Genomic DNA, 72,089 nt, shown 5'->3' with positions numbered 1-72,089 from the left:
GGCTACATAGCCCTGCTTGAAGAGGAGGCCGGTGCACAAAGAGTGGCACGCTTACAAACCCTGGTGGAGCTGGGGCGAAGTGCCCGCTGCCCTCTGAGCCCCACCGGGCTGACAAGGGGTGGGAGAAGCGCCCACCACCCTCTGAGCCCTGCAAGAGCTGGGGTGCACCGTGCTCGGTGGAGCCATGGTGACGGGGCCAGGGTGAAGCGCCCACCGCCCTCTGAGCCCCACTGGAGCTGGGCGGTGCCACTCATGGCAGAGCCGGGGCAACGGGGTGAGGGTGAAGTGCCCGCTGCCCTCTGAGCCCTGCCAGATGCGGGCCACGCCGCACTCAGCAGAGCTGGGGCGAGGGCAAAGCACCTGCTGCCTTTGAGCCCTGCTGGAGTCATGCCACACTCAGTGGAGCCAGGGTAAGGGCAAAGCGCCCGCTGCCCTCTGAGCCCTGCTGGAGCCGGGCCGAGCCGCGCTTGGCAGAGCTGGGGCGATGTGGCAGAGGTGAAGCATCTGCTGCCCTCTGAACCCCACCTGCATCTCAGCCTTCCCCAGACCCCCCTTGCCCCCTCCACCTGCCATTCCTCCCCAGACCCCCCCTTGCCCCCACCTACCAGTCCTCCCCAGACCCCCCTTTCCCCCTACCTGCCAGCCCTTCACAGACCCCTCCTGCATCTCAGCCGTCCCCAGACCTCCCTTGCCCCCTACCTGCCAGCCCTTCTCAGACCCCTCCTGTGTCTCAGCCTTCCCCAGATCCCCTTGCCCTCCCTAACTGCCAACCCTTCCCAGACCCCATCCTTCCTCTCAGCCCTTTCCAGACCCCCACACTTGCCCTCTATCTCTTCCCAGACCCCCCTGCCTGCCAGCCAGCCCTTCCCAGAATCCCCTACCTTCCTCCCTTCCCAGACCGCCCCCTCCCCGCCAGCCCTCCCCAGCCCCAGCTTTCTAGAGCCCATTGTATTTATTTTCACAATGGGCTTTGTTTCTAGTAGTAATATAATTCTTTAACATGGGTGTCAACCTGAGAAAGAGCCTTTTGTGAAACCAAAATTATGAAATTTCCTTGTCAGGGATAGCTGACTGTCGCCTTCTATCATTGTTTTCCACCATTAGATGAACACTTTTCCCTTTTGTTTGGTATTTTCTCACTGATTTTTACTGACTTTCTTCATGTGTCTGTTCATGTGTCTGTTTTAATTTGTGTGTGTGTGTATTAATGTTTATCTTGTTTGCCTCCTTGGGAACCCGAAGTTGAGTAGAAGGATGGCCTAAAAAGTTTTGATATAAAAATAAAGTGAATAAGAACAATTCACCACCCTTCTTTAATGAGTAACGTGACCCTTGTTTTACAGCTACCATTGAGAAGAGTTCCTGATATACTTCGCAAGCCCAAGTTCTAGACCAGATGATTTCCTAACTTGTCCTGGGGGAGGCCAGGCCTCCCATTTTGGCAGGAGAGCTCCCACTCTCCGCCAGCTCTCCTCATGGCTACTCAGCTGGGCAGTGATGAAAAATCTAGGGAGAAATGGGGGGAATCAGTGTTGCTGGCGATGCCATATCACCCTGCTTTAGCATTCACCCCAAATGCTATCATTAAAACTCTATGGGTTGTCCCGGAACGGATGCCGCAAAGTTGCTAAATAGCCCAGCCCCACGGAAGTCTCCTGCAGTTTGCCAGCCTTGGGTTGGAAGCTCTACTTGTCCTTCTCAGTACGTCATCGGTTTGAGTCTCCATGAGTGGCTAAGACAGATAAGTGCTGGCAGAAGCAGCACGTTGATTTGCCCCATCTCAATTTGTGCTTGGCAGCAAGTGTAGTACCATTAGTTCAGTGTTTGACCCTCCCCCTTATGCACTCTGTCAGCCATGGACATTCCTTCCACATGGAACACAACGTACTAAGAATATTCCTGGAGAAGCAGGAGTTGGGCTCCGTTTTCCTGCCATCCTTACTTTCAGCGAAGGTGCTACTGTGTGAGGCATCCAGCTGTCTTCATGCCAGACAAGCCAAGGAAGTCCCCCTTTGCTTCCTTTTTCACAGTTCCTTGGCAATTCTCTAGACCAAGACTAGAGGAGTGAAAGGCCAACATTCATTTCCACTGGCAGCCCAGTGCTTTTCATCCATGACCCCCAATTTAATGTGGAGTCCCATGCATTTACCCTACTGTTTCCCCTGCATTGGGGGTCCAAGACAGTTTGCAAAAACATCATGGCCACTGCTACACATGTGCAAAAAACCAGAAGTTTTTTTTGCCTCCCTGGCCCATTCCCTGGGCCTTTCCCCCCACTGGTCATGTGAGTGGTTGGGGGGGGGGGAGAGGTTGGGTGCAGAGAATCCCCGCCCCCATCGGGGGACCTGGCCGCCTTAGTCTGACCCCCATCGATCTGACCCATTAAAGAGTAGAGAGCTACTGCTATGAGTCTCACAAACATGTTTTTCCTGCCATGCACCTGCACACGGAGTCACGCAGTATCAAAGACATTGCAGAGGCGGCACTTTCCACTACAATGAAGAAAATCATGGTAATTTACTCTTCCTCTCACTAATGCTTCAGGGATTTCTCCCAGCATCACCTTTGAGGAAAATAACGTAAGCAGTGAACTATAGAAGAGCAAGAGACAACAACTTTTTGAACTGTGCTTGAAAAGGCACGTTCACAAATAATTCCTGAGAACCTGGGCAGGTGGGAGACAAGACTCAACACCATCCTGTTGCATAAGAAGCCACCAGTTGCCTCCATCTGGATTGGTAATAGCCCTTGGATCCTTGGTGGCAGAAGAGGGTTTGGCTTCTTTGGGTTAACTGAATCTGTGATTGAGAGCTGTCACCCAGGGGACGTGGCTTGAGCTGGCACACCCAGGATGGCACTGCTGCTATTGCTGCTCTCTCAGCTGCTTGCACATCTCTCCTGCAGGGCTCTGAAGGCAAAGTGCCCCTTCACTCTGATCAGTGATCGAAGGAGCCAGCTGAATTATTACAGGCCAGGGGACTTTGTCATCAGTGGGATCACATCTACAGCAAACACCATCTTTAGTCCATATATTTTCTCCAAGCCTCCCTCTACTCTTTTTTATGTGTAAGTAACTATGTATTTAATGCTACTCAGTGAGATTATGATTTCATACCCTCTTTACCACGGACAGTTCCTGGTTTCTGGGATTGATCCTTGGAAAATTGTATCACTTTTGTCGAACTGGTCTGATTCAGCATGGCTCTTCTAATGTTCTTATATTGCTTTTGTTCTTTGGTGAGATCTATGAATTTATAAACAGTAATGCCCAATTTATATGCCCAGACAAGATTAAAGAAAATGGCTGGTCCCGAAAGTTAAGCAAACAAGGAGGCAAGAACCGCCCGGGACTACAAAACAATCAGTTGTTATACTTACATACCATGTAAACAATGTGTGTGCCAATAAATACAGGAAATACAATAACACAGTGCTTTCTTTACACCTTAGATATCAAAATTTTTATTGGATGGGTCAGTATATACAAATCATAATATTCAATATCAATATCCATCACATTATATCACTCCCACCCTTTCCCCCCCCTTTTCAGTTGACTTCCAACAGTTTTCCATTCCCTTCATCTACATTACATCACTATCTCCTATAATATTAATTTCTAATTAATTATAATATATAGTATAACATATCTATATCTATCATGTTTATAATAAGTCTCTAATATTACTTTCAAATTATAATATAAAATATACTATATCATTCTTACTTATACACTATTCATATTTTCACCTCTAACTAATATAAAGTAAAGATCTCTTCTCCCCTCTTAACAACTTTCCGAAGACCACATTTTGCCTTTCATGTCCCACTTTTTTTCCACATAATTCTTAAGTTTCTCCCAACTCATAGCATATTCCACGGTATCTTGTTCTTTCAACTTCCTTGTTAGCTTGTCCATTTCTGCCATATTTAGTAATTTCAAAATCCAATCTTCCACTTGTTACCAGAACTGCTCTTTTAAATGGGGAAATTAGCTCAGCAGTCTGGAACTAAAATTAGCGCGATCTAACCAACATTTATGGAGGTCCCGATTCCAGAAACTCACGTGACAAAGAGGCAGACTACAAATAAGTTCAATAAACATGTATATTTACTAATAGTGTGGCATAAGCCTGAACTTGCACATACATACAAGAAAGCATACAAGAGCTAGGAAATGCAGAGTAAGAAATACAGAGACGGTCACATGAGCAGGTACCCACGATGATAAGGGCGATGCTTACAATCCTGAAGTGGAGCAGAGACACAACAGCGAGGTGGTCCAATGCCAGCACTGGATCCACAGAGAGACAGCAAGGGGGTCTGGATAGGAATGGCACGAGCACCATGCAGTCTGAGGGACCAGCTTAAATACCCCAAAACGTACCCTGGGGCTGGGGCTGTACTTGGTGGTTCTCACGGGTTAAAACAAAGGCTTTAATGGGTTACTGAATGTCTTGGATGGGCCACTTTAGGAATCTGATTGTGTTATAGTGACACCTCAGGAAGAGGGGACAAAGGAGGGAGGGGGAGATCCGGGCGTGTTGAATGGATGTTCCAGCGGACAGGGCTTGTCCTGATGTCATCAGCTCTGGAATGCGGAGGCTTCTTTGAGATGCATTCTCTAAGTGCTTGGGATGGTTGGCACTTAGCTTCTTCTCCGGGGCGGCTCCTAAGATATGCAGAGCGGGGCGAGGTTCTCTCACTGCGGACATGGTGTGCACGCTTCTCCGAAATGGCTTCCCAAAGCAGGCTTCTTCTCTAGGTCTTCTGGCTGCCTAAGAACATGGCTGAGGGCTGGGCATGGCTGGGGCTGGCTAGCAGGCTGCCCGGTAGCGAGGGCAAGCTCGGTGACCGGCCTGCGGGAGATTCCAGGTGGGAACTGGCCAGGGAGTGCCTGGCCAGGCTCGCTGGGGGTTTCCCCGGCAGGCGCCCGGCTGCTAACAGCGGCTTGGGCCCAGATGAGGCAGGCTTCCATGGAGGCAGGGAAACAGCACGTAAAACACAGTCCATAGCAGGGAACAGATGCAGTCTGTGGCAGATGGCAAGGCAGGCACGGGGCACACGTGTAATAAAGTCCAAACACACACTGGGAGGTCCAGATATAGATCTGGGCAGGGATGCCCAGAAAGAGAGTCCTTAGTGCAGTTATCTAGGCATGGCTTCAGGAAACTAACACAGTCTATTGCAGCAGCAGGGTAATTAACAAGCAGGCAGGAAACTGACACGTGTATTAGAGTGCACACGTGCAGGGCAATCTTTGGTGCAGTAGTAAAACAGCAACGCAGGAAACTCTAACACAGTCCATGGCAGGCCTTAAAGCAGGAGAGGGGGCCTACTTGGCAACACACTGATGGTATCTCTTGAGTCTTTCACAACTGTGCATAGGACATCCTAGCCGCAGTAATCATATAGAACACCATTGTTCTATCCATTCTATCAAATTCTTCTAGGTTCATACTTAATAACAACAATTCTGGGTTCTTAATCACATTTTTCTGTAAGATATCTGACATAACCTCTACAATTTCCCCCCAGAATTGTTTAGCTTTTTCACAAGTCCACCACATATGATAAAAAGAACCTTCATGTTTCTTACACTTCCAACACTTATCTGACATTTGACTATTACCATTTGCTAACCTTTTTGGCGTTAAATACCATCTATACATCATTTTATACACATTTTCTATTATAATGGTACATGTTGAAATTTTTATAGTATTTTTCCACAGTCTTTCCCAAGCTTCCATCGGTATATCTTTATTACAATTTATTGCCCATTTCACCATCTGTACTTTAACTATCTCATCTTCTGTAAACCATTTTAACAAGATTTTATATACTTTAGATATCATCTTTTCCCCCTCTTAAAGTAAACATTCTTCTAATTCCGAGTTTTTAGCCCTAAATCCTACCTTTGATCTGTATCATATAAGTCTTTTATTTGTCTATATTGAAACCAACCATACAGAAATGGCAGTTCTTCATTCGTTTTAAGTATATATTTATCACAATCTACTCTTAAAATGTCTTTATATGTCCTCCACTCCTCTCCATCATATTCCACCTTTGGGTTTACAACTTCTGCAGGTATAATCCACATTGGAGTCTCTTCATCTAAATATCTCTTATATTTTTTCCAAACCGCAAAATGATGTAAAAACATAACATCACCTTTTATCTTCTCATACCACAGATACGCATGCCATCCAAAAAGTTTGTTGTATCCTTCCAACGTCAATAGTTTATGGTTTTTCAATAAAATCCACTCTTTCAACCAGACCAAACATATAGCGTCGTGATACAATTGCAGATTCGGTAATTGTAGTCCGCCTCTCTGCTTGGCATCATATAGTACCTTCATCTTAACTCTAGGCTTCTTCTCTGCAAGGTTCATAATCTTCCATTGCCATTTTTCAAATTGCTTATTATCTTTCACAATTGGTATTGTTTGCATTAAAAACATTATCCTCGGAAGTACATTCATCTTAATTACAGTAATGCGACCCAACCATGATAAATTCATTGTATTCCATTTCAACATGTCCATATCAATTTGCTGCCATAATTTGTCGTAGTTGTTTTTAAAAAGATCAATATTTTTCGCAGTCAACTCAATACCTAAATATTTTATTTTATAGACTACCTCACAATTCGTTATCTCCATTAAATCTTGTTGTTCTTGCTTAGACATATTTTTACAAATTATTTTTGATTTGTTCTTATTTACGTAGAATCCTGCTAGATCCCCAAATTCTTTTATTTTCTCCATCAATCTTGGCATGTTTTGGATTGGATCTTCCACTATCACCATGATGTCATCGGCAAAAGCTCTCACTTTATATGAAAATCCTTTAATTTTCAAGCCTATCATATCATCTTCACGTATCTGCCTCAGTAAAATTTCCAATACCATTACAAACAACATTGGGGAGAGTGGACATCCTTGTCTTGTTCCTTTACTTATTTCCAACTTTTTTGTTATATCAGAGTTTACAATTATATCTGCAGATTGATCTTTATATATTGCCTTCACTGCTTGAATAAACATCTTGCCCATTTGCATCTTTTCCGTCATAGCAAACATAAAGTCCCAATTTAAATTGTCAAAAGCTTTTTCTGCATCCACAAAGAAAACACCGACTTTTTTCCTGGATTCTTATCATAGTACTCTATAGCATTCAATACTACTCTTAAATTGTCTTTTATTTGTCTATCTGGCAAAAAGCCTGCTTGTTCCTCTGCTATAAACTCCACCAACCATGTTTTAAGTCTTTCAGGCAAGGTAAGTCCAGAAAGGTTCATACAATTTATGTAACTTTAGTGGCAAGTTTATAATGATGGCTCTTTGCTATTTACTTCACTGCAGATGGAGTAGGCGCAGATCCAAACTGTGGTCACGCTTTGGATCTGCGCCTACTCCATCTGGACTTACCTTGCACTCCTGGACTTTCTGGACTTACCTTGCACTCCCGAGGTCTCCTTGTGTGGGACTTGTATCTTACAGCTGTAATTGTGGTACTTAATATCATATATGTAAAGCAGTTTTCTAAGCTACTGAACATTTTGGCAAATATGACTTTAAAGGTCTAAAGAAAGCACTGTGTTATTGTATTTCCTGTATTTATTGGCACACACATTGTTTACATGGTATGTAAGTATAACAACTGATTGTTTTGTAGTCCCGGGCGGCTCTTGTCTACTTGTTTGCTCAATTTATATGCCCAGCTAGTGCTGCAACTGGTGAGCTCATCCTCAGCTGTTAAGTATGATAATGCATTATTGTATCAAAAGCTGTTTTCTGTGAGTAGGATTATTCTTTTGGGATCATTTGGATATGACGTGTCGATGCACATTCCCTTCTGTTCTCTGCAAAACTGCCTGTTCTGTCCTAAGTATAACCATTTCCACTGTATAATTAAACGTTCACTTGAATATTGGTAATTTTTGAAAGGCAGGACTATTTCTTAACACATTTGCTTCAGAACAAATCCAGGCTAAAATCCCCATGTTGTCACAACAGTTGACCTTGACCCATCATTTGACTGGGTTGTTGTGAAGATAAAATGGAGAAATAGAAGGACATAAAATTCATGCTGGATCCTCTGGAAGATACACAAACAAGGCACAGAGAGCAAAGCCTTCCCCTATTATAGTCCCCCAGCAGGTAGCATTCGGAGGCAGCTGAATGGTACCTGTCACAGAATGCTGCTGTGCTGTGAGTTTCATGGAGGAAGGGAAGGACAAAATGCAGTTAGCAGATGGATAGGAGCTGGAGCAGGACTGGCTACTGCAGAAGAACTCTTGAGCAGCAAGTAGGCAGAGAAGAGCCTGCAGAATGCCCAGGCAAAAATTCTTGGTGTTTGATTTTAGCTTCTCCTGGGAAGAGATTTCTGGACAGGATCAAGGAAGGTGTTGTACCTGCTGGCTCCGCTCTGGTTAAGGCCCAGTGGAGGATGCTGTTACTTTAATTTGCTAACAGAGCAAAGGGCTAGACTCTCCACTGAAAGCTTCAAGAATAGCAACTGTTTGGAAACAACAGATCTCCTGAGGCAAGCTAAAATCCAGTACAGATGGCTAAATTTCACTAAACTTTCAGTTCAACACCAAGGTAGACAATATATTGTAACAGGCCCAGAATCAGGGTGTTCCCTGCTAAGACACATAAACTTAAATCCTGAAATGGAGATTGATCAGACGTTGCAGAAAAGGAAGATGCCACAGGAATTCTCTCACAGCAAAGGGAGTAAAATCCCTGTCAGAAATAACTGAAGAGGAACTGTAATAGATCTACTAAGCAATATAAGAAATGTTTTGTTTTTCACTACTTTATATGCATGCAATAATAGCCGGAATTGGGGGAAGGGGAGGATGGGGATCTCCTATATTTAGCTCTCTACAGTAAGTGATTGTTTATTAAAATTGTCTAGCACACAGAAATTTGAAACATTTAAAATTAATTTCAACTCCAATTGATTAGTTTGGTACAGTACCAACAGTTGGTGTATGACTATTAACACACCCACTACACGGAGTTGGAATAGCATAGTTTAAGTTTATAAACAGTTTAGATTTAAGGAAAACTATTTACTTTATATGTATTGTCGAAGGCTTTCACGGCCGGAGAACGATGGTTGTTGGGGGTTTTCCGGGCTGTATTGCCGTGGTAATTACCACGGCAATACAGCCCGGAAAACCCCCAACAACCATCATTATTTACTTTATAATTGAACATTTAATTCTTAAAAAAACGCTTAAACCATAACTAGGGAATAAGTTTATTGGGGGGATTATTTTCAGGGAAATGGGAAGGGAGGGGAGTAGTGGGAGGGGTAAGAAATTAAAATTAAACAATAAGAATTACCAGTTATATAAAATACATAAAATTGGTTGAGTGTTATTATTTGATTATTGTTGACAGTGAAATCTTATTGCAAAGGATTTTCTCTTATTTCATTATAACTATAGAGACAATTCATCTTTAATAATAATAATAATAATATTTTTTTAAAAATCAAGAAAAAAGATCAAGACAAAAGAAAGAAAGTTGGTTATTATTAGGTTGTTTTCATTATGTGCAATTAATCATTTACTATGGATTGTTCATTTTTACAATAGTAAATAGTAGTTTGAAGTTTAAATTTGCAGCTCAAGTGCAAAGGGATCTTGGCCAATATCAGTAAAATATACTACAGCTAATTAGAGCAATATACAAGCTTAATTACAAGCATACGTTTCCAGACCCTAAAACTTGTTAGACTTGGCTATATAAATATTGTTGTTTGCATTATCTACTGTTTGTAGCATAGTACTGAAGCTAATTGCTAGTTCAGATTAATTGATTTATTTACAAACTTTGTGTGTTATTATAAGCTTTTGAATCAATACCTTATAAGAATCTCTTGGTAAAAACTTGCTTTATATTTCTATCTGCAATACATATACAGAAATAGATTGATCTTTACTTACTTATCTATATCAAAATAATAGAAAATCAGTTACAAGCTCTTCATAATAAATTTACAGTTACAATTACATTGAACTTTCTCTAAATTGACATGCTACCAAAAATGAACATAATTTCTTATAACATTAGAGGTATCAACAATGAAATCAAAAGAAAGAAAATTTTGAATGACTTGGCCCAGTGGAAAACAAGCATTGCCCTTCTTCAAGAAACACATCTCCACTCCTCCAGAAACACAATACTAAAAGCAAAATGGATACAGCAGCAGTACAATGCGAAAAGTTCCTCAAAATCTAGAGGGGTATCGATACTAATATCCAAGTCAACTAATTATCAACACAAATCCTCTCTAATAGACCCTAAGGGGAGATACATATTTATAAAAGGCACCACTGACAACCAATTAATTACCCTGGGATTAATACACCCCAAATTCCAACCAATTAGAGTTTTTGAATGAGTGTTTGAACAAACTAAACAATTTTCAGGAAGGCAAAACTATTATTGGGGGTGATCTTAACTACATACGCAACTACAAATTAGACAAAACATCCCACACTCCTCAAAAACAAATAAAAAAACTAGACACAGAATTATCAACAATTTTGAAAAAAATTCACTTAATTGATTTGTGGCGTTTAATGCACTCAAACGAAAAAGACTACACTTACTATTCATCTAGACATAAAACATACACCAGAATTGACTACATTTTAACAACCAACAATTTAAGAAGCAAGGTTATCAACTCTCAAATAGGTAACTTTACAAACTCAGATCAAGCATGGGTCTCTTGCACACTAACCATTCAGGCATCAGAAAAGACTGAGCAACACTGGAGTTTCAACAAGTTTCTCCTTCAAAATGTTAACACATCCAAACTCATAGAACAGGCCACCACAGACTATCTCAAGGATAACGACTCACCAGAAATATCTCCCCATTTTAGATGGGACGCATTAAAAACAGTATTAAGCGGACAACTAATTTCGATTTCAGCCCAAGTTTATAAAACCAAACAAATGCAAAAAAAATCAGTATTGGAAACTATTTCTTCATTAGAGAAACAACACAAAATAACAGGCAGTAACAAAATTTACCGTAAATTACTAAACGAACGAAAGTTGTTAGAATCTTTAGAAACCAATCAAATTCAAACAAATTTATTATATTTAAAACAGATATACTGGTTTCACTCACCAAAACAATTAAGATTACTATCCTGGAAAATAAAAGAAAAAAGAGCTTCTAGAATAATACATGCTATTCAAGATAAAAACGGCAAGACACTTTACAAATCAACAGATATCACCAGCTGTTTTAAGGAGTTTTATAATATGTTGTACACTTCAACTAATCCAACAGCAGATAAAATAAGCAATTTTTTATCCACACCAAATCATATCAAACCATTAAAAGAGGAACACAACCAGCTACTAAACAGTCCAATCACAAACCTAGAAATACAAACTGTGATAAAAAATTTAAAAAATAATAGATCAGCAGGCCCTGACGGCTTTCCACCGGAGTTCTATAAGAAATTCAGCACAATTATAGCCCAACCATTGACGGATGCATGTAGTCTTTTACTAAACACAGGAAAACAACCCCCCACATGGAAGGAAGCAAATATAATAGTTATACCAAAACCTGGCAAAAACCACCTCAACCCAGCATCATACCACCCTATTTCACTCAGCATCATACCACCCTATTTCACTCCTCAATTAGGACTATAAAATTTTTACTTCTATAATAACCCAAAGATTAAACTCTATAATTAAGCATTACATTCACCAAGACCAATCCAGATTTATCTCAGGAAGGGATATAACAGACAACATACACAAAACATTACACATTCCAAGACCCCTTGGAAACTAACAACAACCAAAGGAGAGGACTGATCTCAAAAATCTACAAAGCTATCATGACCCTCCAAAAAACAAAGCAATACGCCTATCAAAATAAATGGCAACAAGAGTGCAATACTCTAATTTCTCCTGATCAATGGAAAGAAATTTGGTCTTCCTCAACACTAAAATCCAAAGCAATAAATATTAAACTTCTTACAAATTGTACATGGCAGAAATGGATAAAATGACAAGAAAACTGAGAGATCTGGATCCAGGAGAATATTTTGCAGACTGGGGGAAACTGAAACAATATTTAGAAAAAAAATGGGATGTGAAAGGAGAACTGTGGCAGTTTGAGATTTATTAATTTGTGATTTTATAATGGGGAGAGAGAAGTAACTTTACCATTAATGGGGAAATTTAGCCATTAATTAATCTAAGCTAACACTATTCTTAAGAAGATTGTATTAAAAATAGATAGGTTAAACAGTTAGGAATAGAATGGATATATTAGAGAATCTGAGATACAGAATAATTTGAACATGCTTAGAATAAGGGATACAATATATATAAGATTTAGAAGAAGATAGTTAAAAATAATTTAAACGATAAGATGGGTTAAGGGTTGGAAAGCTGTTGGAAGTCAATAAGGAGGGGGGGAAAGGGTGGGGGTTGTTATAATTTAGGTAATATGGGGAATTTATGTAAAATTTATATACTCACCAATAAATTTTTTTTAAAAAAAATATTATACTTCAATCATTTAAAATTCTCACTCGCTGGTATCTAACCCCAAAGAAACTATCGATTATAACCTCAAAATATTTGCCTATGTGCTGGAAAAACTGCGGCAATATAGGCACATTTGCTCATCTTTGGTGGCAATACCCTAAAATAAATGCATTCTGGGTAGAAATATTAAAACAAATAAAACTAATAACGAATTATGATATACCACTGGACCCTCTATTAATCTTTTTAAATCTTTGAACAATCTATTAACAATAGCAAAATCTTCAATAGCTTACTTTTGGAAAAAACAAACACCACCACCAATCTCCTATTGGTTCTCCAAAGGGACCAACTTATCATTGACAAAATAACAGAAAATCTAGCTAGCACCTCACAAACGCCCAATTTCTATGAAAAATTGTGGCATTTTTTAGACTACATAGATAGGACAGAAGCAAATCCTCAAAATCATCTATACCAAAAATTTTTGGATAGTTAGTTCACAAGCTAATTTGCTTCAAAGGAATATTGTATATCACTTTTAATTGTAAAGACTACAAACCATTGCATTTTGTTACCAAAGCTTATATGTAGACAACTTTATTGTTACCTTTCTACATTACCTTTTATATTTACTGTCTAAGGTTTAACGTTTGATGTTGTTAATTATTATGTTAATAAATAAAAATTTATTTAAAAAAAAGAAAAAAAAGAATGGCAACTGTTTTTAAAAGCTGAATGCCATCACCCCATGCTATCATTTAAACATAGCAAGCACCAGAAAAGTGAACGTGGCTTGTTACAACAATTTCTTTCTTTCAAGGCTACGCACTGCTCCGCTCCAGCTTTAAGAATGCCCTGTGCCCTGTTTTGTTTTGGAAAGTGGAATGGCATTGGCAATGCAGCCAATCTGTCTCTGCCACTACTGTGTTAGGATCAGCTATTGTACTTCAGGCTCTGGATATGAACTAGCAGAAATTGAAATCTAAAGGGGAAAGCCAGAGATTTCTATTGCCTGAAAGGGCCCTTAGTGGAAAGAAAGCAGGGTTTGGATATGTGAATGATGACTATCAGAGGAAAGGTGACCAAATACATTCCTTTGCAGTGTACGAGGGATGAAGTACTTTAACCTCCTGCCCTTCCTGTTTGCCACTGAGGAAATCAATAAAGACCCCAGTCTCCTACCCAACATCACTCTGGGGTACAACATCTATGAGAACTATTTCAATGAAAGAATGACTTATGATGCAGAGATAGACCTGCTGTCTGGTGGACAGAATAATATTCCAAACTACAGCTGTGGAGGAAGGAATAATCTCTTGGCTGTTTTTGAGGGGGCCGACTCTGAAACCTCCAGCCAGATTACGGACATGTTAAGCATCTACAAATTGCCACAGGTACGGGTCTTATGGGGAGGGCAGCTTTGTTTAACAATGCCATCCTAAGCCATGTTACACCCTTCTTTTTTATTAAATCATTTTATTGAATGGGTTAACATACATTTCTTTAAAGATATACAGTTGCATTTACATTTCAGATTAATATATATGCCCCCCATCCCTTCCCTCTCCCCCTTTCCCCCTTTTTTTGACTCCCAACAGCACTAGAGCCCTTTTATTTCTTATCATCACCTCAATTCAAATTACAGTTTCTATTATTAAAGGTAAAGTTCATTAACTCTATATACTTCTTAATAGTTCTCTAAAGTTCACAATTGTCCTCTCATGTCCCATTTATTTTCAAGATAGTCTTTAAATTTCCTCCAATCAGTTAAAAATTCATTTGGATTTTGCTCCTTCAGCTTTCTTGTCATTTTGTCCATCTCCGCCATATACAACAGCTTTTGAATCCATTCTTCAACTCTATCTGCGCAATCCTATGGCCGGCCCCAATGCCGGCGTGGCTGCACAGGCAGAGCAGTGGCGGCGCCAGGCCCGATCCTGTGCCAGCATAGTGCGGCTGCGGCGGCGGCGGCAGCGGCGGAGAGATGCAAATTGGGAGAACCAGAAAGTGTTGTGGACGGGTCTGATGCACGGGCGCTGCCAGGCGCAGCCAAAGGGTGCTGTTCCTGACAAGTGGCAGGGGGAGGGGCCAGGAAAGGCGCAGCCAATGGGCAGCACGCGATCCCGGCAAGGCCCCAGAGCAATAGGCAAACCGCGTCCATGCCGGCAGACTGCCTCGGCCCGTGCGTTGGGCGGGGCTCGCAGTTGGGAAGGAGAGGGGTGGGCGTGGTCTGAGGAGCCTCTCCCCCGTTTGCCCAATGCAGTGCCAAGTCCATGGCGGCCGCATCCAGAGAGGTTGGCATGGGACTGGCAGGCGCCTTGCCATGAGGAATCCAGGGCAGCAGCCACTCCCGGCAGCAGGGAACAGCCCCCAAGTGGTGCCGAAGGCCTGAGGCCGCCACCAAGAGGCAGACACAGTGGGCCCGCCCCCATCCCCATCCCAAGGCAAAGACCACAGACAACCGTTGCACAGAAATCAGTCTTTATTATTATACCATCCCACCTCCCCCAGCAGATGTGAGGAAGGGGAGGCATGTAGGAGAGGTAGGGTGTCGAGGGACCATGGGGAGGCACGGCTGGGGAGAGCCCATTTGGAAGGACAGGGAGCCAGGGGCCTGTCAATGGCCTGGGCGCTGCCTCGCTAGCCCCCCCCCACTCGCCCCCTGCGCCGTCTGGCACCTGTGCAAGTGCATGGTCAGAAGCAGCTGCCCCTCCACCCAGCCTTCCTGGCTGCGGTGACCAGGTCACGTGGCCAAGCCCTCTTTCCTGTCCCCGGCCCCCCCAGGACCCATTGCCCCATTGCCACCAGCAGCTGTATAACACCCTGGGCCACGGCCCCGCCTGTCTAGCAGAACACCCCACCCCGCCGGAAGGCAGAAGCGGGGCTCACCGGCGAGGCCAGTGGCCGGACCCCCTTGGCCGTCCACGGGCCCGGCATCTCGCACGCAACTGGGCCCGAGGGAGGGGAGCCTCTGGGGTGGGTGGAGCTGCTGCAGTGGGTGGGGCCAGCGGGTCGAGGATGGTGACGAGCCGCCCGAGCAGGGCTTCGGCACGGGCTTGAGAGGCGTGGAGTCCCTCTCCCACCTCCAGTACCGTGGCCATGAACTCCCGGCCGCAGTTGTTTGCCTCCTCCCATGCGGTGTGCACCTCCAGCCGCTCCCTCTCGATCGCCGCCCACATTGCGGCGGGGGAAGCCGCTGGGCAGGGCGGGGGCCACGAGCCCGTGTGCCTGGAAGGACCCCCTCCATGGGCCCCTCCCCCTTAGAGGCGGAGCCAGGTCCTTCCCGCACATGGCCCATGGAACCCGGGGGCGGTAGAGCTGGAGGGGAGGGTGCTGCAGCCTGGGACGGCTCCTCGAGCGGCTCTGTCGATGAGGTGTCCTGAACCAGCAGAGTCCCAGGGCCACCTTCACCCTCCACCAACACAGGGAAGCCGAGCGACTGCAGGAGAGCCGCTCTGGCCGCAGAGGTCCTCCTGGAGGGTGGCAGCTCACGCAGCTGGGCAATCACCTCCCCGCGTGGTGACATGGGTGGGAAGAGGGCCCAGGGAGGGAAGAGCAGCGGCCCAACATGGGCTGCCACAGGTCACCGAGCCGGCCCAGGCACACCCATCCCAGCCGCAGGCACAGCCCCCCGTCTCAAGACCGGCCGGTGCCACGAGGGGCCTTGGATGCGTGGCCGAGGCCCGTGGCCAAGCCGGTCCCTGGCCCCACCAGCAGCAGGGCCACAGATACATACCGTGCTCCAGATCCATGCCCCCCGATGGGCCCGGTTGAGGCTCTTCATCGCTGGCAGCAGGGGCTTGCTGCGGCGGTGGAATGGCTGCCTGTTCCTGGGACCCGCTCTCTGCCAGGAGGGGCACAGACCCTGCTGCCTCTGCCTCCGCCTGGCTTGGGTCCGGACCCTCAGGGGCTTTGCCTTCCCACGGGAGAGGCCCTGTCACACATGTGCCACGATCCATGCATTCCCCCCCCCTCGCCTTCCTGAATCCGCAAATACTAACTGGGCAGGACCTCGACGCCCAGGCCGCCCACCACCGCCTCCGAGATGACCGCTCGCATGACTGCCTCTGGGCCTGGGAGCCCCTCGTTGAGGGCCCGCTCATAAGGAACCCCCTGAGACATGAGGAGGCGCACTCATTTGCACGCAGGCCCGAAAGAATCATTCCAGCGCTTCATTGCGGAGTGAGCAGTGCGGGGCGCATTGCCCACAGCCGAGACCCTGTCAGCTGCCATCTGCCAGAATGCCCGTCGTCGAGACCGGGACGAGGCGCCCCTGTGCGTGCTCAGGGCGACCTCCGCATTCTCCACCACGAGCCCAAAAAGCAGCACTCTCTCAGCCTCCGTCCAGTTTGCCTGGCGCTGGCTCCCACTGCCACTAGTGCTCTCAGCAGACATGGGGGCAGTGCCCGCTGGAATGTCCGGTCCCCGAGATAAGTGGTGGGAATCGGCCACCTAGTCATGTGCCCACCCACCCCCTTGGCAAGATGGAGCAGGGCACAGGGGGTGCGGGACCGGGAAGGGTGGCTGGGACGGCCCATGCAGCAGACAGAGGACCCACTCCCGAGCGCCACTTGCAACGGGCTGCTGAGACTGGTAGGCCTGCTGCTTCCAGGTGGCAGGGGGTTCAGGGTGCTGGAACCTAACCTGCGCTCCTTCCAGGCAGGACCCCGGTCATCCTCGCCTGGTGCCTGCCATTGCCGCCGCAGCTCCCAGCCATCCAGACCAGCCACCTCCTGCCAGCCGTGTTTGTCTGAGCGGCCCTCAGGCGGCGGCGCCTCAGACGCCGGTGCCGGTTCCAGGCCAGGGTGCCGTCCCTGCTCCTGGGCGACATGACTTGCCTGGACCGCTTTCGCCTGGACAGGGCAGCCATACAGGCTCTGTGCGAGGAGCTTGCGCCCACCCTTCAGGGGCAAGCTGCGGCTCCCCAGGGCATCCCTGTCCTCCAGAGGGTCCTGCTGTCCCTCCGCTACCTCACGACCGGCTCCTTCCAGGGAGTGATGGCTGAGGCCTTGGAGGTCTCCCAGTCATCCGCCAGCCGCTGCCTGCATGCCTTCCTGGATGCCCTAGTTGGTCAGATCCGCGAGCACATCCACTTTCCCACCTTGGAGGCAGAGTTGGCATCCATCCAGGCAGTCTTCTCCTCCCTTGCGGGCTTCCCCAATGTGATTGGCGCAGTCAACTGCACACATGTGGCCATGTGCGCTCCCAGAGAGGAGCCACAGGTCTACAGGAATCGGCACCAGTTCTACAGTATCAACATCCAGGTGGCCTGTGACCACCAAGGGATCTTCATGGACCTCGTTGCCAAGTTCCCGGGAAGCGTCCATGATGCACAGATCTTCAACACCTCTGGCCTGAACAGGCTCCTGTCATCATGGCCTGAGGGGAGAGGCTGGCTCCTAGGTCAGGAGTTGGAGGGGGAGCTGTGGGGGGACGGGGATGGGAAGGGAGATCCTAATGCTGCCTGCCCTTGCAGGTGACCGTGGCTATCCATTGCTGCCCTACCTCCTGATGCCATACCCTGCGGATGAGCCTGCCGACAAAGCCAACTACAACCAGGCCCACCGGCGCACTAGGATGGTGATCGAACGTGCTTTCGGCCAGCTGAAAATGCGCTTCAGATGCCTCCATCACACGGGCGGCCACCTGGCCATGCAGCCGTTCGCTGTCGCCAAGCTCGTGGCTGCCTGTGTCATGTTGCACAATATCGCCGTGCGTCAGCAGCTCCCCTTGCCAGCCACAGAGGGCCTAGGCGAGGACCCCTGGCTGCCTCCTGCCAGCCGCCTTTCCCCTGACGCCCCTGAAGAGCCCCAGGAGCATCACCAAGCTGTGCAAGAGCACCTGTGCATGCTGCGTGCTGAGGGCCATGCCTGGCCTTGGGGGGCTCGGCTGGCCAGACACTCGCCCTTTACACCCCCATGGTGTCCCAGGAGGCCCCTCCGAGTGCCCGCTCCCTTGACCCCTGCATGTAGAGAGCATGGGAAAGCCGCCCCGGCCGGCAGCCACCGCCCCCATGGACAGGCTGCACTGGAAGAGCAGTTAACGAACTTGACTTTATTCCCAATCGATTCCAGGACCGCATCGGGCACCCAGAGAGCAGCTTGCCAACCCAGAACCCCGGCCTCAGCAGCCAGGAGGGTGAGGGCTAGGTTGCGCGTTGGAGCAGGGGGAGGCAAGTGGCCCCGCCACGGAGTCCCTGTTACAGAACAGGGGCCCAGCTGGGGTCCCAGATGCCTGTGGATGGGATGGCATATTGACAGCTGCCCGGCCCTCCATGGGGACAGGCTCCAGCTTCGGCCGCTTCCTGCCAGGCCCCTCCACTGGGTCACTCTCCGGGTCTTCAGCAGGTGGCGGGTAGCGGGGTGGAGACCAGGCGGTGAAGCCCCTCCCAAGTTCCTCCTCATCTGGCGAGGGGCTCTGGGCGGGCGCCGCTGTGGGGGCAAGAGGTGGGGGATGGGAGCATCAGGGCCCCTATGGGCTCTGGGGTTTTCCTCGCGGCTGCAGGCCGCCCCGCCCCATACGCCCATGCCCCTCCTGTTGTTTAGACTCACATGGTGCCGCTGCCCGGGCCTGCTGGAATGCCCCGTGAACCCGGTCCATGGCAGCCATCCACCTGTCATTGACGGTCCCTGCAGGGGGGGAGGGAGTGAGGGCACCCGTTGGTGGCAGCCCGGCATGTGCTGCAAGAACCTGCAACCTGCACCTCGGTGGAAGTGGCTGGGACGCCTCCGGGCCTTTATGGCCTGCCCTCCGTGGCAGCGGAGGAGACCCCCAGATGGCACCGAGGCCTGTTCGGCGTAGAGGGACCCCGACTTACTGTGCACAGGGCCCGCAGCCACCTCCTCATACAGGAGGTCATGCTCCACCTCGCACAGCGCTGCATCTAACCACGCTCGCACGAGGTGGGCCTCCTCCGCACGGCCCGGGGAGAGCTCCTCCAGGTAAACTGGGCGCGCAGTCATCACACCCTCATCTGCCAGGAGGTCATTCCCAGCTGCCTTGGCAATGAGCTGGGCCCCGAGCCTGGCTGCCCACTGCTCCCGCCACCCGTCGCCCTCCATGCAGCTGGGACCGCTGTGGGTATTGTGTTTCTGTGCTGCCCACCGAACTACACCACTCGCCGGCATGACCTTGGAGGGTCTGAGATGTAACAATTCCCTATCTTCTGTCTGGCAGCTGCATAGGCCATGGATAGGTTCAGTAGAGGCCTCCCGGCTCAGACCTGTGGGTTGGAGGGGAGGGGGCCGCGGTGGTTGGCTTCCTATGGCTCCAGGGCCCTCGTCCCTTTCAAGGATGCTGTGCTGCTCAGGTACATCCTTGCCACATGCCAACCCTTGGGCCTGGCCCTATGGCGTGCCGCGGGACTGGGAATAAAGCTCATCTGCCCATGGACCCGTGTCTGCCTGCAATAATTTGGAGATCTGCCAGCCATATCCTGCTCTGGCACCATGAGCATATGACCAGGCCCGTGCTGACAGTGCATCCCTTCCAAGAGAGGGGGGATGAGAAGGATGCACAAGGACTGGCATGGGGCCGCTCTGGCATGTCTTCCATATCGCCCTAATGCACCTGCCCTGCCTGGCATGCTGCCCTGAGCTGGGGTGCTCGTGCAACTTGTCATTGGGGGGGGCCCTCAGGCTCCTGCGTTTCGGCCACTTTGCGCAGATGGCGTGCTCCTCCACTGCCCCTGTGGGCGGGGCCAGCAGCCTCCCCTGCAGGATTGGTGGGGCTGGCAGCCTAGGAGTGGGTCCTGCCCCCCGGCAGGGCAACGCAAGCGGCCACAGATGCTGAAAGCAGGAGATGGCGCCGGGCCAGGGCGGAGCCACATGCAGCCTCGGACACACCCCACTCCTCCCAACAACCATGCCATGTTGGCGCGGGAGGCTGGCAACTGCCCCGCAGGATTGGATGCGAGGCAGGGGGTGTTGTGATGACCAATGGGGCTGCCGCTGGCACCCGAGGGGCTGGACCCACTCTGGGAGGCGGCCGCTCATGGGACTGTGTGGCTGTGGCTGCGGCTGCAATGGGAGCGACCCTCCTGCAGGACCTCCTGCCCGGGATGCTATGGCATCTGCCTGCCGCTACACTAGTTTCTTCACTGATGGGGCTAGGGTTCGAGTGAGCGGACCATTTCCCCTGCTGTCTCCCGCCCCCTTGCAGCAGCACCCCCGGCAACCTTCTCCCTGGCTTATCAGGTGCCAGCTGCTCGCCCTACCAGGGATTGATCGCCCTCGGTGGCTCCCCCCTCCCCGCTGACATGCCCTGCCCCAACCCTCTACCTGATGTTACTGTGAGGGGAGGGGAGGCGGGGAGGCAGGATGGGGTCTGTCAGATACATTTGTGGCGATGTGCAGGTGGAGATATGTGACGGGAGTGTTGGGGGAGGGGCAGAGGACGAAGTCAGGCTCTCAGACACAGAAGGTAGTTGTTTTACAACTCGTTTTATTGCACTGGAAAAAGCGGGCTTGTTTTTAGGCTAGCAGGGGAGCCAGAGCATTCCACACAGCCCTCCTTCCTGCTCCAAGGGGTGGGGATGAGATGCAGGAGGCGGCGCGAAAGTGCTTCCTGGGCTGCAGCCAACCATCCATCAGGGATGTTTGGGGAGGGCGGGACGCGGGAGAGCAGCCATGCCCTGGACGTGCCTGCGGGAGAAAAAGACACATGTGGGCTTTGCCTCGTTCCACTGGCGAGGCAAGCCCCACACTCCGCCATCTGGGAGGATGCACATAGTCGAGGGCAGCAGCGGCCAGCTGATGCATGAAGGTCTGGCGAGGATGCACTCAGCCTTGGGAAGCCTTTACCTTTAAGGGAGGGAATGAGCTGGTCATAACAAACACCTGGTCACATGTGGTTTTCGGGGCGCCTGCCTCTGAGGCAGCCAGGGTCGCCCCCACCCCTGCTGGGCCTCACCCAAAGCGGCAAGTGAGCGGGTGGGTTCAGGTGAATGGGCGGTTTGCACTAATCTGCGGAACGGGCCCCCCTCCCCTACCTCCTCCTCACCTGTCAGCGCTCCGTCACTCATCACCAGGCGGGAACTCCAGAGTCAGGGTACCTGCAAGGAAACAGGAGAGGCTGCAGATAGTTCGCCAAGTGTCATTCCCTTCTGTCACGGAAGGGTTAATGTGTTTGTGCTTAGTTAGAAGCAACTAGCTTGCATGAGTCCAGTTAGATGTTGAGTCGTTCTTCCTGTCAGGGTACGAAGGGAGTTAGCCAGACATTTGCACTTCTTCCGTTTTACGGGAAGTTCCCCCACTTTTTCACAAAGTCCCCCGAGTGCGTTCTATGCCTGCCACCGTGAATGCCCTCACCCCCGTTCGGTGTTTGAAGGGGCAACGCCAAGCAGCACACGGACAGAGGGACAGAGCCTCCGGCCAAGTGCTCACTTACCTGAGGGGTTTGGCCGGCGCTGGCCGGATGTTTTGTAGGGCACAGTCGCAGATGATTGGGTGCGGAGAGGGGGGCTCATCCACGCCAGGTGCGCACGCTGATTGGTCCCCCGGATAGTTCTCATCATATGCTCCTTCAGGCCATGGAGGCGGGCCTGGGCGCTCGGAGAGGGGGCCAGTTTTTCGCCGTTCCATGGGCGCCTATGGGCTATGCCTTCTTCTTCCGTGGCGTAGCTTTTTTGCGCCGCTGTGGACGTTCTCGCTTCCGGAGGGGCTTAGGGAGCAGACTAACTCCGACCCCGCCCTGTTCCCCGCCCCCCTGCGCCGGCGTGGGGCTCTACACCACTCCTCCACTGCTGCCCGGCCGCCTGTGGCTTGCGCCGGTGCCGGCCTGCTGGCGGGCCAGCACCGCATCCCAGCGCGGGCGGAGGGCCACTTATGTGGGTGTAAGGACCAGATGCGCCGTCGCAAGCCTTAGTTCGGTTCCTATTCACTTTCCCCACCCCTCTTAGGATTGGGCTGCCTGTCTTCCTGTTTCCAGTATTGTGCATACAATATTCTTGCTGCTACAGTCATATAAAATAACAGTGTCCTGTCTCCCACATTTACTTTTTGCATGTTTAATCCTAACAACAACATTTCAGGGCTCTTCAATACATTACATTTCATGATTGACAACATTTCCACATAATCTTAGACCAAAAAATGTTGGCCTTATTACAGATCCACCACGTGTGGTAAAATGAGCCCCCATGTTTTTTACATTTCCAACATTTATTTGACATATCACTATTTGCATTTGCTATTTTTTTCAGCATTAAATACCATCTATACATCATCTTATATCCATTCTTTTTCAATTTATTACATGTAGATGTCTTCAATGTGTTCTTCCATAAAAATTTCCAAGTGTCCATTGTGACTTCTTTGTTAAAGTTTATTGCCCATTACACCATTTGTGTTTTAACAACCTCATCTTGTGTGTACCATTTCAATAAAAGTTTGTACATCTTAGAAATCATTTTTGCCCCTTCTCCAAACAAAATTTCTTCTGATTCTAAATTTTTAGTTCTAAAACACACTTTTCTTTTGTCAGATTCAAATACATCTTTAATTTGTCTGTATTGCAACCAACCATACTCAAATGGTAACTCCTCTTTACTTTTTATTTTGAAGGTATCTCTGCCCATAATAATTCTTTGTAGGTTAACCAATCTTGTCCTTTGTAGTGCATGTTTGAGTTTACCACTTCTGCTGGTACAATCCACATGGGTCTTTTCTCCCCCATGAACTTCGTATCTTTTTGCCAAATCGTGAAGACATTCCTTCTCACAAAATGGTGCTGAAACATGCCATCCATTTTATATTTTTCATACCATAGATACGCACGCCAACCGAACAAGTTGTTGTGCCCTTCCAAAGCTAACAGTTTAAGATTAGATAACTTTACCCATTCCCTCGCCCAGATTAAACAAATCTCTTCATGGTACAGTCTCAGATTTGGTAATTGCAGAGCTCCCCTCCCTTTTGCATCACACAACACTTTCATCTTAATTCTTGGTTTTTTTCCCTGCCCAAACAAAATCTGATATCTTCCTTTACCATTTATCAAAATGCTTCTTTTCTTTAACAATTGGAATCATTTGTAACAAAAACCGCATTCTGGATAGTTCATTCATTTTTACGACTGAAATACATCCCAACAGTGACAAATTCATTTTATTTCATTTAAACAAATCCCTCTCTATCTGTGACCACAATTTTTCCTAATTGTTCTTAAATAGATCTATATTCTTAACTGTTAGTTCTGGCTCAAGCTTTCCTACTGAAGGGTCTGGAAAAGAATTTAATAATTATTAATGTATATATCCCTCCCAGTACCGATAAACAAACTGATTATTGGGAATCTATCTTAGAGTTCCTTGAGGATCTTGAATGGATATTTCCAGCCCTGGATATGATTGTAGCTGGTGATTTAAATGCTAGAGTAGGTAAGAATGGCTTAGACCTGGCAAAGAGTCTAGGATTAGACCCAGATGAGGCTCTCCCTGCCTGTATGTCGACTCCGAGACACTCTAAGGACACCCATATTAATGATGCTGGAATCTGTCTAGCACGTTTGTGCATTCGGTTCAATCTAATAATATTGAATGGTTCTTTCTGTCATGACCTTGCAGGGGAATTTACCTTTGCCATTAAACAAGGGTGTAGTGTGGTAGATTATATGCTGATCCCCCCATCTCTTATGGGACAGGTGAGTTCATTTAAAATTGGGGAATGCTCAGAAAGTGATCATTTCCCCTTGATACTGGCTCTTGGCCAGTTTCCCCCAGGAGTCAGGACACTGAGGGGGCGGATTACGGGAAGGAGGGAAACAGGATTCCTAGAATTCACTGGTCACAAAAAGTGGCTTGGAAGGCTGTAAGATTTCTTAATTTCTTAATTCAAACATTCTAGCAGAATCCATGCGTCTGTCAAGGAAGTCACCCCACTCTTCAGAGTTAGTTTATTTATATGATATAATCATGAGTCAGCTTGTGGATGCCCTTGGGGCGCAATCAGCACAACAGCAAGGTCATAAGGAGTTAGGTACACCAGGGTGGTTCGATAAGGAATGCTTAAAAACGAAAGCCCAGGTGCGTGCCATATACAAACAGTATACAGAATCAAATTTATCAAGACCACCATCAATCTATTTTGAACTAAAGTATCAATGAAATCAAACCCTAGAAACAAGCGAAGAGCTTTCATACAGAAACACTGGGATCGTCTTCTTCAAGCCACAATAAATAATGACACAAAGAAATTCTGGGCATTAGTCTCAGACTCGCTGGGCAAGAAGGTGGCCTTAAATAGTTCTGTTACTGCAAATAAGTGGCATGATTACTTCCTGTCAATCTTCTATAAAAGTGGAGTTAGCTCATCAGAGGAAACTCCTCTCAATCTGGGTGATTGTCCTGAATGGCCTCCAGTACAGGCTGAGGAGGTAGAATCCCTGATCAAGCACCTGAAGCCAGGGAAAGCCCCTGGGCCTGATGCAATTCCACCTGAATTGTTCAAGGCATTCCCAGAGTGGTGGGCTCCCTTTTTGGCCACTCTGTTCACTGAAATAGACAGGACAGGGTCAATGCCAGATGCCTGGACAAACTCAATATTGGTGCCAATATTCAAAAAAGGGAATTACCAACTCCCGAGTAATTACAGACCCATTAACCTCCTGTCAATTGCAGGGAAACTTTATGCAGGACACTTAGCGAAAAAACTAAGTGCTTGGGTGTTAAAGCGGAAAATTTTGGGACCAGAACAAGTTGGATTCTGTCATGGAAAATCTACTCTAGATCACTGTGTAGTGCTAAACCATCTTGTGGATAAATATAAGGAAGCGAAGGGCTCCAAACTGTTTGTGGCCTTTCTAGATCTCAAGGGTGCTTTTGATTCTGTTTCAAGAGAACTACTTTGGAAGAAGCTTGTAAGTGCTGGGATTGATAAGAGATTGCTATTTTTGATTAAAAAGTTACATCAAAACACTACGTGTCAGGTTAGATGCTCTCGCGAAGGAGATCTAACCCCCAAAATTCCAATAAATACTGGAGTAAAACAAGGCTGTATTTTATCCCCACTATTATCCAATCTCTTTATAAATGATCTGGCTCCCTTTCTGGAGGATATTGATGGCCACACTCCAAGACTCGGGCCAATCCATGTTCCACTGCTTTTATATGCACATGATGCAGTTTTACTTTCTCTTTCCTCAATTGGTTTGAAAAGATTATTATCACGCTTTCATGATTTTTTGAATTAAACAAACTGACCCAGAACTTTGAGAAATCGAAAATCATGGTTTTTGCAAAAACATGGAAACCTTTAAAATGGAACATAAGAGGTAACAGGATTGAGCAGGTCAAAAGTTTTCGTTACCTAGGAATATATTTCAATTACAGAGCTAGTTGGGTTCCACATAGGAGGGAATCGATAAAATCTGTGAACTGCAATGTACTTGCACTCACTTGCTTCTTTTTCACCAAGGGTAATCAATTTGTGCCTGCAGCTATCAGAGTATTCAATCACAAAATTAGTGCAGGACTGTTTTATGGTGTACCGATATGGATTATGGCTTTCAACAAGGAAGTAGAAAGAATACAATACACCTTCCTACGGAAAATATTGGGCCTTCCCATGTGTGTGTCTTATGCGGCCATCTGCCTTGAAACCAATCAAAGACTCCTTGAGACTAAAGCATCGATAAATACTATCAAATTTTGGTTACATCAACATTTTAAGAATAATGAGGATAGTCTCATCTTTTACATACTGACGGACTCTCAGTCATCCATGTGGTTTAACAACATAGAAAAAAAAACTCAATAGGGATTAATATTAAAGATTTGTTTTCTCTCACAGAAAAATCAGCTTATGCACAGATCAGACAAAGACTCCTTGACATTGAGATTCAGAATCTCAGGAGTAGGGGTGTGCAAGCCAAAAATTTTCGGCTATAGCCGAAAGTAGAAAGCCGAAAGAAGATTCTCTATCATTAAAGCCGAAAGCCGAAACAAGAATCTCTTTCGGCTTTCGGCTTTCGGGATTCTTTCGGCATTATTTCGGCATTCTTTCGGCTTTTTTCTATGGGAAAATGCCTCCGTCTTCCAGGACGCCTGGAGGAGGCGTTTTCCCACCGAATAAGCCCAAAATTGGTGGGGACCTTCCTCTAACCCTTCTCTAACAACCACCCAAGTGTCAGACAGATTGAACTTTGGGGGGCCATGTTATGGCCCCCCAAAGCAGGTCCCCCCATCCTCCCATAAGAAAGCGAAAGAGCAGCATATTGTTAGCATGCTGCTGCTCATCTTTCTTCATTATTTCCTATGGGGGAAAAATGAAGAGGCAGGCTTCCTTTGCCAGGGGTGGCATTATGTATGCAAAATGCCCCCTTACCCTCAGGGGCCCTTCTCCCACCCCTCCTCCCACCCCCCACCAAGGCTCAGCCTGCTCCCACTTGGGGGGGCCATTTCATGGCCTCCCCAAGTAGGTGCTCTAATCTCTACCACTGACAGCTGGGGGAGGCTTGTGTTGCCAGGGGTGGCATTTTGCATGCAAAATGCCCCCCAACCCTCTGGGGCCCTTCTCCCACCCCTCCTCCCACCCCCCACCAAGGCTCAGCCTGCTCCCACTTGGGGGGGGCATTTCATGGCCTCCCCAAGTAGGTGCTCTGCTTTCATCTCTACCACTGACAGCTGGGGGAGGCTTCTCTTGCCAGGGGTGGCATTTTGCATGCAAAATGCCCCCCAGCCCTCTGGGGCCCTTCTCCCACCCTTCCTCCCACCCCCCACCAAGGCTCAGACTGCTCCCACTTGGGGGGGCCATTTCATGGCCTCCCCAAGTAGGTCCTCTCAGCCCCTAAAGTCCACCCCTTACAGCCCCACACAAACCCAATTCCCCCCCAGCTGCCACACACAGACCCAAATCCCCACATTAGCCCCTCACAGACCCAAATCCACCCCCACCTGCCCCACACCCATAACCCCAGGAACAGGCTGGCAAAGGCCAGCCCTCTCCCTTTGTTCCCTATGCTGGGAACTTCTAAACTCTCTTTCCCTGGGCAATTCTGCACAGCCCAGGGGTGCCACAATGGTGGGCACACTTCTGAGTGCCAGCTGGTCCCTGTGAAAGAGCAGCTGAACCACAGACACCCTCCCTCAAATTCCCCCACCACCTACAGAGATGGCTGGCCAGCCAGCCCCATTGTTCCCTATGATGGGAACCAACTGCACAACAAAGAATAAAACAAGAACAACACAAAATAAAGTTTTAAATTTTTTTTTCTCCCTTCCAAAGTACAAGTAGGCAAAGCATTATGACACATTACACCAGCAGTCCCCCACACAGAAAAATAACACAACTCACTTAACATCAGAGAATCACAAAGCATGATTCCTGTCAAAAACACTTTATTTCTTGAACAGCTTTAGGTTACACAGCAGGGGGGAACACCAAAGGGCATGGCAGCACTATCTTACACAAAAATAACACAACTCACTTAACATCAGAGAATCACAAAAGCACAATTCCTGTCAAAAACACTTTATTTCTTGAACAGCTTTAGGCTACACAGCAGGGGGGGGACACCAAAGGGCATGGAAGCAGTATCTTACACAAAAATAACACAACTCACTTCACATTAAAGAATCACCCCAAAAAATTGCTGTCAATAGCACTTTATTTCTGTAACTGCTTTAGGTTACACAGTAGGAAGGCACCACAGAGCAGGAAAGCAGTGTACTACACAAAAATAACACAACTCACTTCACATCAGAGAATCACACAAACACAATTGCTGTCAAAAACGGTGAAGTGGGTTGTATTATTTTTTGTAGTACATTGCTATCATGCCCTGTTGTGCCCTCCTACTGTGTAACCTAAAGCAGTTACAGAAATAAAGTGTTTTTGCCAGGAATTGTGTTTTTGTGATTCTCTGATGTTAAGTGAGTTGTGTTATTTTTGTGTAAGATAGTGCTGCCATGCCCTTTGGTGTTCCCCCCTGCTGTGTAACCTAAAGCTGTTCAAGAAATAAAGTGTTTTTGACAGGAATCATGCTTTGTGATTCTCTGATGTTAAGTGAGTTGTGTTATTTTTCTGTGTGGGGGACTGCTGGTGTAATGTGTCATAATGCTTTGCCTACTTGTACTTTGGAAGGGAGAAAAAAAAATTAAAACTTTATTTTGTGTTGTTCTTGTTTTATTCTTTGTTGTGCAGTTGGTTCCCATCATAGGGAACAATGGGGCTGGCTGGCCAGCCATCTCTGTAGGTGGTGGGGGAATTTGAGGGAGGGTGTCTGTGGTTCAGCTGCTCTTTCACAGGGACCAGCTGGCACTCAGAAGTGTGCCCACCATTGTAGCACCCCTGGGCTGTGCAGAATTGCCCAGGGAAAGAGAGTTTAGAAGTTCCCAGCATAGGGAACAAAGGGAGAGGGCTGGCCTTTGCCAGCCTGTTCCTGGGGTTATGGGTGTGGGGCAGGTGGGGGTGGATTTGGGTCTGTGAGGGGCTAATGTGGGGATTTGGGTCTGTGTGTGGCAGCTGGGGGGTAATTGGGTTTGTGTGGGGCTGTAAGGGGTGGACTTTAGGGGCTGAGAGGACCTACTTGGGGAGGCCATGAAATGGCCCCCCCAAGTGGGAGCAGTCTGAGCCTTGGTGGGGGGTGGGGGGAAGGGTGGGAGAAGGGCCCCTGAGGGCTGGGGGGCATTTTGCATGCAAAATGCCACCCCTGGCAACACAAGCCTCCCCCAGCTGTCAGTGGTAGAGATTAGAGCACCTACTTGGGGAGGCCATGAAATGGCCCCCCCAAGTGGGAGCAGGCTGAGCCTTGGTGGGGGGTGGGAGGAGGGGTGGGAGAAGGGCCCCTGAGGGTGAGGGGGCATTTTGCATGCAAAATGCCACCCCTGGCAAAGGAAGCCTGCTTCTTCATTTTTTCCCCATAGGAAATAATGAAGAAGATGAGTAGCAGCATGCTAACAATATGCTGCTCCTTCGCTTTCTTATGGGAGGATGGGGGGACCTGCTTTGGGGGGCCATAACATGGCCCCCCAAAGTCCAATCTGTCTGAAACTTGGATGGTTGTTAGAGAAGGGTTAGAGGAAGGTCCCCACCAATTTTGGGCTTATTCGGTGGAAAAATACTTCCCCCAGACGTCCGGGAAGACGGAGGCATTTTCCCATTGAAAAGCCGAAAGAAAGCCGAAAGAATCCCGAAACGTTTCGGCGTTTTTCTTTCGGCTACCCGAAACGTTTCGGCATTCCCCGAAACGTTTCGGCATTCCCCAAAAGAAGCCGAAACACTTTTGTTTCGGCATTCTTTCGGCATTCTGAATGCCGAAACGCACATCCCTACTCAGGAGTCTTGCAATAGGCAGATGTTCACCCCTAGGTTTGGGGTTTTTACCCCATGGGTATAGGGCAGAATATCTCACTTGTTTAGTGGCCCCACATTATCGCAGAGCTTACTTGTTAGCTCAGTTTAATGTGCTTCCTTCTGCGATAATTTATGGGAGAGTCCATAAAACACCATATGCTAACAGGTTATGCACTTGCGCTCAGCGAGACATAGAAACCCTGGAACATGTCTTTCTGTATTGTACTTATTACTGTGATATACATCCCACACGCATCGACCCACTGTTGAGAGAGCAAATTGGAAAATCTGATAAATGTAAAGTTATCTTCCTATTGGCTACTCAGAACCAAAAAGTTATCGAAACTGTAGCTAAATTTTTGTATCTTGCATCTATGAGGCGAGTTGTGTATCTGTAAACTGAGTCCTGGTTGGGTCGAGTGTTTTTGTTAACATGGATGTAATACCAATAAAAGTTGCTGAAATTAAACTGTTAATTCTATTCCCAGGTATTTTGTTTTCTGGACCACTTCACACTTTGTGACATTCATTAGCTCCTCCTGTTTCTTTTTTGTCATGTTTTTACAGAGCAGTTTCGACTTTGTTTTGTTAATACTAAACCCTGCCAGATCTCCAAATTCTTTAATTTTGTCTAATAATACTGGTAATGTCTGGACTGGTTCTTCTACTATAAACATCACATCATCCACAAACGTTCTGAACTTATAAGAAAAACCTTTAAGCCTTATACCTTTGATGCTGTCATTTTCTCTTATTTGCCTTAAAAGTATTTCCAGCACCATAACAAACAGTAAAGGTGAAAGTGGACACCCTTGTCTTGTATCTTTTCTTACCTCGAATTTTTCTGTCAGGTCACTGTTAATAGATAACGACGCATTTTGGTCTGTATATATAGCTTTCACGGCCTTTATAAATTCTTGCCCCAAATCCATCTTTTCCATGGTCACAAACATAAAGTCCCAGTTTAAATTGTCAAAGGCTTTCTCTGCGTCTGCAAAGAACAGACCTACCTCTTTTTCAGGGTACTTTTCATAATATTCAATGGCGTCCAACACCAGTCTCAAGTTATCCCTAATTTGTCTATTTGGTAAAAACCCAGCCTGCTTTTCTCCTACAAATTCCATTAAAAATCTCTTAAGCCTTTCCGCTAAAATTCTTGCAAAAATTTTATAGTCATTGTTCAGTAGAGATATAGGCCTATAACTCTTGACATTTGTTAGATCTCGTGACTCCTTTGGGATCAATGAAATATTTGTTTCATTCCAAGTCTTTGGGAGATCTTTTTTCTTCATAATCCCATTCATCAAGTTTTGTAGGGGCTGCACCAGGTCCTTTTTCATTACTTTGTAAAATTTTGCTGAAATTCCATCTGGACCCAGTGCTTTTCCTATCTTAGTTGACTCAACAGCTTCTAAAATTTCTCCCTCTGTAATTGGAACATTTACAGTGCAATCCTATGGAAAGTTACTCCAGTCTAAGCCCATTGACTTCAATGGGCTTAGACTGGAGTAACTCTTCATAAGATTGCACTGTTAGTGTCTCTCTCATTGTATTTGAGATCTTTGGTAATTTTGCTTTTTCTAGGTATCCGTTTATTTTCTCTAGGACTATCGTCATTTTTTGAAATAGTTTAGCATTATATTTGTAAAATGTCCTTTTTATCCCTTGATGTTCCATTATCTCTTTTCCTTCTTCGATTATCTTCCCAATAGCTCTTTTCTCTCTTTTCTTTTTCAGTTGCCAGGCTAAATATTTTCCTGGCTTGTTGGCCCCTTCAAAAGATTTTTGCTGTAGAGACTTTAAATGCCATTCTAACTCTTTATTTGCAAAAGCCCTCAGCTGCTCTTGTAATATCTTTATTTCTTGAATTATTGTTTTCTTCCCCAGTAGGTCTTGTTCCTTCTTGGAAATTTTTTCCTGTATTTCTTGAAATTTACTTTGCTTTTTTCTCTTTTCCCTGCTGTTCAAAGTGATCAAGATCCCTCTCATCACTGCTTTATAAGCATCCCAAACCATATGAGTTGGCACTTCCTGACCACTATTCTGTTTAAAAAAAGTATTTTGTCTCTCTTTGGATGAATTCAATATTCTCTTGACTCTGTAAAAGATCCTCATTAAGTCTCCATCTGAATTTCCTAAATCTTGTCGAGACTTTCCACACCATTGGGTTGTGATCAGAGCTCACACTCGGCATCAACTCTATTTTCTTTGTGAGCAGACTTAAATCCTTTGTTGCCCAAATCATGTCAATTCTTGAAAAAGACTGGTGTCTTATAGAATAAAATGTAAAGCCTTTTATTTTAGGGTTCCAGTTTCTCCAAATGTCTTCCAAATATTCTTGTCCAACCAGTTCAAAAAATGATCTTGGTAGCCTCCCTGCCTTTTTATATGGTAATTTTGATTTCTTATCTAACGGCAAGTTAATGACACCATTAAAATCCCCAGCCATTATGATTTGCTCATATGAATATTGATCTATTTTTTGAGTTATTTCTTTATAAAAAATAATCTTTAGCTCCATTCAGCGCATAAATACCTAAAACCAGGGTCTTCTTAAAATTCAAAGTGATCTCTACAGCCAAATATCTTCCATCTTTGTCTTTAAAAATTAATTTAGGGTCCAATTCCTCCTTTATATATATCACAACCCCTCTTTTCTTTTGCTTGGCAGATGCCCAAAATTCTTGCCCTAATTGTCTGTTTTTTAAAAATTTACAATCTTGTTCTTTGATAGGAGTTTCTTGTAAATATATTTTATTACAATTTTGCTTCTTTACCCAATGAAAAATTGCTTTACGTTTTTGAGATGAGTTCAGTCCATTAACATTCTAAGATACTAATTTGTACTCCGTATTACTACTTTTTAATGGTTCCTGGAAAGTCTTTTTCATTATCAAGCAAAAACACCATCATATCATGTTTTGACTTGATGTTCACTCTTGCAGATTGGAAATTAGAACTCAATCCTTCAGGTATTTCCTACCTGTACCTGATACCCTTCTCTCTCAATTTTCCAGTTAATTCTCGATATTTTTTTCACTCTTGCAAAATTTTCCTTGGAAGCTCTTTCATAATTCTGACTCTGCCTCCCCCCATTTCCAATGGGTTTTGAAAATGCCTTCTTAAAATTTTCATTCCTTTAGTTGTCAGTTGTGCAATTATATCTCTGGGTAAATTCTTCTGTTGTGCATAGCTGGAGTTTACTCTATAAACCAAATCTGAATTAACTTCAATTTCTTCTGGCTGCTTCTTTAAAAATTCTGCCAATATTGCAATCATTTGATCTAGCGGATTCTGCGTCATAGACTCCAGCACGCCTCTAAATCTTATCTGATTTTCTGTAATTTTACATTCCATCACCGCTACACATTCCTGTAGTGCTTGATTTTCCAATTTTAAGCTAGAGGTCTTTTGCTCCACCTCCTGCACTGTTTGATTTGTTGCCTGAAGTTCCGTTTTTATGTCATCTATACTGTTAGACAACTCTCAACTCTGCTTTTATTAAGTCTTTTATATTTTTAATCAAGCTTTCCTCCATTCTTTGCATTGATTGACCCAACTCTTTATTGCCATCTAGCACTTTTTCCCCTAGTGCTTCTATAGCAGCTTGCCATTCTTTTTCACCTTTCTTCATCGTGCCTGGGCTAGCTTTAGCGCCACCCCAAGTATCAGCTATCTTTCTAAGCTCCATTTTAAAGTCCACTTCTATTTCTACATTAAGCCAATCTATATTATACCTTGTTTTAAAGCCTTATATTAAAATTTTAAAGTCTTATTTCAAATTTGTCTTTTTGACCTTACCAAAATGTCAGGCGCCTTCTCAGCTCATCAACTTGAATGGACTTAGAAGTGTAGGTGGTAAAACGGACCCGAAAGGCCCTTGTTTTTGGCATGTGGAATGTATTCAGTCTTAATCAGTTAGAGCCTATCAGCAATAGTGGTGGGTGGGGGATGAAGAGGAAGAGTATGTTCTTGCTACCAATCATGCCAGCTCCATTTGGGGCTTGGACAGCGGGTTTTAGGCAGCAGCTCCTGCCCTCTCAAACAGGGCAAAGGCCACCCAGGGGTGGTAGTGGAGGGGGGGCACTGACTGTGGGTGTTCACAGTTTTGATCAGGGTCCCAAAATCACCAAGGCTGTGAACTCTATCCCAACACAACTGGGTTAACTTTTCACTGCCACCAATTGGTCATTAGCTAGAAGTGTTTTTGTCTGGAGACCTATGACAAGACCCTCTATTTTTCCATGTTAAAAATCATTTTGCCTTCTCCATATCCAGCTTGGAAGTTAGGAAACTCACTCTTGAGAGATTATTATAGGTAACCAGCCTCTCATGTCTTTTCCTTGAATGTAGTAACAGCAATATTTGATTTATATACTTCTAGCAGGGCCGGTGTCGGAGTTTCTGGCACCTGTCGCCACGTGCACATGCTCTGTGTGCGTGCATGCCTCGGGCTGCATGATGACATCATCATGCAATGACATCATCATGCAGTGCAGGATGGATGGGGTGGTGCGCAGAAGCTGCTCCGTGCTCTGCATTCCACCCCAGCAGCTGCTTGTGGCTTCTGCGCCCGGCTGGGGTGTGTGGGGGCAGAAGAGTGCACAGCAGCTGCAGCCAGCCAGCCCTGTGCCACTGCCACCATTGCTGCCACATGCCCCAGCTGGGCACAGAAGCTGTGAGCTGCTGCTGGGGTGGTGCGCAGACGCTGCTCCACGTGCTGCCCCAGCAGCGGCTCACGGCTTCTGCACCATGCTGGGGTGTGTGGGGGTGAAGGAGGGCGCAGCAGAACTGGCGTGGCTGGCTGCAGCTGCCATACAGCCCCATGCTGCTGCCACCACCATGCACCCCAGCTGGGTGCAGAAGCTGCAAGCTGCTGCTGGGGCAGCGCACAGAGGCTGTGCCCGGCTCAGGCATGTGGTGGCAGTGGCAGCATGGGGCTGCCTGGCTGGCTGCAGCAGCAGCTGCAGCTCAGTTGCCCCAGCTCTGCTGCACATGCCTCTGCCCCTGACACCCCCTCTGGTGCCCCTCCAGTGCCCTCGCACCCGAGGCCACTGCCTACCTGGCCTCAATGGGCATGCTGGGCCTGCCTTCAAGACAACAATGCCACACTCAGGATGGTCTACAAAATGTGTTATTATTATCCTCACAACAAACACCCTGTGAGTTGGGTGGGGCTGAGAGAGCTCCTAGAAGCTGTGACTGACCCAAAGGACACCCAACTAGCTTCAAGTGGAGGAGTGGGGAATCAAACTCGGTTCTCCAGATTAGAGTCCTGCTACTCTTAACTGCTACACTGAACTGGTAAACATAAAATATATTTAGGGTTTAGATGGCTGCAGGGGCCCAATAAATGCCACTTTTCAGAAAAGGAAATTTTTATCTTTACTTATATTAGGAGTCATTGGTTACAAATATATTGGTAACAAAGGAAAATAAATAGGTATAATTTTACTAAAAAGGAAGATTTGTCTTTTCCCTAGGTGTGTTATCAAGTAAAAAAAGGGGGGGGAATGTTCTGCTTCTCCCAGAGGGGTCTTTCTTTCCAGATGTGATGGCAGTGGCTGGCAGGACAGGAAGTTTTGCTGGGGGGGGGGGGTCACATGCTGTCCTTCTGGCTCTGAGATCAGGGAAATGATTGGTGGTCTTCCCTTCCTGGCAAACAGCTCAGTGGTGATCTTTATTATTGCCTGGCTCACCTGATGCCTGGAGAAGGCATCCCTGGACCCAAATGTCCTAAACAACTACTGCCCAGTGGCCAATATTCCACTGTTGGGCAACATGCTCAGGCAAGTGAAAGCTACACTGCTTCAGGCCATCTTGGAAGAGACGGATAGTATAGACCCATTCCTACTAGATTCAGGCTAGGTTTTGAGGTGGAAACAGCCTTGGTTACCCCAGCTAATTAACTTTGCTGGGAGAATGACAGGGAGGTGTATCCCTGTGAAATGTCCTGGACCTCTCAGTGGCTTTTGATAACCATCAATCATTGTATCCTTCTGGAGAGGCCAGCTGGGCTGGGAGCAGGGTCACCATGCTTTGGTTGTTCTGCTCTTACTTGACTAGAAGACGCCAGGAGGTGGTGCTGGTGAACTGTTGCGAGGCTCCATTGCATTTATGTTATGGGGTCCCACAGGGTTTCAGCTTATACCCCATGCTATTTAATTGTTTTAATTAAAAGTTTTATATAATTAAAAACACACCTAAAGAAACTAGATTTACACATATACTAATAAAACAAACAAAAACAACTAATCAACATACAAAACATACATAATACAAAAAAAACCAAGAAAAACAATCAATCTAAACGAAAAAGTTTCTGATTCTCCAAAACAAATATTTGAATCATGTCAAGTCGACACTTTCTCTAAATAATAATTAACACCTCTCTTTTTTAATGTCAAAAACTCTTAATCCATAAATCCTCAAATCTTCATTATCTGTTTCATATAAATAGTTTATAAAGGGTTTCCATTAATCAACAAATGAACTTACTGACTTTTCCCTAATCAGTGAAGTAAGCTTTGCCATCTCAGCCAGTTCCATGATCTTTGTCAACCATTCCTCCATTGTAGGCAATGTCAAATTCTTCCAATTTTGAGCATATAGTAGTACAGCCGGGAAAATCCACAACAACCATATAGTAGTCTTGCTGCTGTAATCATATATGGAAAGAGAGTGCCAGCACTTTTTTCCAAGTGAAATTCCATCACTCCCAATAAAAACGTCTCAGGTTTCAGTTTTACTTGAATCTTCAAAAACGTCTGTATCAATAATTGTATTTGTTTCCCAAAGGTTTTTTTGCTAATTTACAAGACCACCACATATGAAAGAGTGATCCTTCATGTTGAATTCATTTCCAACATACATTCGATGTACCCTTACACATTTTAGCTTCTAAGGAGAATTCCGGCTTGATTTGATCTAGTACCCACTTATTTGTCTTTTTGGCTGTCCAGGTATCTGCAAAACTCTCCTCCAGCACCACATTTCAAATGAATCAATTTTTTTCCTGTCAGCTTTCTTTACCATCCAACTTTCACATCCATACATGGAATGGGGAATACCTTAGTTTGGATTATCTTGATCTTGGTTCCCAGAGAGACATCTTTATCTTTAAGGATCTTATCTAGCTCCCTCACAGCTGCACTTCCGCATCTCAATCTTCTTCTGATTTCTTCATTGCAGTCTCCCTCTCGGTTGATGATTGAGCCAAGGAATAGATAATCTTTAACAACTTCAATTTCCTCATTGTCAACTTAAAATTGTGTAGTTCCTCAGTAGTCATTACTTTTGTCTTCTGGATGTTCAGTTGTAATCCTGCTTTGGCGCTTTCCCCTTTAACCTTCATCAGTAGTCGTTTCAAGTCTTCACTATTTTCTGTTAGTAATGTGGTGTCGTCTGCATATCTCAACTTGTTAATAGGGAGACAATATGCATCCTTGTCTGACGCCCTTGCCAATTGGAAACCATTCTGTTTCCACATATTCTGTCCTGACAGTAGCCTTACAAAGTTTAAATTAACCACACAAAGTTTAAATTAAAAACAACATAAAAACATGAGGCCTGAATAGCAGGCTGCATAGGTTGAAAATAGATAAACCATTCTCCATATACAGTTGATGATATGTCAAATGACCAACACTAAAACAGATCATACCCCTTTCATCCCCAAGACCTTCCTCAGTGGTCAATTGTACGATATTTATAGTAAATAAACAGACTCACACATCCAGAAAGATTGGAAATCAAGCCTCAGAGTATGATACCGAATGAAGAGCATCGTGTGACTGCAGTCCATGGCCTGCTGCAACCATCTGTATTATACTACAAAATACAAGAGAGAAGAACATCAGGAGTATTTTCATATTGGTTTCTGGATGTGTGGGTTTGTGTGTTTACCATAAATACACAAAAGGCATGTAGTCAGAGGGTTTTCTTGCCCTGCATAGGTTATAAAAACAGTCATCCTTCCAGTGCAATTTGATGGTGAAGCAACCGGTTGGAACATCATCTTTGCTCAGTTGGCACTTTAAAAAAAATATTTATTGATTTTTAAGTATACATTTGAAAGAATAAAGAAAAGAATTTCACAAGTTAAAAAAAGGGGGGGGGGGTGTTCAGTAGCTCAAAGTAACAAAATTACCTGGAAGAACACAGGAGGGAAGTTCTATATGTTGCTCTGTTTACAATGGCATCTAATATATCCTTCAGTCTTCTTGATAAGTACATTATAATACCTATAATAAAACATATAGTTCCTTATACTTCTTACATAATAACAAAGTTCATCATTGTTGTTCACATTTGTTATCTATCACGTTATAAAATAATTTCTGCCATCTAACCATTTCCTCTATCTCGCTTGATCTTTATATTCTTTGTTTGGGGGCCACATCCATAACCTATAGGTTTGTCTTAAGAAGTATAGGTGTTTATGTATTATAGAATAATATATATATATATATGGACTAACTAGCAACAGAGCCCGTTGTGAGAAAAAATACAATGGGCTCTAGAAAACTGATTTAGTGGGGCTCTGCTGCAGGACCTTGGGAAGGCAGTGCTGCCATGCTGGGCCTATCTGCCACCTTTATGGCCTGCATCAGGTGGCTCTGAAGGCTTTAAGCGCTGCTGTGGGCGGCAAGGGCCCTGGAGCGCTCCTGCACCTCACAGCCCCATGGCTGGCAGCAGAGGTGGGGAGTGCTGCCAGGGGAGTGGCAAGTCAGATGCAGAGTGGGGAGCATTGCATGGGGAAGCAAGAGCCCTGGCATGCTCCTGTGCCCTGCAGCTGGCTGCAGAGGCAGGGTGTGCTACCGGGGGAGGGTGCAGCAAAGGTCCTGGCACGGTCCTGTGCCCCACAGCCAGCTGCAGAGAGGGCAGCACTGTGGGGAGGGGGGAGCAAAGGTCCTGGCTTGCTCCTGCACCCCACAGTTGGCTGCAGAGAGGGGAGAGCTGCTGCGGGGGCAGCAAGCACCCTGGTACACTCCTGCTTCCTGCAGATGCCCGATTTGGCTGAGAATGGGGCAGAATTGGGCACTTGGAGAGGTGGGAAGAGCTGTGGGGAGGCAGCAAGCCCCCTGGTGTGCTCCTGAGCCCTGCAGCCCCCCGATTCTGCCTGATTGGGGCAGAATCAGGCAGCTGGAGAGGCAGGGAGAACTGCCAGGAGGGCAGGAAGCCCTCTGGTATGCTCCTGCATCCAGCTGCAGATGCAGGAACCACTGCTGGTGGGCAGCAAGGGCCCTGGTGTGCTCCACGTAGGGTTGTCAGCCTCCAGGTAGTGGCTGGAGATCTCCTGGAATCACAACTGATCTCCAGGCCAGAGATCAGTTCACCTGGAGAAAACCGCTACTATTAGGGGGTGGACTCTAGGGAATGATGTCATGCTGAGGTCCTTTCCCTCCCCAAACCCCACTTCTCCAAGAATTTCCCAACTTGGAGCTGGTGCGCCCCCACAACCGGCTGCAGAGTGGGGAGTGCTGCGGGAGTGGCAAGGGCCCTAGTGTGCTTTTGCTCTCCACAGACCCCCAATTGGAGCAGAATCCGATGGCTGGATACACAGGGGGCACTGTCAGGGGCGGCAAGACCCCTGGTGCATTGTGCACCCCACAACTGCCTAATATGGCCCTGATTGGGGCTCAATTGGGTGCCTGCAGAGGCAAGGAGTGCTGTGTGGGGAGGGGGGAATGACCTGGCTTCTGCAAGTCTGACCATGTAAAGGAATGGCAGATAGACCTGGCCTCCCAGAGTACAGAGGCCAGGTCTACTGGCCCTGCAAAGGAAAGGAAAGGTTGACCTGGTCTCTGCAGGTCCCGAAGCTAGGTCTACCAGCCAAGGGAAGGAAGGGGGAAGGTAAATGTGTGCTGAGGGAGCAGAGGCCAGATCTACTGAACTGACAATGCACTGGGCAATAGACCTGGTGTCTGGGAATATAGCGGCCAGGTCTACCAATGCAGCAGAGTCATAGTAGGTAGACTTGGGCTCCTCGGGTCCAGAGGTCAGGTCTACCTGCCCAGCCAAGTAAGGGAAAGGGAGACCTGGGCAGATTCCAGATGACTAACCTTAAGGCGCTTCATGCCGCCCTCTTCTGGATCGCGACGGGGAAAATGCAAAATATCGTGTTTCCTCGCGCGAGTTTTGCGCGATGACGCGCAAAACTCGCGCGAGGAAACGCAATATTTCGCATTTTCCCCGTCGCCATCCGGAAGAGGGCGGCATGAAGCGCCTTAAGGTTAGTCATCTGGAATCGGCCCTGGTCTCTAAGAGAACGGGAAAGGCTGGGAAGGGGGTGGCAGGCGCCTGTTGCTCCTAGGCCCGATCAGGTTGGAAGGGACAGGAGCAGGGGGGGGAGGAGGCAGACACCCAGCTGAAGGGGCCGGGAGGGTGGTGGGGGAAGGAGGAAGGCGCCTGTTGCTCCTGGGGCCCAATCGGGTTGTAAAGGCCAGCAGTGAGGGGGAGGGGAAGCAGGCACCCTTCGCTCCGGTGCCCAATTCAGCTGGAAGGGCCGGGAGGGTGGGGATGGGGAGGAGAGGAGGCAAGCAGCCTGCGAACTTCTGTGCTCGAGCAGGTTGGAAGGGATGGGAGCGCGGAGGGGGGGAAGAAGGCAGGCACCCAGTGAGCTTCTGGGCTCGATCGGGTTGAGAGGGCTGGGGGCGGGGGAGAGGAGGCAGGCGCCTGGTGAGCTTCTGGGCTCGAACAGGTTGGAAGGGATGGGAGCGTGGAGTGGGGGGAGGAGGCAGGTACCCCGTGAGCTTCTGGGCTCGATCGGGTTGGGAGGGCCGGGGCGGGGGAGAGGAGGCAGGTGCCCGGCGAGCTTCTGGGCTTGAGTAGGTTGGAAGGGATGGGAGAGCAGAGGGGGGGAGGCAGGCGCCCAACATGCTCTTGACCCCAGCTTGGTTTGGCTTCAATGCCGGCTTAATTCCCAGCTTGTCTCCACTAGAGGCGCTGGAGAGCACACCTGTGCTGTAGAATCCATGTGAATCGTCGGATAGACATTAACACAATTATGTTATAGGATATTATCTTTTCTCTATATAAACCTTAAAAAAATTGTCTGGAGCTAAGTATGATTGCTCTTTTTACTGCCTAGATTTTATTTTTTCCTAAAATTTGTTTAAAGTAGTCTTACATCTTTTACCTCAATTTTTTAAACACATAGTAGTATCTGTCTAATCTATTTTCTTTTAATTTATTTCTTTTTATCATTTCATCTCAACCATACCACCCAGATTATTATGTTCTTACATTATTCCAACATATATTAATTGTATCATTTTTCTATGCCAAAGCTTTTTATAGCTTCCCCAATCTTCAATTATCTATTATCAACATTCCAGCTAAGCTTGTTGTTTACACAACTGGGTGCCTTAACAATATTTTCTATATTTTCTATACCCAAATATACCCCAAAGGGTAAAGTTCTTGTAATTAATTTCCTTTTTTAGCTTCCCATTTTATACTATTTCCCAGGCATATATCTGATAATTTCTAAGTCTTAATCTTCAAATATCCATCATCATCACTTCAGTTAATTTATTATTTACAGAAATGGGTGCCATAGCTATATTCGTATATCTAATAGTTCTTAAGTCTTCGTCTTCAAATATCTGTCATCGTCGTTCCAGCTAGCTTGTTGTTTACAAAAGTGGGTGCCTTCCTTGTGTTTTCTTCTTCTTCTTTTTCCAATATGCTTTTTGGTTAATTTTCAGTTTTTTTCTTTGGTAGGTGAAATTTGCAGTTAAATTATTCGTCCTTGAGCCAGTATTGGTTGATGTAGCTTGAAGTAACTTGAGGTTGAGACCTGGGGTCTAGCCTGGTATCTTGCACCACTGGCATGGCAAAAATAGATAGGTACACACCAACAAGAAGAGCCACAATGTCTTAAATCATAATATGCACCAGCAATTTTCAATTAGCTGTTATCTTACAAAGTGTTTCATCTTATCAATTTATTTCCATACTTGACTTTATCTCCGACACCTCTAAGCAAAGGAATCTTTTAGTTAATGATACAAAATCCCCAGCATCTTCTTTTCCTAATCAGTAAGGTTAGAATGTCTACTATTTAAGCCACAGATTCAGTTTCCAAAACAATTCAGAACTAATTGGAGAAATTCACACTTACATAGAGGAGGTTATCTCAAGCAGTTGTAAACAGGAAGTTGTTCCAGTTTGAAGTAAAGAGGCTTAGACCAGAGGCCATAAGCTGATTACCAAAATGGTTCCATGTCATCTTGAGCGAAAGGATTTTGTTTTGGAGCTATTGTTCTTGGCTGCATCCAAGAATTTCTCTCCAAATAGCATCCCAGGCTTAGGGGTCTTCTCCAAAATCCCCCATGAGAGTCAAAAAGCCTATGGACCCCCCCCCCCCAGACAACAAGGATCAGATTATGTCCTGAGGAATTCTGCTCAGATACAACTAACTCTCAATGCTGCCATTCCGGAAGTCCTCAGTTGGCACTTTGAGGGCTTTATTCTGGGGAAAGAGTCTTCTCAGGATCTAATGGGAGGGTAATTAAAGGGCATCTTTATATCTCTCATCCACAACAGGGTTGCTCTTGAAAAGTGTTTGCAAACTTCAATTAGTGCAAAATGCTGCACCCAGGATGTTGACTGGAGTAGGTCATAGGGACCATGTCACACCAGTCTTGGTCGATCTACACTGGCTTCCAATCTATTATCAGGCATGGTTCAAAGTGCTAGTGTTGACCTTCAAAACTCTACATAATTTGGGACCAACATACACGATGGACTCCCTACTCCCATATGAACCTGCCTGACCATTATACAGTGATCTTCAGAGGCTCTGCTTCAGGGGCCCCTGCTTTCTCATATTAGGTGGGTGGCAATGTGGGAGAGGGAATTCTCAGTCATGACACCAAAACCCTGAACCTCTTACCCCAGAGAGACTTTTCTGTTCTCTTCTGTTTCCATCTTCCATCTACGGATGTTTTTATTGGTCAGTGTTCCCTCATATATTTTAGTTCTGGTTTTGTTTTAATGTCCCCCCCCCCCAAATGTTTTAAAAGAGGTGATATTATTATGTATGTTTTAATTTGTTAGCAGCTTTTGGGAGGCAGGAAGGCAGGGAATAAATTTTAAAAATAAATAAAATATAATTTCCCCCATTCATCATCCCTTTCTAAACTGAAAATTCCCAGACTCTTCAGCCTTTCCTCATGGGAATGGTGCTCCAACTCCCTTGGTTGCCTTCTTCTATAGTTCTTCCAGCTCTGCAATGTCTTTTGTGTAATATGGTGACTAGAACTGCACACAAAAGACATTGCTCAACCCCCTCTCTAAATTGCTTAGTACATATTAAATAGCATCACACCCAATACCGATCCTTGTGAGACCCCACTATTTACTTCCCTCCATTGAGAGGGGTGTTCATGTATTCCTGCTCTTTGCTTCCTTTAACTGAGCCCATTTTTCCTGTCCTCTTATCTGAGTGATGACTACTAAACTTTATTTAGAAGTCTTTCAAGATGGGTAACCATGTTAGTCTGTCTGTAGCAGTAGAAAAGAGCAAGAAACGAGTAACACCTCTACGAATAACAAAAATGTGAGCTGTGTCTTACAGAAGATCATACCCTACAATAATTTCTTTAGGAGTCTTTGGTGAGGAATCTTGTTAAAAACCCTTTGAAAGTTCAACAGTATAATGTCAACTGGTTCACCATTATCTACATGCTTGTTTGCTTTCTTAAGGAATTCCAAAAGATTGGTGAGGCAGGACTTCCCTGTGCAGAAGCCATGCTGATTTTCCCTCAGCCAGCTTTGTTCCTCTATGTGTCTCATAATATTTGCTTTGATTATAGTTTCTATTAATTTACTTATGACAGACATTAGGCTAACTGGACTGTAATTTCTTGGTTCCCTTCTAGAGCCCCTTTTAAAAATCAGTGTAACATTTGCTATTCTCCAATCCTCCGGTACAGTGGCTGATATCAGTGAAATTTCATTACAGGTGAAAAAGCGTACGAATGTTGTCTTGACTACACCAATCTCCTCTTTTTCTTTCGAGATCCGTTATAGTTTCGATAATCGTTTTCTCACAGATGAAACTCCGCACCCTTTTTTCTACCAATTGGCCTCCAAGCAAGAATCATATTTCATGGGGATTACTAAGATGCTCCTGCATTTCAGATGGACGTGGGTTGGTCTCCTTGCTCCGGACAATCCCACAGGAGAAAGATTCCTGAGGACCTTGACCCCTGTGATCGTCAGGAGTGGGATTTGCATTGCCTTCACAGAAAGCATCCCAGAAATTAAAACACACAATATAAAATACCGCATATATTTATTTTTCATGCAGAGAAAATGTAATGTGTTTGTTTTACATGGAGATTCCCTCTCCATAATGACTGTTGGATTTTTGATCAAACATGCTGAACAAAACACAAAATCCACTGTGGGGAAAGTTTGGATCACAGCAGTCTTGCACGATCTCAGCATGAGGTGGTTTTTCAAATACTTTGATACCCAGTACACCCATGGTTCTTTCTCCTTTTTGATCCGGACAAACATCAAGACCAAATATGATAATTTGATTTCATTTCTCTCTACCGTCAATAAAATAGGAGAGGAAGCATTTCATTGTTCATATTTTAATCATGGTTGGTCTGTGAAAGGCTGGATAAGATGCAGAGAGAAAGAGGAAGTGGAAACTCCATCTCAGGATGAGCTTGAAAGTATCCTGTCTCAAGACAGCTATTCCATCTACAACTCCATCCAATTGGTGGCACAAGCCTTGAATGCTGCCTACTTGTCGAGATCTAATCAGATTTTGAAGAGTGACCGGCTGGGACTTAAGAAAGTTCAGCCATGGCAGGTATTTGTTTTGTCTAAGTTCATAGGAATATTGTGGGGAGCAGCCGACCATAGTCCTCCTATCTTCCATATATCTGCCCAACCTCATTTAAATATATCTAAAGCAATGGTTGTCGCCTCACCTTGTGGAAGTTTGTGACAGAAATCATCTACTGGTGTGCTTTGAGCTTATTACAAATAGTTGAAGAGTGTTTGCAAATTCCATTGGTGCTGATTGCTGCAGCCAGGATATTAAGTGGAGTGTGTCATTGGGACCATATTACTTCTGCCTTGGTCTATCTACATTGGCTCTTGATCTAGGCACTATTCAAAGTGCCAATGTTGTCCTTTAAGCCCTAATCAGTTTGTGAGCAGCATACCCAAAGGATCACCCACACCCTTATGAACCTTTCTGAACACTGTTGTCATCTTCCAAGGGCCTGCCTCAGATGATCCCACCTTCTGAGATTAGGGGGGGTGGCAACTCAACAGAGGGCTTCTCAGTCATGGCACCAAAACACTGGAACTCTCTGCCCCTTTTGTTGCCATCTTCCACCAGTGGGTGAAGAATGTTTTGTCAAGGATTCCCCCAGTGATTCCTCCTTCCTGCCCAATGTTTTAATTGTTTTTATATTTTGTATCTGTATTTTAGCTTGTATTTTGATTGTTTTAATGATGTGTTTTTTGCTAGCTTTAGCACTTTTTAAGACATGATTTTAGTATGTATGTTTTTGATTTGTTAACCATCTTGGTGGCCCTTATGAGGGCAGAAGACAGTATACATTTTGTAAAATAAATATATATCAATTCCCTGTTGCATGCAAAATGCCCCCAACCCTCAGGGGCCCTTCTCCCACATTTCCTCTCACCCCCCACCAAGGCTCAGCCTGCTCCCACTTGGGGGGGCTCCCAAAGTAGGTGCTCTCCCCCCCTTTCTCCACTATTTCCAGCTGGGAAATAACAGGCTTGTCTTGCTAGGGGTGGCATTTTGTATGCAAAATGCCCCCCAGCCCTCAGGGGCCCTTCTCCCACCTTTCCCACCCCCCACCAAGGCTCAGCCAGCTCCCACTTGGGGAGCCTCCCAAAGTAGGTGCTCTTCCCCCCCTTTCTCCACTATTCCAGTTTGGAAATAACAGAGGCTTGTCTTGCCCCAACCCTCAGGGGCCCTTCTCCCACCCTTCCTCCCACCCCCCACCAAGGCTCAGCCAGCTACCACTTGGGGGGCCTCCCAAAGTAGGTGTTCTCCCCCCCTTTCTCCACTATTTCCAGCTGGGAAATAACAGAGGCTTGTTATTTCATGGCCTCCCAAAGTAGGCGCTCTCAGCTCCCAAAGTCCACCCCCTACAGCCCCACACATACCCAATTCCCCCCAGCTGCCACACACAGACCCAAATCCCCACATTAGCCCCTCACAGACCCAAATCCACCCCCAGTAGCCCCACACCCATAACCCCAGGAACAGGCTGGCCAGCCCTCCCCCTTTGTTCCCTATGCTGGGAACTTCTAAACTCTCTTTCCCTGGGCAATTCTGCACAGCCCAGGGGTGTCACAATGGTGGGCACACTTCTGAGTGCCAGCTTGCCCCTGTGAAAGAGCACCTGAACCACAGACACCCTCCCTCAAATTCCCCCACCACCTACAGAGATGGCTGGCCAGCCAGCCCCATTGTTCCCTATGATGGGAACCAACTGCACAACAAAGAATAAAACACGAACAACACAAAATAAAGTTTTTAAAAAATTATTTTCTCACTTTCAAAGTACAAGTAGGCAAAGCATTATGACACATTACACCAGCAGTCCCCCACACAGAAAAATAACACAACTCACTTAATATCAGAGAATCACAAAAACACAATTCCTGTCAAAAACACTTTATTTCTTGAACAGCTTTAGGTTACACAGCAGGGGGGCACACCAAAGGGCATTCCAGCATTCCACCTCACAAAAATAACACAACTCACTTAACATCAGAAAATCACAAAAACACAATTCCTGTCAAAAACACTTTATTTCTTGAACAGCTTTAGGTTACACAGCAGGGGGGCACTCCAAAGGGCATGGCAGCAGTATCTTACACAAAAATAACACAACTCACTTCACATTAAAGAATAACCCAAAAAATTGTTGTCAAAAGCACTTTATTTCTTTAACTGCTTTAGATTACACAGTAGGAAGGCACAACAGGGCGTAAAAGCAGTCTACTACACAAAAATAACACAACTCACTTCACATCAGAGAATCACCCAAACACGTGCTGTCAAAAATGGTGAAGTGTGTTGTATTATTTTGTGTAGTAGACTGCTTTCATGTCCTGTTGTGCCCTCCTACTGTGTAACCTAAAGCAGTTAAAGAAATAAAATGTTTTTGAAAGCAATTGTGTTTTGGGGTGATTCTTTAATGTGAAGTGAGTTGTGTTATTTTTGTGTAAGATACTGCTGGCATACGCTTTGGTGTGCCACCCTGCTGGGTAACCTAAAGCCCCCCAAAATCCAATCTGTCTGAAACTTGGGGGGATGTTAGAGAGGAGTTAGTGCAAGGTCCACACCAAGTTTGGCTTGATTCGGTGGGAAAATGCCTCCCCCAGGCTTCAGGGAAGCCCGGGGAGGCTTTTCCCATTGAAATGCATTACCGAAACAAGCCGAAATACGGAAATGATTACCGAATCACGAATACCGAAATGGCTTGCCGTTTCGGTATTAGTGATTACCGAAATGGTTTCTTGTTTCGGTAATAACTGAAACAAGAATATCGAAAAGGTGTGCCTTTGCACACCCCTAAAATTTCTAAATATTTCTTCTTTTGATATCATTCTAGCTTCATCCTTTCCTGAGAAACTTCCAGTCTTACAATCGTTCTATGGAAGGAGTTTATTTTGATGAAAATGGGGTCATGGCAGTCGACTTTGATATTGTGAACTGGGTGGTGATGCCTAATCAATCTATTGTTAGAGTTCAAGTTGGGAGTACAGAGAGACAAACATCTTCTCCAGAGATAAAGTTCACCATTGATGAGGACGCCATTGTGTGGCCTCGATGGTTTAATGAGGTGGGGAATAATTTATTTCATTTTGTACCTCTAATAATCTGTCAGTAATTATTCTCATAAGAGCCCCATGGCACAGAGTGGTAAGCTGCGGTACTGCAGCCCAAGCTCTGCTCACAACCTGAGTCTGATCCTGGTGGAAGCCAGGTTCAGGTAGCTGGCTCAAGGTTGACTCAGTCTTCCATCCTTCCGAAGTTGGTAAAATGAGTACCCAGTTTCCTGGGGGTAAAGTGTCAATGACTGGGGAAGGCAATGGCAAACCACCCTGTAAAAAGTCTGCCCAGAAAATGTCGTGATGTGACGTCCCCCCATGGGTCAGTAGTGACTCGGTGATGGCACAGGGGACTACCTTTACCTTACCTATAATTATTCCCATAAAGTCCGTTTATAGTCTAAAAACTAGAGGTGTGCATTATGGAAAATCAAGCTGAAAATACACACAGAACTTATTGGTTTGCCTCGTTAAAGCATCTTCCGGAACACTGAACCAAATCCAGGAAACTAAATTATAACAAGTCCCTCCCACTAAAGGGTTTGTGTGTTTTGTACCTTCAAGAAGCAGGCAGACACTGGGCTTGCCTAGCAGAGTAGAAGCTTGTTTTCCTGAACAGCTCTGATCAGATCCCAAGGAGAGACAAAGACAGACATTGGCAGGAAGGGGGAATGAGACCAATGCATATGAGTTCATCTCCCCATCTCCCGCCCCATAGCTACCCAGGAAATCATATTCTCCACCTCCTCACAAGGAAGCATCAGCTTTGGAAATGTTTGGAAGAGAGACTTCAATCACAGGCTGCAATTCAAAAGACTCTTCCTTTGGAGTAAAGACTATTGAATAAAAGGGGACTTACATCTGAATAGACCAGTTTAGGATTGCTTCCCTAATCTTTCAGAGCTCTCTCTTTTTCTGAGTCAAATGGCTAATGTGTCCCTGCAATGACCTTTCAAAAAGAACCCTGCCTGCACCCAGAGGAAAATGAAAACTTATGGGGAAAACACAGATCAGCTCATGAAGGACAGATCCAGAAAGCATCCCTCCTGCAGTCATGGCCCAGTGGACATAGCAAAGGCCATAAGCAATTTAAAACTCATATGGAGTCCACAGTCTTCTAGGGGTGTTCATTACTCCTTTTTTCTGCCTGGGGTGGCGCTGATCTGTTTGTTTGTTTTTTCAGGAGTTTTGGCTCATTATGAGTGCTTTGGTTACCCATGTGAAAATGCACACTTTTCTTTTAAAGAAGTAGGGAAATGAAGGTCTGGCACAACTGTTTTTGCATGCAAAAACAGTTATTTCTGTATACAAGAGCACAGAAATACAAAAAGCACAGCTTCTAACATGTTTTTCTTGATGTTCCTTGTCTTTATGCTTAGACCCTGCCTCTTTCTCGGTGTACTGAAAGCTGTCCACCTGGATATGTCAAGGTGATTAAGGAAGGAGAACCTATTTGCTGCTATGCCTGTTCTCCCTGTGTGGAAGGGACAGTCTCCACTCAGGAAGGTAAGTCACATACCAGAGCCCCAGTCAGAAGGGGCAAAAATAATGCTTCATCCAAGCCTCAGTTTGTCCTCTTTGGCTTACATTAGCAATCACTCCTACTAGATCAAATCAAGTCTGAATTCTCCCTAGAAGCTAAAATGAAAAAAACTGAGGCTATCGTAATTTGGTCACATCATGAGAAGACAAGATTCTCTGGAAAAGTCAATAATGCTAGGGAAAGTGGAAAGCAGTATGAAAAGAGGGAGACCTAAAATGAGATGGCTTAACTCAATAAAAGAAGCCACATCTTCCAGTTTGCAGGATCCGAGCAAGTCTGTTAATGATAGGACATTTTGGAGGTCTTCCACTGACAGAGTTGCCATAAGTCGGAGGCAACTTGACGGCACATAACACACACACACCAGCCACTCCACAGCAATCAGAATGATGTACAAAGTGCCTTATATCATCAGATTTTCAGATAATTTTGCCCATACTTGCCATACTTTGACAGGCATTCATTGTCCAGAATCTGAGGGCTGTAGCAGCACTCTTATTTGAGATTGTTTTGGGTAGTGATGCTAAGTATTAAACCAGAATATGCTGCAATGAAGGAGTGGAATCTGACTCTGAAAGTTTTCCCACCTCCATCCCTATTATGCTTTGTTAGTTCCTGTTTCTTTCCAACCCTATCTTGTCATTTTTTTCTGGCATGTTAACTACACTCTTCCCAATATATATTCTCAGTGAATATAAAAGAGCAAAGATTATCATGGATGAAAAGTAGATGTGGTGACACTAAATTTAATATGCTCTTTTCAGATGCAAGTCAATGTGATAAATGTCCAGAAGATCAGCATCCAAACAAGGTCCAAGATCAGTGTGTTCCTAAGGGGATAAGTTTCCTATCCTATGAAGAACTTTTGGGAATCATCCTGAATTTCCTTACTCTTTTCTTCACCCTAATCACAAGTATTGTTTTAGGAATCTTCATTAAATACTTAGAAACTCCAGTTGTCAAAGCCAACAATCGGGACCTCTCCTACGTCCTTCTCGTCTCCCTCCTGCTTTCCTTTTTGTCCTCCTTTCTCTTCATTGGTCAGCCCAACAAGGTGACCTGCCTTCTCCGACAATCTGTCTTCAGCATCATCTTCTCCATTGCTGTCTCTTCGCTGTTGGCAAAAACTGTCACTGTGGTGGTGGCCTTCATGGCCTCAAGGCCAGGGAGCAGGATGAGGAGATGGCTGGGGAAGAGCTTGGCCAACTCCATAGTCCTTTTCTGTTCCAGTATCCAAGTGAGCATCTGCATTCTCTGGCTGGGCATCTCTCCCCCCTTCCCAGACACAGACATGCACTCCCAGCCTGGACAGATTGTACTGCAATGCAACGAAGGGTCTGTTGCTCTGTTCTATGCTGCATTGGGCTACATGGGCTTCCTGGCTGCCATATGCTTCACTGTGGCTTTCCTAGCCAGGAAGCTGCCTGGGGCATTCAACGAAGCCAAGCTGATCACCTTCAGCATGCTGGTCTTCTGCAGTGTCTGGGTGTCCTTTGTGCCCACCTACCTGAGCACGAAGGGGAAATACATGGTGGCAGTGCAGGTTTTCTCTATCTTGGCCTCCAGTCTGGGCTTACTGGGCTGCATCTTTCTGCCCAAATGCTACATCATCATTCTGAGGCCTCATCTGAATACAAAAGAGCATCTGATAATGAAAAATAAACATGAGGTCTGATTTTGAGTACATTCTTTGTAATGTTTGAAATCTGTGTCCACCCCATTATGAATCCAATCTAGTTGTCTTATGAGTTAACTGCTATAAGCTATCATTAGATCAAATCTTTCTTACTTTCAATACATTACAAAAGAAACTAATAATGCATACTGATGGAACATGTCTAATGCCATCAGATATCTATAGGCCATTTTGGTTTAATGTCCTATGCTTATCCTTTGTCACAGCATGATTTCACTTAGATTTGTATGAATATCACCTAATATGTGTATTATATTTCTTTGCTGAGCCTTGAAGAATGTCTTAATTAAAAAGCTACAAAATACTTTCTATTTGTTTTTTTGGGATCACCTAAATGAGCTCCCATTTGCATTCAACCTACTATGAAGAATTCTCATCAATCTTTGCTACATCTGTGGTTACTTCACTACCGCTTGCGCACTGAGGTATAAGAAGAGGGCGCAGGCTCCCCCTTTGCATTGAAAGAGCACTGAAAGCCACACCGATGACTGGGAACTTGCAGCCTCCCAGAAGTCGTGCAAGGAGAACACCATTACATCCTCCCCCCATTAACAGTTTATCAGAATGTTTTGTAGGATTGTAATCCACAGTCTAGGTGAGCCATATCAATTCTTGGATGGGTGGTGGTGGGCTATTGCTTCCTTTCATAGCAAGGGAAACACCATGACATTTCCCCCCCCCCATGTGTTCCAGGAATAACTGGAGAGAAGTACAGTAGTAACAAACAGCTATTATCGCGAACTCTGAACACACAAAGGATGTCCCCCCTTTCATCCCACACATACTGCAGAAAGAACACTAAAAATGGAAAATTCTCCCTTTTCTTTCCAATCATGTATATCACATTGTGAACACCCTCCCAATTCGTTCCAGTGACATCAGTGAGTGATTCTCTCCATATATCTGGAAAGCAAGTCCCCCACTTCTTTGACCTATCCCTCACATTTTATTCTAAGGATTTGCTGGGCACCAGCAGTGGCTTTGGAAGTTGGCAGTCCTGCAGACCAGCATGCCCCTTCATCTCGCACACATTCTCCTCAAAAACAGTCTGGAGGAGAGGTGGCTCCAGTAACTCTTCAAGTATCTGAAGGCACATTCTACTGTATCCCATGCCCTGCAAGAGCATAGTCAAAGTGCCTCTCCCCACAGTTCCTGGTTCATGGCTTCATGTGGTATTTCTTCAGAGGGTAGGCAGCAATGGACATTATCAGTGGCAGAACGATAACGTTCTCCAGGGCCAAAGTAGGATTGCTGAGCACAAACAAACCAGTATCCATGACAGTGCAGATTGTGGAGCTGGCAAAAACAAATGCATTGTCATATCTACTATTCAAGCCCTTCTCTGCATCTATAAATTGGCCTTTGTGGACTTCTGTGCACTGGAGAAGAATAGAGCTGTACTTCTTTCTATTGCTGTATTGGTCACTTCTTTGACTGCAAGATGGGACTGTGTGTTCCGCCTACCATGCCAATACATTTTGAAAAGCAAGCCCCAGGAAGCCTTCCATGGTCTGGAAGGGGATAATTAGAAAAAAAGGCAGGCTGTTATGCATATGCCAGAATCAACCTAATTGTACCCCCTTCTACAATCACCATGGTTTTCCTGGAATGCTTATGATAAGGGCACATCAGTGTTGTTGTAAGTGGTCAGTTCCAACCTCGGCCATGTTTAATAGCTGTTTAATTGCTGCCTGTGATATAAAACAGAAGAGCCCCTGGATTAATGCAGCCTGGATCTGCATCAGAGGCAAATTCCAACCAGCTGGGCAGAATGTTGCTGAGTCCCACTTGGGAGATTAAGGCATGCATTGAATGATGAATGTAAATGTCGAAGACTGGTGGTGCTTAATTTTACAGCCCCTCCTGCTGTGGATGTGTGATTGTGATAAGCAAGGATCTTGCTGCGTCATCCCATTATCACATTTCTAATCTCCCCTCCTGTGATTTGAATCCTATCCTAAGTACAAAGCAATCAATCGGCACTGATAATGGTTGTTGTGGATTTTCTGGGCTGTATAGCCGTGGTCATGGCATTTTAGTTCCCATTTCATGCTGTCACTTCTTCATGGCCATACAGCCTGGAAAACAACCATCGTTCTCCAGCCGTGAAAGCCTTCGACAATATACAGCACTGATAAGTTTATTTTCTCTCTCTAGGTACATATATCTCCGTATCTGAATTGATCAATTTAGGTCCAGTAAGGTCCATTAGCAAACTGCTTCTTTGTAAAGTTCCAGGAGAAACTTTGCATTCCCTTTGTCACACCCCAGCAGCACCTATCAAAGGTAATCAAACTTTTGTCATTTCCAGAGAATGACCTTTATGGTTTTTGTCCCAATGGCCGAAAGGATTCCCCCAGCCTCGGGATATGTTTTGCCCTATAAGCACCAGGGCTTCCTCACATTCAAATTGGGCAAGCTACACCTCCAGATTTGAGCATTGTACACTTAGGGAGACTTCCCTAAACTGCTCTCTCCCAGCTGAGAATGTGAGGCTTTGAAGCCCTCTTTCTCCATGGACTTCTCAACTCTTCTTCATGGATAGGTAATTATAACTTGTAATCCCTCAAATCTATTCCACTTTCACCACTGCTTTTCCTAGGACTCTGTGTGCTTGTGCATTACTTCTTGTGTGTGCGTATTTTCCTCTGTTAATAAAAAACTCCTCTTTATTTGAGATCGCCAGTCTTGTCTGCTTCCTTGGGGAAGGGACCCCATAAACAGAACAGAAAAGTTGCAAAGTGCCATGCCTACGGGGTTTGCTGGCATATGTTGTCCATCCCCTTTCATGCTGTCACTTCTTCACAGGCATATCTTTCATATCTGTTATACAGCAAAACAATACACAATCCATTTCCAACATTGTTCATCGAAACTTCATTTACTTACAGCAAATGCTTTAGTCAATATCACACCACCAGCAAACCCCGTAGGCGTGGCACTTTGCACCTTTTTTGTTCTTCAAGCAACTTTACAGCTTCAAGATTATTGACTTTGTAACTGCTGGAATAATTTGGTTTGAGTGCCCTAGTGCACCTGGATGAATGGTCTTTAGAGTATCTTGGTGTGTTGCTCCCACCATGGCCAAATCCTCACGTACTCACCATCCACTTATCTTGCACAGTCATGGCAGTGATGATGCACAGCATGGACACTACCATGCTGTGCATCATCACAATCACCCTCCCAGTGCATCTTTGTGGCACAATCAGTTCTCCACACATCACTGAGTAAAGTATTATAGTGGGCAGTTCCCTCCTCTGTCGTCAGTGTTGACAATGCATGTCACTTCCCTTTTTTTTTAAAGTTAATTTTGCGCTATACCGATATCCCGACTTTAAAGAAATGGCAAGCTCCCCTCCCCCTCAACTCTGATTGGCCCATTTTTTGCTCCTCAGAAACCACTTTCTAACAATTGGCTGGTTGTAATGGCGGGCAAATTTGAAAATAATTTGTCATATTCAGACATTCTCCAGAAACCCTGTTGCTTACAAAGTAGGTTTTGCAGAATACTGACCTTTCTTTATTGTGCAAATGCGCTATGAAAGCGCTGGGCAAAAACAGATTTCCACCATTATCACGTGGTACGGAAAGAAGGTGCAATTGTAGCACAGTGATGGCGAGGAACACGCAGAATGAGAAAGCATGTGAATATCTGCTTGAACAGTGCCGTGGTTGCCAAAAAGGTGCGGAAACAAAAAACAAGTGTGGATTCGTCCCATTTGTATTTGTAATGTATATGTTTTGGATGATTCTATGATATTGATTCTGATGTTTACTGCTTATTATGGATGAAAATGTATTTACTTTGATTCATTGATGAAATTGAGCACTTCCTGCACTTGCCCTTTATATAAAGTTTATTTAGGTATAACTTTGTGGAAGTTTTGACTAGATACTCTGGGAAAGGTGTTACTTTGGTAATCAGTTTTAGTTCCCAGAGGAGGCCTTTCATTTTCTCAATTTCTGTCCCCAGGCAGTTGTTTTTCCAAAGGAGGTCCATCTTAGACATCCAGAACTGCCTCTGCCACTGTAGAGAGCCCCACTTTAAACTGATTGTTTCATCCAAGGCTGCAGGTGCCATGGATGAGGCACCACAGCACAATTGCCACTCATTTTCCCACTGGGATTGGTTCCTGCATGGTGATTGACTGCCAGAACAAACAACCTCTAAGGGATGTCACCACATCCTTGTCCATCTCCCAGCTCATCAGAAAGTTCTCCAGCCACTGCTGGTCATTCTGGATCACAATGATGAAGTTGTCCCACCAGTCGCTGTTTTTTGGATAGACCCAGTACATCAGCAGACAGGCACTCCTGGAAGGGAAAACCATCTTAATCTGGATTGGCAATGCAATGGAACAGGTTTGATGAACAATAGTGCCACGGAAGATCTTAAAGCATGGTTTCTGGTGGACACCTTCTTCAGGAAGGTACAGCAGACATCCATCATGTGGGATAAAAGGTTGAGGCACAGAAAGTAGAGCCGTTTGTTTAGAGAAAAATATAGTCTTTATATCCATATCAGCAAATTAGGTAATTCCCTAAACAAGTCAAATCATACATACAAGTAGCTAGCTAACAGATAACGAAAAGTAACAAGGCTATACAGTAGCAGGGCTGCGTATCTGCATCTACTTCAGCGTCTCACACCTGCTTGCTAGTAATTAACCCTTTTATGTATTCTAACCAGGATTGACTCTAAGCCAAGGTTACACTTCCAGGTTAGGTCTCACATGACCAAAACAAATATGTTAACCCAACAGTGACTGAATTTAGATCTTGCCCACTCCCAACACATCAAACAGCTCAGAGATATGCAGGTGACCTGGATCAATGCCAGCACTTCAGCTTTCAAGAGAAACTAAGCACACAATTGAAAACACACCAAAGTAATCGCTAACAACTCCAACGGCTGCCAGAAAAGAATGCAAGTTGTACAGTCACACAAAAGCAATTTTTAGGTTTCCCTCCAGAACCCCGCAGCCAATCTTTGCAAATTACAATTAATTTGAGATTTGTCTGTCTTATGTAAATCAATCTGGGTTATATGTCTGCATGTCCCAAGTGTAACCCAACTACAAGACTTTAATTTTACTTGTTTCATCACACACAGTCCAGTAGTAAAATTACAAGCATGTCATACAGACATTACAATATCTTATCTGACATCTGTGCACAAATGTAGCACATCATGACTGGGAAGGAGTTTTGGGGTCTGATGGGAAGAATGTACTGTATGTTGGAGGCAGAATGGGCAGGAGATATGAAGGAGCAAGTTTGAAAAAGCAGCAACTAGCAGTAGCAGCCGTCTACCTGGTCCTGGCAGTCTCCCATGCAATCTCAAGTGACCATTTAGCTAAAGCCACCAGGAGGCAGGAAAGGCTGAAATGGAAAAGCCAGTGGAAAAAAGCAGGAATATTCCCCTGAGCTGTTTTCCCACTCCAAAGCTAGTAAAATCATGAGCACCACCACTTCAGCTCTCCAGGCTGTTGTGTTTGTCTCCTCACATGCCCAAATTGTGTTGAAAGCAGAGGGCAGCAGCATCTTTGGTCATAAGTATGGATGGGCAGGAACAGCAATACAAACTCAAAAAAGCCAGAAACAGCCCAATCAGCTGTTTGCAAATGCCTTGTTCCTGAGGCTGCATTGTAAACAAACAGGTGGTCATTGCAAGCCTCGTTCGTTGCTATTCGTCAAGCCAGACAATCTGGCACCTGCAATCAATTCCCTTAGCAACCGGAAACAGGGACTGCCTGAACTCTGTCTGAACTCGTTGCCTTGGAAACCCCAATCTAAGCCCAATTTAACTTGATAGGCAGGTCTTCCTTTCAAATGTGGAGCTCCAAATTTGTTACAAGGAAGCAAAGAGCATGGGGGAGGGGGGGCTCCCACCTCTGGTTTTGCAGAAAGTGAGGGAGAAACAGTTACTGTTGACATTTTGAGAGAGAGACAGGGTGAGTACACTGGAGCTTGAATTTTCTTTGTGTGTGGTGTGATAGGGATCTACCACTTCAAGTTCCAGGGCTGCTGCCTGGCTCTTGGCCAAGCTATTCTTTATTATTGGTACATTTCGGGCTGCCTGCTCACGTAAGGTTTCTGGGAGTGGTGTGGTAGGGATCTTGATGGCTGGAGGAGGGCCTGCTGGCCCCCACGAACAACAAACAACTAACATGTTCGTGAACAGGTCATGTTCGTCAATGTTCGTGGTTTGTTGATGGCAACGAACAACGAACACCATATTTGGTTTTTTTTTCTGTTTGTGCCCATGTCTAGTCATAAGCCACAGGCTGGTCAAAGGGGGAGGATTGATTCATTCAACTGTAATTTAACGGTTTTAGTCAAAATTGGCTGATTGCAGAATGTGGGAAAGCTGCTGGGGTGACGCAAACAACCCTGGAGTGCTCCTGTCACGTGCTCCACAGCCCAATTTAGCCCACTGTGGAGCATGGGAGTGCTGCCAGGAGGGGCCTGGAGAGATCCTGTGCTTCACAGCAGGCCAATTTAGGCTGCAAATGGGCCTGGTTCACATGCTGCGCCCGCTGGGAGCACACCTCAGGAGGTTCATACCCCCACCTTTCCCCTCATTTCATTGTTGCTTTCCTAGCTAGGAAGCTGCCTGGGGCATTCAACGAAGCCAAGCTGATCACCTTCAGCATGCTGGTCTTCTGCAGTGTTTCGGTGTCTTTTGTGCCCGCCTACCTGAGCACGAAGAGGAAATACATGGTGGCAGTGCAGGTTTTCTTGATCTTGGCCTCCAGCCTGGGCTTACTGGGCTGCATCTTTCTTCCCAAGTGCTACATCATTCTCCTGAGGCCTCATCTGAATACAAAAGAACACCTGATGATGAAAAATAAAAATGAGGTATGATTTTGAGTACATTCTTTTTCATGTTTGAACTCTGTGTCTGAATGAGCCCAATGTACTTGTCTTGGGAGTTTACTCCCCTAGGCTGGCATAGATGAAATCTTTCTTACTTTCACACATATTACAAAACAAACTACTAATGCACAATCATGTACAATGCATCATGACATGAGATATCTTTAAGCCATTTTTAAAAATTCTTTACATTTATCCTTTTATTGCAACCTGATTCTCTTTATTCCAAAGAGAATAGACTACTGTCATGCACTCTGCATAGGTCTCATGGTGGCAGTGCAGGTTTTCTCTACTTTGGCCTCCAGTCTGGGCTTACTGGGCTGCATCTTTCTTCCTAAATGTTCCACCATTATCCTGAGGCTTCATTTTAATACAAAACGAGATCTAATGTTGAAACATAAATGTAGTATTTGGAGTATATTATTTCTAATGTTTGAAATCTGTGTCCACCTCATTATGAAACCAATCTATTTTTTTAGGAGTTTACTGCAGTAAGCTGTCTTTAGATCAAATCTTTCTTACTTTCCCCGTCATTTAATGCTGGGTTAACAGTTTTAATCAGAAAAGTCCCCAAGGGCAGAAGGCTTTCTGGGCAAGATTAAATTTCTCCTGGTGCTCCTTGACCCACTATCTTTGGTGGACACAATGAGTGGTCCAGCACCATGACACCTAAGCAAAGGACATCAGCAGCAGACGGCCACTGAATGAGCATGAACCAGCTCCACATGTCTGGCACCTTCTCCGTGAGGCTCTCTCTTAATTGCTTTTTCTTTCCAATTTTCACCCTAATCTGCATAACATGAGCCATTGTGGCAGCTGGGGGCTCAGAGGCTGAAAAAGATGCATCCCTCCTCAAACCCATGTGTGCATCAGATCTTCACAAGGAGAGACCACTCCCCTCCCCTCCTATCTGCTTTGGAAATGCTTGGAAGTCAGATTTGAGACTGCAAATCGAAAGATACTTCCCTTGGAGCAAGGACTATTCAGTAAAATGCATCTGAGTAGACCTGTTCAGGATTGCCTGCTTATTCTTTCATGGCTCTCTTTTTGTCAGAGGCAAATGACAAACGTGTCCCTACTCTCCCCTTCCAAAAATAATATTACCTGCTCCCAGAGCAAAAGGAAAACATGGGGAAAACATAGGTCTGTTTGGGAGGGTGGGGTGAGGGTGTGTGTGTGTGGGGGGGGGGTCAGCCTTCCTTCCCTTCCTGTGGCACCCATTTTAAATACTGTGTTCAAGCAGTGGAGGGCTGTTTGGTACAGAGAATAGCTACTGACATCAACATTTAAAAAGCATTTGTTAAAAAGAAAACGGTCACACATACTGTTAAGCACAGCAACAAATTCAGAAAGGGATCCCAAAAGAACGGAGTAAAAACACAATTACTCTGTCCCTCACTCTGTACACACCAGTCCAGATCATATTCTTAACTTGTAAATTAAAGGGATCTAAAGGCTTCCCATTACCACACAGGCTATGTTCCAGCCTGCAGTCAACCACGTGGCAATGACCACTTTCAGGAGTCAGGTATGTCAGCCCTTTCAGCCTCCAAATAAAATCACCAAAAGAGAACTTCCTCTCTGTGCCAGGGGATTTTATTATCTCTGCTTAGCCTCTCCCTGGACAGGTCAAAGAAATCTTTCTTGAAGTCTTCAGGAAGGGATTTTCTCATCGACAAAGAGGGTTGTGGTTCTCGAAAACTTATGCTACAATAAATTTGGTTAGTCTTAAAGGTGCTACTGGACTCTTTACTATTTTGCTACCACAGACTAACTCCTCTGGATCTACAATCCGTACATTAATCCTTAAACATTCTTTTCTCTCCTATCTCTGGCATAAGAACACCAGTTCTGCTTTTGCCTTTTACCCTGACATAGCAGAACACAAAACTATGTACATCAAAGCAGCTGTGAATCAACAATGCTGTCCTAAAAGAAGGTCAGGTTCACAGGATGATAACATCTGACTTGGGACTAGAGACCCCGTTGAATTGCTTCCTGTGTACAAATACAACCAGCCTCTAACATGTTTTGCTCGATATTCCTTGTCTTTATTGTTTAGACCCTGCCTCCTTCTAGGTGAGAGCGCTGAGAGCTGTCCACCTGGATACACCAAGGTGATTAAGGAAGGAGAACCTAGTTGCTGCTATGACTGTTCTCCATGTGTTGAAGGGACAGTCTCTGGTCAGGAAGGTAAGTCACATACCAGAGCCCCAGTCGGAAGGAGGATGGAGAGGGTTCCATCCTAGCCTCAGCTTGTCCCCTTTGGCTCATTTTATCAGTCACTGCAATTGGAACCACGTACAAAGTGCCTTATGTCAAGTCAGATTTTCAGATAATTTCTCCTCTACTTTCCCTATTTGATGGGCATTCATTGACCAGAGTCTAAGAACTATAGCAGCACTCTTATCTGAGGTTGTTCTGGGTAGTGGTGCTAAGTATTAAACCCAGAATATTCTGCAATGAAGGAGTGGAATCTGACTCTGAAAATTTCCCATCTCCATCCCTATTATTCTTTGTTAGTTCCTGGCCTCTCCCCAGTGCTATCTTGTCATGCTTTTCTGTCATGTTAACACTTCCAAATATATGTTCTTGATGGATGTAAAAGAACCAATGTTATCATGGATGAAAAGTAGATGTGGTGATACTGAAGTTAATATGCTCTTTTCAGATCTAAGTCATTGCAATAAATGTCCAGAAGATCAGCATCCAAACTACCTCAGTAAGAAGGACGGAGGGAACTTCCGGGAAGCAGCAGCCTAAGAATACCAATCTGGAGACATACAGGAAGGACAGAAGAAAGGAGGAAAGAAGGATCGCACTGTGCCATCTATCTAACTGTCAGACCCACTGCCCCTTCCAGGTATTCTGTGTCTCCTACTTTCTCTGTACACAAGACATGGTATTTCCAACACTTATTGGCTGTTTTAAATGTTGGTCATTTGCATATTCCTGAACATTCTTTTCTGTTTAAAAAAAAAAACAGCAGTTGTCTCTCTGCCTATCAACTGAGAACATGTAGTCTGTTAGCGAAGTCAGTATTTCTTTCACAATGTAATTCTTTCTTATGTTTCCTAATAAAGTTAAGTCTTTGTTTTTAAGCTCAAACCCCTCATTGTGTCAATTGTTTTTTTTTTAAGGAAATAACCAACTAGGTTCAGGCGATGGTGCTCAGCACCCGGGGTGCTCTTTCACAGCACCACCCAGCCCGGCACGTAATGGCCTGATCTGGACACCCCTGATCACTGAGATACCTCAGGGAGTTTGCCATATAATCCTCCCTAACCTAAGCAACCCACCCTATTCTTGCCAGCTAGTTGTGGCCTAACCAGCTTTCAACCAGGCCTATTTAAATTCCTGACAGAACAACAAAATACAAGCATGAATCCTTACCAAGTATAAATCTAGTTAGTGTTTATATATTGCATATGAAATAAACATTTATACTCACAAACAATACCATATATAGGTTTCAATATTGGCCTTAATAGTTACAAACTCTTGTTAAAAGAAGATACACGACCAATTATAAACAAACCAGTTACAAAAGTACAATAAACATCTTCAATTATCTCCTGGAAAATGATAAATACATCCTCTAGAAGGTTTGCTGGCAGAAATCCATAGTAAATATCTTAGTAGTTTGTTAAAGAATGGTGACTCATCCTCTGGAAAAATTTGGCTGGCATTGAATAGCTTTCAAAGGTGTCTGATGTTTTTCACCATTCAATTCATGTGAGAGGAAAACACATGGAAGATCTTAAAGCATGGTTTCTAGTGGACACCTTCCTCAGGAAGATACAACAAGCATCCAGTGAACACTTCAGAGACATCAGGATTACCTGGCCCAAGCCCAGCACTGCTGCTTTCACAACTCTAAGCACATGATTTAAAACACACCAAAGTAATAATCACTAACAACTGCAATGGCTGCCACAAAAATATGTGAATTGCACAGTCACACAAAAACACTTTTTAGGTTTCCCTCCAGAATCCCCCAGCCAATCTTTGTGAATTACAATTAATTTGAGATTTGTCTGTCTTGTATCAGTCTGGGTTACAGGCCTTTTTTTCAGTGGGAACGCAGTGGAATGGAGTTCTGACACCTCTTGAGTCCAGTGGCCCCGCACCCTGATCTCCAGATAAAGATCAGTTCCCCTGGAGGAAATGGCCATTTTGTAAGGAGCCCCGTGTGTTTCTCCCTCATTTTCCTCTTGAGAGTTCCACCACTTGAGTTGTTCAAGAAAAACTGCAAGAGTAGAAGAGGAGGTGGAGTGGCGTTGTATGTGAGGAGAGGGCTTGATTGTCAAGAAGTTATGGAGAATGGGGCGGACAGCCCGGTGGAAAGTATATGGGTAGAAATAAGGGGAGGAAGGACAAAGGGTATTGTTGTTGGAGTCTGCTACAGACCACCCGACCAGCGAGAAGAAATGGATGCTGCCCTCTTTGAACAAATTGGCAGAGTATCCAGACATCAGAACCTTGTAATTATGGGTGACTTCAACTTCCCCGATGTGTGCTGGGAGACAGGCTCAGCAAAGCGTCATGAATCACGCAATTTCCTGACCTGCCTGGCCGATAATGTCCTTTTTCAAAAGGTGGAGGAAGCTACAAGGGGTTCGGCCATACTAGACTTGATATTAACCAACAGGGAAGAATTGGTAGATGAGATGAAGGTGGTGGGGACCTTAGGGGGAAGTGACCATGTCCTTCTTGAATTCCAGTTGCTGTGGGGAGCCAAGGAAGTTCATAGCCAGACTCGTAGGTTAGATTTTCATAGGGCCAACTTCGATGAACTCAGAGGCTTGATAAGAGTCATTCCATGGGGGAGTGTGCTGGAAGGGAAAGGAGCGAGTGAATGGTGGGCCATTCTCAAACACGAGCTTTTGCAAGCTCAAGCCTTCACTATCCCAGCAAGACGGAAACATGGTAAGGGCTCCAAGAAACCGATGTGGATGCACAGAGAGCTTCAGAATAAGCTAAGGGAGAAAAAGGAAATGTTCAGGAAATGGAGAGAAGGACAGACCTCTAAAGAGGAGTATATGAGGGTTACTAGGTACTGCAGATCAGCCATCAGAGAGGCCAAAGCTCAGTACGAGCTGGGTCTGGCCAGGAGGGCTTGCTACAACAAGAAAAACTTCTACAGATATGTGAGAAGCAAACGCAAGGTAAAAGAGGCAATTGGACCGTTGTTGGGAGTAGATGGAGAAACTCTGGTGCAGGACAGAGAAAAAGCAGACAGGCTTAATGACTTTTTTGCCTCTGTTTTCTCCCTGAAGAACTCAGGCACATCTAGAGATAGTAGAAAATGTGGCAGGACACCTGAGTGGCTAATTGACATTGACAGAGAGGTAGTGGAGAGGCATCTGGCTGCACTGGATGAATACAAATCCCCTGGGCCGGATGGGGTGCACCCAAGAGTGCTGAAAGAACTTTCCAGAGAACTTGCAGAACCCCAGTACATCATCTTCAAGGCCTCCTGGAGGACTGGGGATGTGCCACAAGATTGGAGAAGAGCGAATGTTATCCCAATCTTTAAGAAAGGGATGAAGGATGACCCGGGAAACTACAGGCCGGTCAGTCTGACTTCTGTTGCTGGGAAGATATTAGAACAGATTTTAAAGGGATCAATCTGTAAGCATCTGAAGGACCGCTCAGTGATCCGGAGAAGTCAGCATGGTTTTGTTCCTAACAGATCCGGCCAGACCAACCTGGTTTCCTTCTTCGATCGAGTGACCAGCTTACTGAATCGGGGGAACTCTGTTGACGTGATTTATCTGGATTTCACTAAAGCTTTTGATAAGGTCCCCCATGACATTCTGATGGGCAAACTGGAAGACTGTGAAGTAGACTATAGGACAGTTCAGTGGATAGGGAACTGGTTGGAGGACCGCACTCAAAGAGTGGTGGTCAACGGCGTTTCATCAGATTGGAGGGAGGTGTCCAGTGGGGTGCCGCAGGGCTCGGTTTTGGGCCCGGTACTTTTCAATATTTTTATCAATGATCTGGATGAAGGAGTGGAAGGGCGGCTCATTAAATTTGCTGATGATACCAAATTGGGAGGGGTAGCAAACACCCAAGAAGATAGAATTAAAATTCAACAAGACCTGAATACTCTGGAGAAGTGGGCAGCTGTGAATAGGATGCAATTCAACAAAGACAAGTGCGCAGTATTACATCTGGGCCACAAAAATGAGAAGCGCAAATACTGGATGGGGGATACACTTCTGGGCAGTAGTATATGTGAAAGGGATCTTGGGGTAAGAGTGGACTGTAAACTGAATATGAGCAGTCAGTGTGATGCGGTGGCAAAAAAGGCTAATTCAATCCTGGGTTGTATCAAAGGGGCCATAGCATCGAAATCGCAGGAGGTCATAGCCCCTCTCTATACTGCCTTGGTCAGGCCACACCTGGAGTATTGTGTGCAGTTCTGGAGGCCTCACTTCAAAAAGGATGTGGACAAAATCGAGAGGGTGCAGAGGAGAGCGACGAGGATGATCAGGGGTCTGGAGACTGAGCCCTACGAGGAAAGGCTGAGGGCCTTGGGAATGTTTAGTTTGGAGAAGAGGAGGTTGAGGGGGGGACATGATTGCTCTCTTTAAATATTTGAAAGGCTGTCATTTGGAGGAGGGCAGGGAGCTGTTCCAGTTGGCAGCAGAGGGTAGGACGCGAAGCAATGGGCTAAAACTACATGCACAAAGGTACCGACTAGATATTAGGAAAAACTTTTTCACCGTCAGAGTAGTTCAAAAGTGGAATCAGCTGCCTAGGGAGGTGGTGAGCTCCCCCTCACTGGCAGTTTTCAAGAAGAGGCTGGATGAATACTTGTCAGAGATGCTTTAGGCTGATCCTGCACTGGGCAGGGGGTTGGACTAGATGGTCTGTATGACCCCTTCCAACTCTATGATTCTATGATTCTATGACCTCTTTTCCCAGAAAAAAAGCCCTGTGGAAGCCTAACAATAGCCCCCTTCCCAGGACTGCCATGTGGTCTCTTTGAGCTCTCCAGGAGAGGAAGAGAAGGAGTGGGCCTCCTGTGCTGCAAACTCCTGCCTCTTTCTTACGCTAAGGAAGTCTTGGGGCTCTTCTAGTCTCAAGAACGTTCTCACCTGCACATTCTTCTGCTACAGAGGTGGAAGTTTTAAAAATCAGCTTGCAAAAAATGGCTATATGGCTGTGTGCACAAGACCAAGGGCCCTAAGTAAATCTTCTCTCAACATTCCTGCAAACGATTTATGCATTCAAAGTATTTATGCATTTAAACTTTAACCCCCTCTTCAGCTGGCTTGCAAAATGCCCCAGCAAGTTGAGGCAGGCCAGAGGGAAGGAAAATAACCAAGGGGGACTCATCTCTGGACGATGCAGAGTTGCAGTACTGCTAAGAGATGCCGGGGCTCCGGGAGGAAAGGGAATATGGTGAGTGGGGTCACGAGACACATGACATGACCTCTTTAGAGAGGTGCCAGAATAGCATTCCAATGTGTTCCCCCTGAAAAAAAAGCCCTGGTTTTCCAAGATGCAAATGCTTTGTTTTGGAGCCTGCAAACCCCATTCACACTTGGGCCGTTCCCACATGGCTTACCTGAAGCCGGGCCATGGCGCAACGTTGTGGATCATTCCGGGGAAAACGCGAAATACTGCGTTTTCTCGCGCGAGTTTTGCGCGACGCCGGCGAGTTTTGCGCCCGGCTTCAGGTAAGCCGTGTGGAAACAGCCCAGCTGCAGTTCTCTCCAGCACTCTTTTTGATCTTCACAGAGAGGGGCATTTTTCCTTGAGCAGCTGGTTGTTCAGGTAAAGGGGCTTCCTCGGGAATGCTTCCTCTCCCCCTTCCCCCCTTCCAAGATTGTGTAAAAATCATTTTATTCTCCGTTCCTTATTCTCCCATTTTCCTCCTCACAAGATCGTGTAAAAATCATTTTATTCTCTCCCCCCCACCCCAATTTTGGAAGGACTTGCTTTTAAATGCAACCCTTTTGTAGTCTCTGATGTCTCGGGATGATGCGTTGTTCTGTGTGTGCTCTGTAGCCTGTGTGTTTCAAGTAGCACCTTTAAAATGTTTTTTTTTTACCCACCCAAATATTCTGTTGGGCTGCTTATACAAATTATACTCTTGCTTTAATTCTCAAGCCTCTCTGCAAGAGGCATCCTTATAAATAATCCGTCAAACAATATTAAATAAAAGTATTAGCAAACTTCTCATTAGCCTGGAGCTAGGTGAATAAACAGAAGTATTTTGATTTTTCTGTTCTCTTTTCAACACATTTAAGGAGATGTGGAACCTTTCACAGATACTTTAGGTCAGAAAAGAATCGCTTGCCAATTGTGAGGGAATGGTGTTTGGGCTGAACTCCTCAAATTACACTTTTTTACATCAGCAAGATCTTGCCCACATTCCCTGAGTCATTGGCAGTGCACATGCAGAAGGTCTCTAGGTATGCCCCCGGTATCTCCAGTTAAGGAATCTGAGGGCCTAATACACAAAATATTTTTCCTTGGGTATGTTTCTGGGTTGAGTCATGCTTCCCAGCTGTGCATGAGTCTGAGAGAGTCAAACCAGATATTACCTTTTTGTAGGAGTTGGCACAGGTTTTCACTTGATCCCCGCAACCTCACAGCAGCTGTGGGGAACTACTTTTTTTAAGAAGAGGTAAAACAGCTCAGAACAGTACGGGGGCAGGGGGAAGGGGCTCCTGCCTCCCTCCAAGCAGTTTTCTCATGCTAAAACCACTGGTGATTGCATTATTTTGCCTATTCTGCTGCTCCGAGTGGAGTATTCTGCAGTGAAAATGGGAAAAGCACTCCCCCCAACACTGTTTTGGCACAGAAAAAGGGCTTGGGGAAGGAAGCAGCAGTGGAGCCCTTCCCCCCTGCAGTGGCATTCCAAGCCCATTTGGGCTCTCCTCCCCCCTTTTAAAAAGAAACCATTCCCCACAATGGCTCTGGGTCCTGTGCTCTGCAGGCTGGCCATACTTGGGTTCCTCTGGACTGGACTGGACTGGACTGGACTGGTCTGGCGATTTGCCTCCTTTTTTGTATCTCAGCCTGAGTCTTCCACCAACACTGCAGTTATGAAGTGGGAGTGGGTCCTGAGGGGCTACGGGCCCAGGTTCACATCCTGGGTGTCAAAGGCCTACTGGTTATCTTCCAGGCTGGTGGCAAGGTCTCCCTGGCAGGCTCCGGCAGGATAGACTCCAGTACTTCTGGAGCATGGCTGGCAGGTGCCTCTGAACAACAGGATCCTTCCTGATCCCTCCAGTTTTCCTGGGTCCCTGTCTTGGGTCCTCAGGCTCGTCCTGTGAGCCCTCCAAGTCAGAGTCACTGGGCTGGTCAGAGAGGGTCATGACACTTTGTAGCTGCATGGAACACAAGTTGGCTCTTTGGTGAACTTGTGAAAAAAGTATCATCTGGTTTGGCTCTGGTTGAGATCAGAAGCACAGCATGTAGGGAGAAGAGGCTCCAGCTTTCCCCTCCGTGCCATTTCCCCCAACTGAAACCCTGTCCGCCGTATATGAATGCATAGAATCATTTAATTGAAAACTTAATGACAGTAGTATTTTGTTTGGTGCCTGAAAGCTAAAAAATTGTTCATATTAAACCCCAGAGAGTTCCCTCCCCCTCATTGCTCTGTGAGTTGTGGAATTCAGGGTGCTACTGACATCTACTCACCCCTATAAAGAAGGGGTCTGCTTCTCATTTCTTTCATGACTCTACCATTAGGCCCTTAACTAGGGTTGCCAGGTCTCCCAGCCATGAAAACGTGTGACGGGGAGGGTGTAGCGCACCCTGTTATGGAGACCTACCTCTTGCACATGCCTCAGAGCACTTCTGCATTGCAAATGATGTCATTCCTGGCACGATGCAAAAGTGCTCTGGAGAGCGCTGGAGTGTGCTCCGTGTGTGTGTGTGTGTGTGTTTCTTGCTTCCTTCCCTCACCTCCCCCCCACTGACCATATGGGAGGGGCAGAGGCTGGGAGTGACCGATGCCCTTAACACTTTAATCTCCTCCTCATCCTGCTACTATAGAGCAGCAAAGCATATATATTAAACATTGTCCCATCCATGTAGATGTGAGTCAAAGATACTGTCCTAAAAGAGGGCCTGGCACACTTGCACTAACCTGGGACTAGAGAGGTTGTTTCTACAGAATAACCACAAGCACCTAACACAGTTTGCCTGATAGTCCTTGACTTTATGTTTAGACCGTGCCTCATTCCAGGTGCACTAAAAGCTGCCATCCTGCATATGCCAAGATGATAGAGGAAGAAGAGTCTCTCGGTTGCTCAGCTGGGCAGTGAAGAAAAATCCAGGGAGAAATGGGGGGAATCAGTGTTGCTGGCAATGCCATATCATCCTGCTTTAGCATTCACCCCAAATGCTATCATTAAAACTCTATGGGTTGTCCCGGAATGGCTGCCGCAAAGTTGCTACATAGCCCAGCCCCATGGAAGTCTCCTGCCATTTGCCAGCCTTGGGTTGGAAACTCTACTTGTCCTTCTCAGTACATCAGTGGTCTGAGTCTCCATGAGTGGCTAAGACAGAGAAGTGTTGGCAGCAATTGGAGTCACACAGAAAGGACTTTGATTTGGCCCAGCTCATGTTTTGCTTGGCAGCAAGCGCAGTACCCATAGTTCAGTGTTTGACCCTACTGTTTCCCCTGCATTGGGGGTCCAAGACAGCTTGCAACAACATCATGCCCACTGCTAGCCCGTGTGCTGGCCCAAGAGGTTTTTTGCCTCCTAGGCCCGTTCCCTGGGTGTTTCCCCCCACTGGTCAGGTGAGTGGTTGGGCGGGGGCAGAGGCTGGGTGCAGAGAATCCCCATCCCCATCAGGTGACCTGGCCACCTTATTCTGACCTCCATTGATCTGACCCATTAAAGAGTAGAGAGCCACTGCTATGAGTCTCACAAACATGTTTTTTCTGCCATGCACCTGCATATGGAGTCACACAGTGTCAAAGACATTGCAGAGGTGGCACTTTCCACTAAAATGAAGAAAATCATGGTAATTTACTATTCCTCCCACTAATGCTTGAGGGATTTCTCCCAGCAACACCTTTGAAGAAAATAACGTAAACAGTGGACTTTAGAACAGCGAGAGACAACAACTTTTTGAACTGTGCTTGAAAAGGCACGTTCACAAATAATTCCTGAGAACCTGGGCAGGGGGGAGACAAGACTCAACACCATCCCGTTGGATAAGAAGCCACCAGTAGCCTCCGTCTGGATTGGTAATAGTCCTTGGATCCTTGGTGGCAGAAGAGGGTCTGGCTTCTTTGGGTTAACTGGCTGTGTGATTGAGAGCTGTCACACAGGGGACGCGGCTTGAGCTGGCACACCCAGGATGGCACTGCTGCTGTTGCTGCTCTCTCAGCTGCTTGCACATCTCTCCTGCAGGGCTCTGAAGGCAAAGTGCCCCTTCACTCTGATCAGTGATCGAAGGAGCCCGCTGAATTATTACAGGCCAGGGGACTTTGTCATCAGCGGGATCACATCTACAGCAAACACCGTCTTTAGTCCATATATTTTCTCCAAGCCTCCGTCTACTAGTTTTAGAGCGTAAGTAACAATGTATTTAATGCTACTCAGCAAGATTATGATTTCATACCCTCTTTACCATGGATGGTTCCTGGTTTCTGGGATCAATCCTTGGAAAATTGTATCACTTTTGTCGAACTGGTCTGATTCAGCATGGCTCTTCTAATGTTGTTATATTGCTTTTGATCTTTGGTGAGATCTGTGAATTTATAAACAGTAATGCCCAATTTATATGCCCAGCTAGTGCTGCAACTGGTGAGCTCATCCTCAGCTGTTAAGTATCATAACACATTATTGTATCAAAAGCTATTTTCTGTGAATAGAATTATTCTTTTGGGATCATTTGGATATGACGTGTCAGTGCATATTCCTTTCTGTTCTCTGCGAAAATGCCTGTTCTGTCCTAAGTATAACCATTTCCATTGTATAATGAAATGTTCACTTGAATATTAGTAATTTTTGAAAGGCAGGATTATTTCTTAACACATTTGCTTCAGAACAAACCCAGGCTAAAATCCCCATGCTGTCACAACAGTTGACCTTGACCCATCATTTGACTGGGGTGTTGTGAAGATAAAATGGAGAAATATAAGGTCATAAGATCCATGCTGGATTGGACCAAACGAATTGTCTGGAAGATACACAAACAAGGCACAGAGAGCAAAACCTTCCCCTATTGTGGTCCCCCAGCAGGTAGCATTTGGAGGCAGCTGAATGGTACCTGTCACAGGATGCTGCTGAGACTGTGAGTTTCATGGAGGAAGGGAAGGACAAAATGCAGTTAGCAGATGGATAGGAGCCAGAGCAGGACTGGCTACTGCAGAAGAACTCTAGGGCATCAAGTGGGCAGAGCCTGCAGCAAGCCCAGGCAATAGTTCTTGGTGATAATAAAAGTGTTTGGTTTTAGCCTGTCTTGGGAAGAGATCTCTGGACAGGATCAAGGAAGTTGTTGTACCAGCTGGCTCCGCTCTGGCTAAGGCCCAGTGTAGGATGCTGTTACTTTAATTTGCTAATAGAGCGAAGGGCTAGACTCTCCACCGAAAGCTTCAAGAATGGCAACTGTTTTTAAAAGCTGAGTGCTGTCACCCCATGCTATCATTTAAACAGAGCAAGCACCAGAAAAGTTAACGTGGCCTGTTACAACAATTTCTTTCTTTCAAGGCTACGCACTGCTCCGCTCCAGCTTTAAGAATGCCCTGTGCCCTGTTTTGTTTTTGAAAGTGGAATGGCATTGGCAATGCAGCCAATCTGTCTCTGCCACTACTGTGTTAGGATCAGCTATTGTACTTCAGGCTCTGGATATGAAGTAGCAGAAATTGAAATCTAAAGGGGAAAGCCAGAGATTTCTATTGCCTGAAAGGGCCCTTAGTGGAAAGAAAGCAGGGTTTGGATATGTGAATGTTGACTATCAGAGGAAAGGTGACCAAATACATTCCTTTGCAGTGTACGAGGGATGAAGTACTTTAACCTCCTGCCCTTCCTGTTTGCCACTGAGGAAATGAATAGAGACCCCAGTCTCCTACCCAACATCACTCTGGGGTACAACGTCTATGAGAACTATTTCAATGCAAGGATGACTTATGATGCAGTGATAGACCTGCTGTCTGGTGGACAGAATAATATTCCAAACTACAGCTGTGGAGGAAGGAATAATCTCTCGGCTGTTCTTGAGGGGGCCGACTCTGAAACCTCCAGCCAGATTGCAGACATGTTAAGCATCTACAAATTGCCGCAGGTACGGGTCTTATGGGGAGGGGAACTTTGTTTAACAATGCCATCCTAAGCCATGTTACACCCTTCTCTGCTCATCAACTTCAATGGACTTAGAAGTGTATGTGGTAAAACAGACCCAAAAGGCCCTTGTTTTTGGCATGTGGAATGTATTCAGCTGTCCCAGTCTTAAGCAGTTAGAGGGCCAAGCTACACATGACGAATGACACTTGAACAGCAAGTGGATTGAGTGGAGGGCAAGTGAACAGGGAGAAATACACTTGCCGTTCAAGTGTCATTCGTCATGTGTAGCTTGGCCCAGAGCCAATCAGCAATAGGGGTGGGTGGGGGATGAAGAGGAAGAGTATGTTCTTGCTACCAATCATGCCAGCTCCATTTGGGGCTCGGACAGCGGGTTTTAGGCAGCAGCTCCTGCCCTCTCAAACAGGGCGAAGGCCACCCAGGGGTGGTAGTGGAGGGGGGGGCACTGACTGTGGGTGTTCACAGTTTTGATCAGGGTCCCAAAATCACCAAGGCTGTGAACTCTATCCCAACACAACTGGGTTAACTTTTCACTGCCACCAATTGGTCATTAGCTAGAAGTGTTTTTGTCTGGAGACCTATGACAAGACCCTCTATTTCTCCATGTTAAAAATCATTTTGCCTTCTCCATATCCAGCTTGGAAGTTAGGAAACTCACTCTGGAGAGATTATTATAGGTAACCAGCCTCTCATGTCTTTTCCTTGAACCTAGTAACAGCAACATTTGATTTATATACTGCCCTTCAAGACAACAATGCCACACTCAGCATGGTCTACAAAGTGTGTTATTATTATCCTCACAACAAGCACCCTGTGAGTTGGGTGGGGCTGAGAGAGCTCCTAGAAGCTGTGACTGACCCAAAGGTCACCCAACTAACTTCAAGTGGAGGAGTGGGGAAACAAACCCGGTTCTCCAGATTAGAGTCCTGCTACTCTTAACTGCTACACTAAACTGGTAAACATAAGATATATTTAGGGTT

General features: G+C 45.7%; 1 protein-coding gene across 1 annotated transcript; it reads left to right on the top strand.

Moving 5' to 3' along the window:
• The first annotated feature begins 13,673 nt into the window (after window positions 1–13,673).
• Window positions 13,674–51,640, top strand: LOC129327744 (vomeronasal type-2 receptor 26-like). The gene is made up of 4 exons (XM_054976503.1): window positions 13,674–13,955; window positions 49,082–49,208; window positions 50,172–50,713; window positions 51,635–51,640. Exons 1-4 carry the CDS (start codon window positions 13,674–13,676, stop codon window positions 51,638–51,640), a joined length of 957 nt encoding a protein of 318 aa, XP_054832478.1.
• The last annotated feature ends 20,449 nt before the right edge of the window (window positions 51,641–72,089 follow it).

Source organism: Eublepharis macularius, chromosome 4 (assembly GCF_028583425.1).
Source record: "Eublepharis macularius isolate TG4126 chromosome 4, MPM_Emac_v1.0, whole genome shotgun sequence".
NCBI classification, from domain to species: domain Eukaryota; kingdom Metazoa; phylum Chordata; class Lepidosauria; order Squamata; family Eublepharidae; genus Eublepharis; species Eublepharis macularius.
Note: the sequence above shows the minus strand (reverse complement) of the source record. Positions and strands in the feature narration are given on the sequence as shown.

What these genes read in the sequence shown, in the direction of transcription:
- LOC129327744 (XM_054976503.1), top strand. Translation starts at nt 13,674, where the DNA reads ATGAAGTACTTTAACCTCCTGCCCTTCCTGTTTGCCACTGAGGAAATC. An exon ending in GCATCTACAAATTGCCACAG is followed by an intron (nt 13,956 to 49,081) that starts GTACGGGTCTTA and finishes CTTTATGCTTAG; the next exon opens with ACCCTGCCTCTTTCTCGGTG. An exon ending in GACAGTCTCCACTCAGGAAG is followed by an intron (nt 49,209 to 50,171) that starts GTAAGTCACATA and finishes GTATTGTTTTAG; the next exon opens with GAATCTTCATTAAATACTTA.